Source organism: Mixophyes fleayi, chromosome 1 (assembly GCF_038048845.1).
Source record: "Mixophyes fleayi isolate aMixFle1 chromosome 1, aMixFle1.hap1, whole genome shotgun sequence".
NCBI lineage: Eukaryota > Metazoa > Chordata > Amphibia > Anura > Limnodynastidae > Mixophyes > Mixophyes fleayi.
The window spans coordinates 7678838-7750926 of NC_134402.1; the positions used below are offsets into that span (position 1 = coordinate 7678838).

Below are 72089 nucleotides of genomic sequence, written 5' to 3' on the forward strand. Positions count from 1 at the left end.
AGACTAAGAGCTTCCCTGCTCACTCTACAGGAAGTTCCCACTGTGATGGATGTCAGCAGCATCAGAAGCATAGAAAAGTACAGTGGACTGGGGGTGTTGTAATGTGTTTCTGGGGTGGGGGGTGGCATGATAGGGAGGGCCTGATAAATGTAAAGTTTTATTATAATGTATGTATCAATGCCCCATGTTGACCATGTCCTCAGCATAATGTGGCCACGTCCTTGGCGGCACCGCTGCTGCGCAGCGGCACACAGTTTTTTCATGCTCATCAACAGAGATGGGCCTGAATGCTTGAAATGCCAGGGCTGATTTTTAGTCCCAGTCCGACCCTGTTCTGTGTACATGTCTACCTCAGTTACATTAATGAGAACATACCCTTGCTGTACTCACCCTATGTTAGCCTACCACTTCCCTCACTGATTATGCCTCACTTAGCATAAGGAGTCATAAGCGTAAGATGCAACTGAATCTGCATATGGACATATCTTTGGTGCAGAAGAACAATATAGAAAGCAAAGTGTACTTAAAGCCCAAAGTCTTTAATATATTCTACATGGTAAACAAATATTTGCGAAATCCAAGCTTTGAATATTTTTAATTTTGAGTTGTTGTTATATATTAAAATAATTGAGCAACTGTTGTTCTTTTGTTTTTATTTTAATAATACATTGTTGATGTTTGTAGATCAGCTATGGAGCGAGAGACCCGCTGCTAAGTGATAGGATTCTTTATCCAAATTTTTTTCGCACTGTTCAAAACTATCAGATACAACATGTGGCCATTGCAAAGTTATTGAGAAGTTTTGGGTGGAACTGGGTTGGAATCATCACATCAGATGATGATGCTGGAGAACGGGAGCTGCTACATCTGAGCAAACAATTGTATAATTATGGAATTTGTACTGAATTCAAAATTAAAGTTACTCCTTCACTGATTTATACCATTCATCCTTTTTTGCAAAATTCATCAACTGAAATTGTTGTTATTTGTGGAACTGTACATGTAACCTTTATGAGTGCTTTGAATAAAGCACATTATTATCTCTTTAACAAGACAATTATCCTTCCAGCATCATGGTCCAATGCAAGAGAACTCTTACATCACGATATGAATGAACTGGTGGATCGTAGTTTGGTATTTGCTCCTCCATTGCGTTATATCCCTGAATTACAGGAACGTTTATACCGTTGTCATCCATCCACCAATGCGAGGGACAAATTACTGGAAGATATCTGGATTTATTATTTTCGGTGCTTTTCAGTAAGTTCTCTGAAGAATTATCTCTTTTCACATTTTGCAAATTTAAAACTTCATAACTGCAATGGGAGCGAGAATTTTAAGCTACTGTTAAATTATTCTGGAGATTCAGCCACCTACCAAGTATATATAGCAGTCCTCAGCATGGCACAAGCTTTACATGATATGTATATGTCTTTCAGTATATATGGAGCGAAGGTTGGTTTAACTATCTCTGAATTTCAACACAAGGTGTGTAAAATTATATAAATTATATAAAATATTCCTGATATATAGTAGTCCTGTTGTTATTAGCGATGCGCGGTTTGGATTCTGTGAATTTTGACAGATCCGAGTTTTGGGGCTCTACAGATGAACCGAGTCATCTAACCAACTTCGGATCTGAAAACAAAGAAAAGCATAATTTCTGGTAAAATGATGGATCTCGCGAATTTTAGATTGATATAGCCCTCCCTCCGTTTCTCATCTGCCATGTGGATAGGAGGGTGGCTACAGTTTTGTGCTCCGAAAATCATATGTAGAGGGTTAGTTAGGGTGAAAGGTCATTTATATAACAAGTAATAGCTGTGATTTAACTGCAGTTTATGTAGAGATCAGTCTGCTAGAATAGTGTGCTGATCATTTGGGTGTCAGAGAGTTTGGAGTAGTGGCTACTGGTTTTTATTATATCTGAACTAGTGGTGAAAAAGATAGTGGTGAGAATACAGGGTACTGTATGAGTAGCACACCCAAAAAATAAATAGATTTCTTGCTTTTAAAATCCAAAGTATTTGAGAGTGTTTGAAGTGTTTCAGACATAAAACAGGGGGATATTTGAGTGAGATCAGCACACCCCAAAAATGTTAAATATTTCCTTCTTTTAAAATCCAAAGTGTTTCTAGTGAAAGCAATTTTGTGAAGTCAGTCTCAGTGGCATCTTGATTAAGCGGTCAAAAAAACCCAGGGTGTCCTTTGATTCTCAGCAGTTTCTCAAATAAATATACATTTGTTTTAGAACTAAGGGCCTGATTCATCAAGGCATGTATCTGCTGATTTTGAGTGTATTGTACGTAAAATCACTCTGTCCATGCCCAGTCCCATGAACGCAGCCCTGTTCCGTGTGCCAATGCAAGGAAGGGACACTTACTACAGACTATGATTTCAGGGAGTGATTGTGTTAAATTAAATCCTCAATTTAGCATATTGCTTTAGTGTATGCCTTTTGTCATAGTAATTTAAGCTCTGAGGAACTCAAAGTTACTTGTTTTTCTGCCGTATCTCTTGCTCCAGCTAAGGGGCTAGTCTAAGTCCTGAGTAGTAGGGATGACAGCCCCCCTGCATAATAAAACATGTGTGTTCAATCTCATGCAACTGTAAAAATGTATTTTATGCTCAGTAGACATTAAGATCATTTTAGAATGTATTTCATGGAAAAAATAATAATAAAAAAACCCTTTTATATTTTACTATTTTATCATAAATGCCTTATTAGTAGAGATGGGCGGGTCCAGTTCTCCGAGAACCGAACCCACCCGAACTTTGGGTATCCGAGTACCGAGCTGAGCAGCTCGGTACTCTCCCGCCCGTTCCGAATCCAAATCAAGGCCGAACGTCATTGTGACGTCATCGGATCTCGGGGCTCGGTTCTCGCGATACTTCAACTTTATAAATACACGCCTCCACATCAATCCATCGCCATTTGACAGAGGGAGAGAGCAGGGTGTAGTCATAGGCTAATTAGAGCAGGGACAGAGAATACAATATTGTTCTTGCAATTGCTCTAACCAAAATCGCTAGTGCAGAGAGGAGGATAGAGGTTTATTATTTTTTCTTCATATTTGGCACTCCCCAGCGCTTTTGGGGTGTCCCCCATAATTGTGAATTAATATTTCTGGCTGTCAAAAGTCATATCTGTCAGCAGTATCTACTAAATAATTTTTAGCACTCCTCAGTGCTTTTGGGGTGTCCTCCCTAATTGTGCATTAATATTTCTGGCTGTCAAAAGTCATATCTGTCAGCAGTATCTACTAAATAATTTTTAGCACTCAGTGCTTTTGGGGTGTCCTCCCTAATTGTGCATTAATATTTCTGGCTGTCAAAAGTCATATCTGTCAGCAGTATCTACTAAATAATTTTTAGCACTCCTCAGTGCTTTTGGGGTGTCCTCCCTAATTGTGCATTAATATTTCTGGCTGTCAAAAGTCATATCTGTCAGCAGTATCTACTAAATAATTTTTAGCACTCCTCAGTGCTTTTGGGGTGTCCTCCCTAATTGTGCTTTAATATTTCTGGCTGTCAAAAGTCATATCTGTCAGCAGTATCTACTAAATAATTTTTAGCACTCCTCAGTGCTTTTGGGGTGTCCTCCCTAATTGTGCATTAATATTTCTGGCTGTCAAAAGTCATATCTGTCAGCAGTATCTATTAAATAATTTTTTGCACTCCCCAGTGGTTTGCGCTCAGAATGGATTCAAAGCAGTCCACATATGATCTGAATGAGCAACCAGGTTCTGTCACCAGTCCTGATGTTAGTGTTCCCAGTACGTCATCTGGCCAAGGCGATGTCAAACAACAGAGTGTTTTCAAATTAGTGCAAAAAACAAAAACCAAAAATTTTTTTACTGTATTGAAGCGAAAAAGAAGTGTAACTGAGCAAAAGTTAAGTGACGATAAAAAAAAAAATTGCAAGCATGCCATTCTACACACGCAGTGGCAAAGAGAGAATGAGGCCTTCACCTTTGGCTATTAGTGGCAGATCCCAAAAAGTTACCCAGCCTACAATTGGTGCACAACTACTGTTACGCATCAAAGCCGAGCTGCAAGATAACAGTGAGGCATTACAGGAGAATATTTGCTCTGATTCACAAATGACAACAATCCCTGTGGAGAGTCCATCCAACAGTGGGATGTCTAATCGTGAGCATTCTGCTGATGTGTGCCTTAATAGCCCGAGTGTAGCCGGTGATACCCAAATTGAGGATGCAACTTTGGAATTAGAAGAGGATGAGGGAGAGATTTGTGTAGGCGACTAGGGCGCTAATGAGGATGTTGATGGGGATGAGGTTGTTTGTGTAAGTCCTGCACCAGTGGCAGCAGTTCTGGCACGTGACAAGAAAAAGGCCATTGTCATGCCTGGGCATAAAACAAAAAAATCCACTTCTTATGTGTGGAATTATTTCTACCCAAATCCAGACAACAATTGTATAGCCATTTGTAGTGTATGTCAAGCCACAGTCAGTCGAGGGAGGGACCTTAACCATCTTGGAACCTCGTCTATGTTACGCAATTTAACGAGAGTTCATGGCAAAGTGTTGGGAAAAGCTGAAAGTTCTTCCCAAAAGAATACAAGCACTCCCTCATCAGCTAAGACCCTCCGCTCACCGACATACCGACGGCTACAAAATACACCCACCACACCATCCTCATCAATATCCTCAGTAGCGCTCGGAGTTAGCCCGGCATCCCACTTAAGGCTGGATGACTCCGGCACTATTATTGATTCCTCTGAAGAAAGCGTTAGTCCTGCTGCTGCTGTTGCTGCTGCTGGGGGTGAATCGTCATCCCAGAGGCAGGTTAATAAAATGAGCAGTCCTACATTTCAGCAATTAACTGTGAAACAATCATTTGCGAGGGGAAGCAAATATGACAGCAGTCACCCAGTCGCCAAGCGAATCACAGACGCCATGGCTGCAATGTTAGTGTTAGATCTGCGTCCAATCTCCACAATAAACGCAGCTGGTTTTTCACAGTTAATTGAGGATTTGTGTCCGCGTTACAAAATTCCATCGCGACACCATTTCTCCCGTAAAGCTATTCCACAACTATACCAAAAAGTGTGTAAAAATGTAGAGATTGCGCTGAAAAATGCCATTCTGCCCACTGTTCACTTAACCACAGATATGTGGACAAGTGGAAGTGGCCAAACCAAAGACTATATGACTGTGACAGCCCACTGGGTTGGTCATTCACCTTCACCAGCAGGAACAGCAGCAGCATGTACACCACTACGTAACATTTGTCACAGGCAGGCCACTCTTTGTATCACCGGCTTCACTAACAGGCATACGGCTGACAATTTGTTACGCAAACTGAGAATGTGATTGATGCATGGCTTATACCACTCGGACTCTCCCCAGGGTATGTCATTTCAGATAACGCCAACAATATAGTGCGAGCATTACAGCTGGGTGATTTCCAACATATTCCCTGTTTTGCTCACACCATCAACTGCAGAGCTTCCTACGAAATAACCGTGAGGTGCAGGAGATGCTTTTGGTGGCTCGTAAAATTTCAGGTCATTTCAGGCATTCAGCCACAGCATGTAGGAGATTACAGCAGCTCCAAGAGCAGTTTAACTTGCCCTGCCACCAACTTAAGCAAGAGGTGGTAACTCGGTGGAATTCCACCCTGTACATGCTTCAGAGGATGGAGGAACAGCGCAAAGCCATCCAAGCATATTGCACAAGTCATGACATTGGGAAAGGAGGGGGGATGTATTTCACTCTTGCACAGTGGGGAATCCTTTCAGTGCTGTGCAAGGTGCTGAAACCATTTGAAGTTGTGACATGTGAGGTCAGTGCAGACTCTGCTAGTTTGAGCCAAGTCATTCCTTTAATTAGACTATTGGAAAAGCAGCTTGAGAAAATGAAGGAGGAGCTGAAAGCAAGCAATTCAGCAAAGTATGTTGGCCTTGTCGATCAAGTACTTAATTCGCTTCACAATGATCCTCGAGTTATTAAGATCTTGAACTCGGATCAGTACGTTTTGGCCACTGTGCTTGATCCAAGGTTTAAAACCTACATTGAGTCTTTACTTGTAAATGAGCGAGATGTGAACTTTTGCAAGGAGCTATTGCTCAGCAAGTTGGCCGCTGAACTGGGCCTCGGCTTGACGATGTGTCCTCCTTCACTTTCTCAAGCTGTTGCTCGTAAAAAATTAAATTTCCAAAAAAGAAGCAGGGAAGACACAAGGGGCAGACCAGAACAATTTAACATCTAGGCTGGTTTGAAGGATTTTTCAAAAAAATGTGTCACTTTGCCCATAACTCCATCCAATATGAGTATAAACATGCAAAGGATAGTGGAGGATTACTTTCAAGAGGTAGTCGATATGGAAATGTCAGACAGTCCCTTTCCTTACTGGGAAGAAAAGCAGGCCATTTGGAAACCCATGTACAAACTTGCTTTGCAATACCTAAGCTGCCCACCCTCCAGTGTGTACTCTGAACGAGTGTTCAGCACAGCAGGAAACTTAGTCAGTGATCGCCGTAGAAGGTTACTTCCCAAAAATGTGGAGAAAATGATGTTTATAAAAATGAACTACATCTTCCACGAGGAAGGCCTTCACCATCCAAGACATCCAAGCACTGACTGTTCTCTAATGGCGGATTCAAGCGGCGATGAATTGATAGTCTGTGATGATGACGTACACACTGATGAGGGTGAGGATTAAGCTGAAGATGATGCCGATAACATCTTTTTAAAACTTTCTATGTAAGTGTAGGGTGCAATCTACCCCCAAAGAGGAAAGGGACTTGTGGCATTTCCATATCACATACCATCTTGAAAGGCTGCTGTTAGGGCAATTTATCCTTAAGGGTAGGGTGTCATAGACAGAGTGACCCTAAACTGGCTTTGTCCATTTTTCATAATATTGTACAGTCTATAATGGCTGAATTTTTGGGTATTTTATACAAGTGGAGGGGGGCCTAGAGAGACAGAAACCAAACTGGCTTTTTCCATGTCAATTAATATTGTACAGTCTATAATGGCTGAATTTTTTGGTATTTTATACAAGTGGAGGGGGGCCTAGAGAGACAGAAACCAAACTGTCTTTCTCCATGTCAATTAATATTGTACAGTCTATAATGGCTGAATTTTTTAGTATTTTATACAAGTGGAGGGGGGCCTAGAGAGACAGAAACCAAACTGGCTTTCTCCATGTCAATTAATATTGTACAGTCTATAATGGCTGAATTTTTGGTATTTTATACAAGTGGAGGGGGGCCTTGAGAGACAGAAACCAAACTGGCTTTTTCCATTTCTTTACATATTTAACTATAAGTGTAGGGTGTAATATACATTCAAAGACGATGGCTGCATTGACAATATGCATAGATGGAGAGGAAGACAATCTGTTTTGTGTGTAGAATAGGCCTACCAACGAAGAATTAAACTGTTTTTTTGGATGATTTATTACCTCAACAATTAGATTACTTGTCTCTAAAACAGTTGGAGCACTAAATTGGGTTAATTTAGGCCCAAAAACATGGATTTTCCAAAAAAATAGCAAAACAAAACCAACCAAAACCAAAACCAAAACCAAAACACGCAATGGCGGTTTTGCAAAACCAAAACCAAAACCAAACACGACGGTAATCCAGATCCAAAACCGAATCCAAAACCAAAACACGGGGGTCAGTGACCATCTCTACTTATTAGTAATAGGTACTATTAATTCAAGATTTTTTTTTATTTTCTTCTGTGCGTTCTTTTGTAAATGTATAATCCATATAGGTATGGGACGCATCCTGCAGAGTCTTGTGCAGTAGAGCAGAGCAGACCTGCCCCCAATTTCAAAAGCACACAGATCCGCGTCTTGCTGAATTTGGGTGGACACAAAGTCTAGATACGTGCATATAACACTGAATGCCTGTTGCGCTCAGAATACATGTCTTCATGAATCAGGCCCCAATTGTCTACATTTGAATCACATTGTGGAGCAGTGTCAGAGGAATTGTATGGTAACATTCCCTCCTTTCCTTATCTCTTTGGGTTTTCACTGGGATACTCCTGATCTTCAGAGTAACCCAGTACACGTACTGGCAGTAGTATTAATTTTAGGGCCTCTACTAATAAAAAAGGTAGAGTGTACAAAAGTGTCCTCAGAATCGAAACACAATTTGTCAACTGCAATGAAAAATCAGCTCTTCATATAACGATTAATGAATGAGGTGAAATGTCCAAAATAAATTTAAAATAGGTAACATTCCATACACCACCCACAGTGGCACACCAAGACTCAGACCATGCACACTTTTTGCTAGTAGAGGTCCTGCTACTGCTGATACACATACTAGAATGCCTATTGCAAAAGTGATACCCAACACGGTCATGCATCTTCCTTAACTTCCCATGCACCATCTTCTCACTCAGAGTGTAGGTCTGTCACCTCCAAAACAGCCCCATCAGTGCATGAAAATAACACTGAAGCTGAAGAACAACTTAGGCACTCACGGAATCCTGAGGAGAGTCTAAGGGTGTCCACGAGTGCTATATGTGAGTCTTTCATTTCAGATACTGACACTGTAATTACACAGTGGAGCAGCCTCCTTCCAAAATTTCTCAACCATTTGGTAATGTGAAGATGAGTAGCAGCAATGATGTCGATTTACAGATAGAAATTGAGGATGCTAATTTGGAACTTGCAAATGTGGAAGAGGATGAGGGGGATAATTTTGGATCTGAAAATTAATGTGTTGTATTTGAACAAGATAGTGAGTATGACAATGATTGTGTTGAAGTAACGCAGCCACCTATGGCACCACCTCATGCCCATGATAAGAGCAATGCCAGGACATAAGACCAAAAAAGCAACTCTACTGTTTTTAAAACAAATCCACACAACATTTGTGAAGGTGTCTGTAGCTTTTGTGGCATTAAAATAAGTAGACTTGTTGATCATTTAGGCACCTTGTCCCTGTTGCATTATTTGCAGTGAGTTCATTCAAGTAGTTTTTCAAATGGTGGACAAATATGTATAATAGCAAGCAGCTCAGCATCTGGTAGCAGCCAAATGGATAGATACCTCATGCAATTATCACCATCAATACCTTCATTATCAACCTCCTCTTTATTAGAGTGTAGTCCAGCATCCAGTTTTCCAATTCTGACTCTCCTCATGCATTCCCTGATCCCCAAGAGGCATCCTTGCGCTCCACAGCTGCTGCTGCTGGGGATGATATTTCTATACATAAGGTGAATAAGAAGTGTGAGCATAGTTTTAAACAACAATTGTCTATGAAGCAAGCGTTTGCAAAAGGAACCAAGCATGACAGTCAGCATCCTGTTGCATAGTGGATCACTAAAGCCATGACAGCTATGTTAGCATTGGATGTGCATCCAATTTCCACCTTCAATGCATCAGATTTTAGCCGATTAGTTGAAGTCATTTGTCAATGTAATCAAATTCCATCTCAATTCCATTTCTCCTGAACAACAATTTCACAGCTGTACCATTTTAGGTTAAACAAAAAGTAATTCAGTTCCAAGAAAATTCCATTGTATTGATTATCTGCTTAACTACGGATATGTAGACAAGCAGTACTGATCAAACAAAAGACTACATTGTGTATCTTCTTTTGTAAAAGGAAAATTTAATTAATCTACACATCTGTGGTGAGGGTGATGACATTGTCACCATTGAGGAACATGGCCACTGCTAGCCAAATGCCCATTAGTACTTTGTTAAAATTCCTATCTAATCTCCAGGTCACGAACCAACAGCCAAAATGTTCTGTCTTGTAGGGGTGCAAATAAATCAAGCACTTCAGCCACAAAAGATGTAGTCCCTGTTGCTGAAGTTCTTGGTTTGTTAAACTATGTATCTGTTCTATCTAACATATGGGTGGGTGCGTGCGTCCAAGTATAATTCCATTTTGCACTATTTAACATTATGGCATTGGCCCATCATCTTGTGTAAAACGCTATGTGGTCGTCATCTAGACATATACATTTGGTCAACATTCGCAAAGTCGATAACATTAGGTCAGCAATTCACATTACTACTAGGTTGACATTTCAAAAGTTAACAGTATAATATGGTTAGTGTTAAGGTTATCGATAGGGTTAGGGATAGGGCTAGGGACAGGGTTAGGGATATTATCAGCGACTGACATACTGTCTACATTTGAATTTTCTACCTAACAATACTGTCTACATTTTAGTTGTCAGTCTAATAATACTGTCATGTCATTATTGTCAACTTTACAATCAGGTCTATATAATGGTACCCACCATATAAATGTTAATAATGTAACTTTTGAACATATGTATCACATCCGGGTGGGAGGGCCCAAGGACAATTCCATCTTCCACCTTTTTACCTTATGGAAGCTGAAACAAAGGAAATGTAGTGCTGTACAATGTACTTCTGACCTGGAGAATCAATCAAAAATGATCCCACTCAGTCACCAATCAATAAAATAGTAACATCTTTAAAAAAATCATAACAGTTGAAAATTAATTAGAATCAATTAAACACTTACACCCTTTAAATAGAACTAGAGTATTTTCCTTGATCAAATGACAAACTCACCAGGTATATATCAAAGGAAAAGTCCACTACCTGGAATTCTAATAAATACTACTTAATTGGATATCCTTATTTATGACTTACTTTGGGGCCAGAAAAAAATGATCTTAGTTGAGAATATAAAACATGATATGATCCTAATTCCTTAATTTTCTCTTGCAACTGTAACAATTTAATCAATAGATCCAAGTGAGAATTAATTAGTGAAAAAATTCTAAGATCAAGCAAACATAGGTCCCACTTATGATAAGGACAGTAGACTCCGTTAGTTAATAGAATAAACTTCAGTTGCCACTGTATAATAGATTAATAATCTGAAATCCAGCTAGAGACTTTATTTAGGAGAATTCATTTTTACACTACGACTTTGTTCTTTTAGCATCTGTTAAATGTATGCTGATGCTATCGCTGTTCGTCCAATGAGCTGCTGTCCCTCCCCAATGTGTCAGTGCTGCCCCTCTCCAATGTGTCAGTGCTGCCCCTCTGCAATGTGTCAGTGCTGCCCCTCTCCAATGTGTCAGTGCTGTCCCTCTCCAATGTGTTAGTGCTGTCCCTCTGCAATGTGTCAGTGCTGTCCCTCTTCAATGTATCACTGCTGTCCCTCCTCAATGTGTCAGTGCTGCCCCTCTGCAATGTGTCACTGCTGCCCCTCTGCAATGTGTCACTGTTGTGCCTCTTCAATGTGTCAGTGCTGCCCCTCTGCAATGTGTCAGTGCTGACCTTCTGCAATGAATCACTGTTGTGCCTCTTCAATGTGTCAGTGCTGTCCCTCTGCAATGTGTCAGTGCTGTATGGGCAGCACAGTGGCCTAGTGGTTAGCACTTCTGCCTCACAGCACTGGGGTTCGATTCCCGACCATTGCCTTATCTGTTAAGAGTTTGTATATTCTCCCTGAGTTTGCATGGGTTTCCTCCGGGTGCTCCAGTTTCCTCCCACACGCCCAAAACATACTGGTAGGTTAATTGGCTACTATCAAAATTGACCCTAGTCTCTGTCTCTCTGTGTCTGTGTCTGTGTGTGTGTGTCTATATTAGGGAATTTAGACTGTTAGCTCCAATGAGTTCTATGTACAGCGCTGCAGAATTAGTGGCACTATATAAATAAATGATGATGATGATGATGATGCTGTCCCTTTCCATATGTCAGTGCTGTCCCTCTTCAATGTATCACTGCTGTCCCTCTCCAATGTGTCAGCGATGTCTCTCTTCAATGTGTCAGTGCTGTCCCTCTTCAATGTGTCAGTGCTGTCCCTCTTCAATGTGTCAGTGCTGTCCCTCTTCAATGTATCACTCATGTATCTCTTCAATGTGTCAGTTCTGTCCCTCTTTGAAGTATCATGACATTCAGTTCACCAATGGATTTGGAAAAAAGATTGAATAAATTGGAAAGTTTCTATAGTTTGCAAATTGCATTTTCATCTTTGATATCACATAGAACTTTACAAATATTTTTATATCATTGATCAGTTGTATCACATAACATTCCCAATAGTATTAACAATCATCTTAATAAAAGAGATCATGCTTACAATATATCTTATAGTACAGGGTAGTATTTCTACAGCTGGTACATGACTGTGTACAACATGAGTTGTATTTAACAATTAACTTTTATTGTCTTGGGCCAGTTAGCTAGAAATTATTTCTCCAGTTTGGCCATGAATATGTTATCCATGTTACTATCCTTTTGGCCTGATTGCTCTATATTTATGACCTGTTCATAATCTGGACATTTTCTGAAAATTATCTAATCTACTAGAATCTTAAATTTCAATTTCATCCTAAAATGTAAATTAATCAAAAATAAATATTCTCAGATATGCCTCCAGGTTCGGCACTACCATTTGGCAATCCAAGGCTACTGCCTAGGGTGCCAATGTATAGGGGAGCCTGAAATACTGCTGTTATGCCAGTCATTCATTGTAATATCAATATGATGTCCATAACAATGAGCACCGACAGCGACATGGATGCCAGTATCCTTCTGCTTCTGACCAGTGTCAGTGATGTCAGTATGACGGGATTATGGTGCTAGGCTATGATGTTACTGCCAAGATCAACACTCCCAATCTGAGGAGCAGAAGATTGCAGCCCTGCTTATTCACTGTTACTCAATAAAGAAGAAATAGTTAGAAAAAATGAGATGAAAAAGGAAGCAAATCTGTAAATGTAGATTTTATAAAACAGAATTTATTTGGTCTTTCAACAATAATAGTAAGATGGAAGAGGGTGCGAGAACAAAAGAAAAAAAGGGGGGGGTGCAGTCTTAATAAAGCAAAAAATGTTTTTGCAATCTGGGGAACAGAGGTTAGAAGGGGTATGACAGGGGACATGTTAGTATGGGTAGTAGGAGGGGAAGTGACTAGAGCGAAAATGAGTAGGGTTCTAATGGTGCAAAAGCCTAATCTCTCACACGATGGGTAATTGGCTGCCATCATAATCATCATCATCAACATTTATTTATAGAGCGCCAGGAGATTCTGTAGCGCTTTATTGTTAGGAACAAACATTAATAAAACAATACTGGGTAATACAGACAGACAGAGAGGTAAGAGGGCCCTGCTAGTAAGCTTACAATCTATGGGACAATGGGAGTTTGAAACACAATTTTGCACATTGGACCAGCTAGAATGGAAATATAAAAATTATTGAGTGGGCTGTGTGACCAGTCACACAGTAATGTTGGTCAGAGGGTTGTTGTCTTGTGTTAGCTGTGTAGAGGGTGATAAATAGGGTAACCTAGGGAGATTAAGATGCTGGTTGAGGAATATCATAAGCTTGTCTGAAGAGGTGGATTTTCAGAGACCGCTTAAAGGTTTGAAGACTAGAGGAAAGTCTTATTATGCAAGGGAGGGAATTCCACAAAGTAGGTGCAGCCTGAAAAAAGAATTGTAACCAGGAAGATGAGGTTGTGATGAGAGTGGAAGAGAGACGCAGATCTTGCGCAGAACGGAGATGTCAATTTAGGCGATATTTTTAGACAAGTGAGGAGATATGGGCAGCATGGTGGCTTGGTGGTTAGCACGTCTGTCTCACAGCACTGGCATCATGAGTTTGATTCCCGATCATGGCCTTATCTGTGTGGAGTTTGTATGTTCTCCCCATGTTTGTGTGGCTTTCCTCCAGGTGCTCCAGTTTCGTCCTACACTCCAAAAAAATACTAGTAGGTAAATGGGCTGTCTTCAAAATTGACCTTAGTCTGTCTCTGTGTGCGAATGTGTTTGTTAGGGAATTTAGACTTAAAGCTCCAGTGGGGCAGCGACTGATATGAGAGGGTTCTCTGTACAGTGCTGCGGAATTAGTGGCGCTATATAAATAAATGATGATGTCAAAATGTATGTCAGTGCAATTTTGTTGATGACTTTGTATGTTAGTAGAAGTATTTTATATTGGATTCGTTGAAATACAGGCAGCCAATGTAGAGACTGACAGAGTGGCTCAGCATAAGAAGAACAGTTTGCAAGGAAAATCAATCTAGCTGCTGCGTGCAAAATAGATTGTACGGGTTCAAGTCTGATTTTGGGAAGACCAGTAAGGAGGGAATTGCAATAGGTGATGCGATAGATGATGAGTGCATGAATTAAGGTTTTTACGGTGTCTTGTGTGAGATATGTGCATTAGATGTATGTTACATGATTTAGATATAGAGTCAATGTGGGCAACAAAGGATAGTTGTAAGTCAAGGATTACACCTAGGCAGCGAGCTTGCGGGATGGGATTTATGGTCATGTTATTAACAGATACTGAAATGTCAGGCAGGAAGCTTCTGTATTTGGGTGGGAATATTATTAATTCAGTTTTTGAAAGACTGAGTTTGAGTTGGCGAGAAGACATCCAAGAGGAAATGGCAGAAAAACAGTGAGTAACGCGAGACAACACAGATGGTGAGAGATCCGGAGAGGATAGATAGATTTGTGTATCTTCCGCATAGAGATGATATTGAAATCCGAAGGAGCTTATTAGTTTTCAAAGAGAAGTGGTATAGATAGAGAATAGCATAAGAACTAGGACTGAGCCTTGTGATACTCCAACTGATAAAGGAAGTGGAGCAGAGGTGGATCCAGAGAAATTAACACTGAAAAATCGATTAGATAGGTAGGATGAGAACCAGGATTGACAGTGCCTTCAAGACCTAGGGATTGTAGAGTTTGTATGAGGAGAGAGTAGTCAACAGTGTCAAATGCAGTAGAGAGGTCCAGGAGCATTAGAAGAGAGTAATGGCCTTCAGTTTTTGTTGTGATCAAATCATTGACAACCTTGGTCACAGTCTCTGTGGAATGTTTAGAGCGAAAGCCTGACTCAAGGGAATCCAGTAGGTTGTTTGCTGTAAGAAAGTATGTGAGGCGAGTGTAGGCTATTCTCTAGGGAAGCTTGGAGGTGAATCAGAGCTGAGAGATTGGGTGGTAACTTGAGAGAGAGTTTGGATCAGGATTTTGTTTTTTCAAAATAGAAGTAATCATTGCATGCTTGAATAGTGATGGAAAAATACCAGTAGATAGAGAGATTGCAGATTTTAGTTAGAGGTGGAATGAGCACAAGGGACAGGAACCTACCAATTTGTGAGGGTATGGGATCAAGAGAATAGGAGGTGAAGTAGGAAGATGAGAAGAGAGTAGAAACTTCCTCTTCATTTGTGCTATCAACTGAAGAGATAGTGTCAGAGGGTGCTACAAAGGAAATAAGCTGAATGCTTGATGAGGGAGATGATACCATTTTAAGTCTTATTTATTTTGTCCTTAAAATAGGAAGCAAGATCCTCGGGACTGATGGTAGTCAGAGGGTTTGGGGTGGGAGGGTTTAGAAGAGATTTAAATGTGTTAAAAGTGTGTTTGTTGAGAGATTGGAAATATGTTTGTCTAGCAGTGTCCAGAGCATTTCTATAGTAGTGGTAGATAGCAGTATATGTGATGAAATCATTAAAGGTACAAGATTTACGCCAGTGACGTTTTGCTTTACGAGAATTTTTGTAGAGTTTGTGTTACTAGAATGTGCCACGGTTGTCAACGAAGTCTACGGGGAGTATGTAGACTCGCTGGAGCCACTTGATCAAGGACAGATGCTAGGGTTTGGTGAAAATGAGGTACTGCCAGTGGAGGAGAATGTAGAATAATATGTGGTCCTGGAGTAAATGAGAAATGAACAATAAAGTTTGAAATATACTGAAGTGTCAAGGATCATGGACCAACACGAAATATAGAGAGAAATCTTTGGAGAAGCTTTTGCCAAGCCTGCAGGCTCTTCACTCCCTACATGTAATACACATTAATTACACCTGATACAGATACTTCTGTAGTAATCTCTTTTACATTTAACACCCAATTCATGATTCAAATTTATATTTATATAAATTAACATGTCTTCATTTAGCTTACTTTGTGCACTCATTATTTGCAAGATGTTAGGACCATTTAACCCTGCCACCTTTTTGATGCTTTTCTGCTACCACAATAGTGTCTTCCAACACATTTTTTTTGCTGGTTATTGCTTTAAAACATCTGTATTTACGTATATTGATTCATAAACAAATGTAAGTAAAAGAAAAGACTGCAGAGGTTCTTACCTTGCATGGCTCCATGAACTTAAATATGGCTCTCTTGGTGTTACACCTATATTAGTTCTTGATGCAATCTAAACATTCATAATGACTTACTCTGTATTACAGTTTACAGCATATAAATATATATATATATATATATATATATATATATATATCTATATATCTATATATATATCTATATATATATCTATATATCTATATATATATCTATATATATATATATATATATATATATATCTATATATATATATATATATATATATCTATATATATATATATATATATAAAACACTTTCATACCAGATCATAACTTGCATGTTTTAAACCACTTATTTATCCTGACATCCTCTCTGATTTTTAAAGCTAAGAAAGTTTGTCAATAAAATTAACTACAGAGGTCCATATAATGAAGAACTATTTTTTAATGAAAAAGGAGAATTGCCTGAAACACTAGAGATTGTGAATTGGGTATGTACAAGAAATGGCGATACAAGGATTCCATTACAGGTTTATGTGGGTAAATTTGATCCATCACTTCCAGAAGATCAGCAGTTGAACATTTTACCTTGGAAAATAACATGGAAACATGGAAAGGTGAATTACACAATTATATAATAAATATGAAAACAAGTATAGTATAACTACTAAAATAGTAGTTATAAAAAAAGTAAAAACAATGAAAATAAATCTTTATATATATATATATATATATATATATATATATATATATATATATATATATATATATATAATGTGTGTGTAAAAGAAGAGGTTTGCTTGTTTGTTTCTTTGCTTGTTTGTTTGTAGGTGAATATCTTTGACTGTCCTGCACCACTTCAGATGCAATCAATGCAAAATGGTTCAATTGGATCCTGGGTAGATTTAAAGTGGTCTAGGGACCCGGTCGGACCTTCCGTTGGAGTACATCTGCCAGAACTTTGACCCACAGAGCCTACTCTGAGCCTGACACTGGATGGACTTGAACAAAAAATTCAAAAGACTTTGAACATTGGATCCCAGAAGACATACTATTATTATTATTAATATTATTATTATTCATTTTTATTTATAGGGTGCCACGAAGTGTCCGTAGCACCGTGCAAGAACAAACAATAGTACAGTACAAGTTGAAACAGCACGGTATAAATAGCTATAAGCAGTATAACTCAGGAAGCTAAAAGAAAGAAAGGCTGAAAGAGTGAGGGAGAGGAATATTCAGCACAAGCTGGTAATCTGAGCCCAAGAGGTTGGGCACGAATGACAGGGTAAGAGTTACTGGCACAGAGAAAAGTTAGAGGAGTCAGAGGGCAGGAGGTCCAAGAGTAGGTGGGCTGTTTAGCTGGAGAGTAAAGTTAAAAGTGGTGGAAACAGGCGGAGAGATGGCCCTGCTCAAAGGAGCGTACAATCTAAAGGGAGTGTAGACAGACTGAAAGACACAAGTGTGAAATGGAGAAACTGGTGAAACAGAAACAGAAGTCATGGAAGGGGGAAAAAGGGTTTAGAGGGTGATGTAGCTGACAAGATGGGCAGTTAAGCGGATGACTGAAAGGCTTTTAAGAGAACGTGGGTTTTTAATGCCTGCTTGAAACTGGACATATTGGGGTATGTTCTGATGGAGCAAGGAAGCTTGTTCCAGTGGAGAGGGTCTGCGTGGCAGAAGTCATTAATACGTGCGTGAGTAGAGGTAATCAGAGGGGAAGAGAGGCAACGATGATTGGCCAATCACAGTGGGTGGGATGGATTGTGAATAGAGATGAGGTTGGAGATGTAGGGAGCAGTGGAGTTGGTGAGGACTTCTATGTAAGTGTGAGGAGCTTGAAAATGATTCTGTAGGAGAAGGGAAGCCAGTGTAGGGCTCGGTAGAGGGGGAGACAGAAGTGGAGCAACGAGAAAGGAAGACGAGCCTAGCAGCTGCATTGAGTACAAATCGAAGAGGAGCGATATCAGAATCGGGGAGACCAATAAGGAGAAGGTAGTCCAAGTGGTAGATAATCAGAGAGTGGATGAGAGATTTGGTAGCATCCTGGGAGAGATAGGGTCAAATGCATGCAATGTTACATAACTAGAGGCGGCAGGATTTGTCAAGCCAGTTAATGTGAGGGGCAAAGGAGAGAGAGGAGTTGAGGATGACACCCAAGCAGTTAAGTTTGGGCACAGGATCGATAGAGGAATTGTCGACAGTGATAGAGAAATCGGAGGGGTAGAAGGTTTGAGAAGGAGGAAAGACAATGAGTTCGGTTTAAGCAAGATTGAGTTTAAGAAATCTGGAGGACATCCAGGAGGAGATGACAGAGAGGCAGGCGGACAACCCAGATAGGAGTTAGGGAGAGAGATCAGGAGATGATAGGTAGAGTTGAGTGTTGTAAGCATAAAGGTGGTACTTGAGGCCGAAGGAGATAATGAGTTCACTCCGGGACGAGGTGTATAGCGAAAAGAATAAGAGTCCAAGAACATAGCCCTATGGGACCCAAACTGAAGGGTGAAAGAGGAGGAGAGAGACCCAGAGATGGAAACAGAGAAGAAACGGTCGGCAAGGTAAGAGGTGAACCAGGAAAGGACGGAGAGGCCACTGGACCGGAGGGTATGAAGCCGGAGGATCAGAAGGAAGAAATGGCTCCTGGCTATAGCCAAGAGGAGATCGTTGGTAACTTTAGCCAGGGCAGTTTCAGTGGAGTTGAGGGGGCAGAAACCAGACTGATGAGGATCAAGGAGGGAGTGTTCAGAAAGGTAAGTGGTGAGACAGTACAGATGAGCCTCTCAAGTATTTTGGAGGCAAAGGGGAGAAGAGGAATGAGGCAGTAGTTAGAGAGTGAAGTGGGGTCAAGATTAGGTTTCTTTAGAATGGGTGAGACGAGAGCATGTTTAAAGGAAGAGGGGAAGATGCCAATGAAGAGGGACATATTAAAGAGGTGAGCAAGGTGAGAGTAGGTCGTGGGGGAAAGGGAGCAAAGCAGGTGAGAAGGGATAGGATCCAGGGGACAGGTAGAAGGGGGGAGGATGAAATGAGAGGACGGACTTCCTCACCCGTGGCAGGGTGTATATGTATACTAGGGGGTGTATGTCTCAGACGGACCTCCTGTTGGTGTACACTGGCCAGAACTTTGACCTGGGAAGCCTGTTCTGGGCCTTCCACTGGATGGATTTGTTTTTTTTGTATTCGGACACCCCTGCAATAATTGGAATTAAACCAATGTGAGATGGTGCAGTTGGATCCTGGGCAGGTATTAAGGGGATTAGGGTCAAGGTTGAACCTCCCGCTAACTTTGACAAAAAGAGCCTATTCTGAGCCTGTCACTGGATGGATTTGGATGAAAACTTCACAGACTGGTAACATTGGATCTCTGAAGAGGGGCTTAGGTCCGAAGTCAAACGTCCCACTAGCCAGAACTTTGACCCAGCGAGCCTGTTCTGGGCCTTCTACTGGATGGAATTGTGTTTTTTGTCTGTCCAGTTATGCATTTGGACACCTCTGCACCAATTGGCACGAAACCAGCACAAGGTGGTCCAGTTATTATTATTATTATCATTTATTTGTTAGGCGCCACAAGGTATCTGCAGTGCCGCACACAGTACGAACAGTAGACTAAACAGGACAATGAACAAAAAGTACCAATACTTCAGAAACTCCGGCCAGTCATATGCAGTAAAGACGGAGCGGAAGAACAGGTATGGAGACAGGAGGGGAGGGGGCCGTGCTCATACAAGCTTACATCCTAAGGGAGGGTAAACAGACCAGGCACAAGAGGAGCCAGTTGAGGCAAGAGGAGAGAAGGGAGGACGAGCAAAAGGGAGGAGATGGGGGTTAAGTAGATGGTTGGTAGGCTTTGAGGAATAGGTGAGTTTTGAGTGCACGTTTGAAGGTGCACAGAGTAGGAGAGAGACGGATAGAACGAGGGAGGTCGGATCCTGACCAGGTTTTAGGAAGTTTCTGGTCCAGATCAGACCTTCTGTTGTTGTACACCTGCCAAAACTTTCACCTGTGGACTCTGGACTGAGCCTTCAACTCGATGGAATTGGAAAAAACTTCCCAGACTGGTAACATTGGATCCCAGAAGACATATTAGGTGGTTGAGGTCATGGTCTGACAGCCGTTGGTGTATGTTGGCCAGAACTTTGACCAAGGGGAGCTTGTTCCTGGCCTTCCACTGGATGGATTTGGTTTGTTTGTCTCTCCGGTTATGCATTCGGACACACCTACACCAGTCATTATGGTAGCCCAGTGGGATTCTGACTAGGTTTTAGGGGGATTTGGGCTCTGGTCAGACATCTCTTTAGTGTATGCTGGGCAGAACTTTTACCCAGGGAGCTTGTTCTGGGCATTCCACTGGATGGATTTGTAAAACATCTATATAAATAAAAAAAGAAGTTTGTTTATTTGTTTGTTACAGAATATCTTCAACACCGCTGCACCGTTTGTGATGAAACCAATGTGAGTTGGTCCAATTGGATCCTGGACAGTTTTTAAATGGGGATTTGGAATCCATGTCGAAACTCCCGTCATTTTTTTGCTGCAGTATTGTGCACAGGAGTCTTGAAGAGTAGAAGGGAGAATAATAGTTGCTCAAACCAGTTGATGAATAACTGAATTTAAGTTAATTAGGAGCAACTCCCTGTTTTAACCTCTTGCATGCTTTTGTGACTTGGAGGGAGCTTCAAAGCCTTCCAACTTCTAATTTTCACAGTGGGAGGGACTTGCTGGTCAGGAAATAGGAAGGATTGTACTTCAAAAGGGACACTTGCATTTAACCTAGGATTTAAGTACAAGGTGGATAAGCCAGAACCTGTCTCTTAACCCAAGCCATAACAGATAACTTCAAGACTATCCATGAGGTTGTGTCTCTATAAGCAGAATAAACAAAGTTCATCTAAACAATTTAAATAAGCATCTTCCAAAGCAATGGATGGGGAGGAATGGTGGTTATCAGATCCATGCTGGGTCATAATCTTTGATTATTAATATAATAGTTGATGTCACAGGGGATGTTGTGTGAAGTCAGTGGCCTGTTATGTAATATTTTTTCATTTCATTTGTCATGTGATTTTCTGAATTTTTCCATAATTAAATCTTTGAGGTTGGATCAATTTTAGGTTGGTCACAACCTGTTCATCCAAAGTTTTGTGATATTTTTCTTTGCCAGAATTCATACATAACTGTATTTTATTAAATATTTCCTTTAAAGCAGCAATCCAATGAAAGACTGCATTTTAGCATAAATAACTGTGGCTGGCTATAGGATGCAGATTGGCAATTATTCTTTTCCCTTGGTTTGTTTTGTCAGACTGCTATTAATGTAAATAATTCATCTTAATTTTCACACTGTTACATGATTACCATGACAACAACAGTCACATACTACATGATCTCGAGAGCAGAGATTCTTTGGCACACTTCTCTGATTTCTGTTTTCACTTTGACATTGTTCCCTTCCTTCTGCCCCCTCTAACATCACATGACATGCTGAGAGCTGTAATTCTGGTGCAACATTGGTTAGCTCTATAGAGGTATAGAAATAAAATTATGTTCTGCTGGGAGATAGCTAAGTACAATTATTATCAAATGCATGCTTTAAAGGTTTTTAATTTTAACTGGGACAGCATAGAGGCATAGGGGTATATTTACTAAACTGCGAGTTTGAAAAAGTGTAGATGTTGCCTATAGCAACCAATCAGATTCTAGTTATTATTTATTTAGTACACACTACAAAATGACAGATATAATCTGATTGGTTGCTATAGGCAACATCTACACTGTGCTCACAGTGTCTGTGAAAGGAAAAAAATGCCAAATGTCAGTAATCTCTGTGTCTACGTCTGTAAGGTGTTTTTTACACATATTCAAAGAACGAAGAATGAAGCTGGATCCCAAGTCAGGTGAACGTATAATACTTCATATTGCCAGGAGAGTAAAGGATACAGCCTTTGAGACATTACAAATAAATATCTCATAAAATCCAGAGATGTGGTGTTTCATAAACAGCACCACCGTGCGGGATGATGGAAGAAGAACCACAGAAAAAATGTATAATGCTAGTTATACAGGTAGCAGAAAGTGTGTCTGAAGCTGAGGGTGTTAATGTTGTAATGTCAGTTTCCATCATCACCAATAAAGATTGTCCGATGCGATTATCATGGTACCACATCACAAAGAGATTTAATGCAAAAGAAAAATATCATAAAGTATAACCGATACATACGGGTGCGCACTGATTCCAGTAACAGCTCATTAATTCTGAAGTCTGTAGTCAAAGAGGCTGTTACTGTACCAGTAGCTAGTTTATATAAATTTTGGTTTGTAAAGAACAGTGATGAATTCACATCGTACACAAAGATAATACTAAGAAAGTTCTTAATTGGTTCAGGGTTTATGATGTTCCAGTAGAACGCTGGTCATCGGTCAGTTCAGTCGATTCTTCGGTAAAGGTGCAGGCAACTCACTTCAACAGCTGCATAAGTGTCTTGCCTCAGGGAACCACCAAAAATATAGTTTAAACGAACCCATTAACAGAGTATTTTTGCGATTTCTGGTGGCAGTGGTGGGAAGAAATCTGACAGGATGGACCGCCTGTGCCAGCCTTTCTGTTGTTGCTGGGAACTGGCTGAGCTTACTTTGCCACCGTTCCCTTTCGTTATCTCAATTGCGCCATTTTACCGCAGTAGGAGGGGCGTACAAAGGCTGCCAACACTGGACTCCTTATACTGGCATCCAGAACCGAGTTTCTTCTGGGTAACTGACGCTGCTAGCATATCTTGCTGCTGGTGTAACTAGGCTGGTACCCCTGACCTCTTACTATGGATCAGGGAAGCTGTGGATGGTACCCCCCTGGCCTATCACACTGACCAGGGCTGCATGGGTAGCACGCAGAGCGGTGGTACCAGAATGCTTGGGTCCAAACCTCAGAAACAGCTGGCAAACAGATTAAATTGTGGGTCTAATCTGCAGGTCACAGGAATTCAGCACTATGAAAGATGTTTTCAAGCAGATCTTTGAAGCAAGGTGTTTATTTGCTCTCACCTGGTTAAAGGTACCAGGCGAGCAGGTTAGATAAAATCAGAAGAACAAGTGTTCAATACAAGCCAGTACCTTTTATACAGTTTTAGACAGATGCGATTTTTAGAATCAGGATGGAATGTGTTTACACAAACATGGATTTACTTGCATTGCAATCCTAACAATATTTACACTTATCTGTGAAAATCTTAATTGAACATTCCTGCCTTCAATGTTGGACCCTCACACATCAAAAGATCCAACCAACATAAGTCCCTTCTCAGACAGTTCCGAATACACACTTCCACAGAACATCACAAACCCCAAACAACCCACTCCCCCACATCACAATACACAAAAGGTGTCACGGTCGTCTGAATTTATTGATCCGATTCAGGACCCTTGGGCCTAGCTGGAGCAGGACTGAAACAGAAACTAGCAGCCTGGATAATCTTCCTGCTCATGTTCTTGCTGAATGAAAAATATAGCAGGGGAATGAGCAGTCTGGAAATGCTGACAGGAGCACTGCACTTTAGTTATGCAGACAGGAGCACTGCACTTTAGTTATGCAGACAGGAACACTGCACTTTAGTTATGCAGACAGGAACACTGGAACCAGGAGCCAAGAACTATGCTCTGGAGATAAGTGTGTTGTTCTGGCAATGAACAGATCACAGCAGCAGGTTTAAATAGGATGTCCCAAACAACTATTGGCTGATCAGTTCATGTGATCACAGCTTCTGAATCTGGTTGGTTTGGAATGATCACCTGACTGCATCCAAGATGGTCGCACCCATGCAGCAGAACAAACAGTATGTGTTTGTTTACAAACGGAGATGTGGAGAACGGGAATGCTGCAGATGACCAGAAGGGACCCAGGTAGCCGTGATATGACAGCGGCGGATGAGGTAAGTGCGGCTAAGATCCCGATTTGTGACAAAAGGCTTCCATCCACAAAGGCTCATTGTATCAGATATATACATCAGAACTAAAGCATTTGCTTTAGAAAGGTAAAAACAGAAAAAAAAAAATTCTACCCTGGTCTCAAAAATAACGATTTCCTTTACCAAAATATACACAATATCAAAAATAAGTGCATGTGCAATTATATAAATAAGCGCCCTGCCATGCGCTATTTCCTTTAAATAAATTTATACCATAAGTTATTTATCAGTGATCCAGTCACACTCCTAACCCCCTTATCCATGTGGCAACCAGCGTGCCATGTCCAAACGATTTGGCTACTGGTCCGCCGTCTCCTAGGATTACCCGGAGGTTCTGCCTCTTCCTGCCGACAGCCCATCCATATTGCTGTGAGCCTTTCCTTGCTTGTGATTTATGTCAAATTCATCAATTTGAAGTGCAAGGCTCCAGCGCAACAAATGGATTTTTTCCCCTGAGGTGTGTTGCAGCCACTTTAAAGGATTATGATCAGTCACCACAGTAATATGTTGTCCATACAAATAAGGTTGAAGTTTTATCACTGCTCACACAATGGAAAAACATACCCCACCTCTCATTTTTGCAGTTTTCTGCTCAAATAGGCCACAGGGTGCTTCTGCCCATCTGGCCCCACCTGGCTAAGTACTGCTCCCAGTCAATACTGTAACGCTACTGTTTGCACAATAAAGTCCTTGTCATAATTAGTCGACAACAGTACAGGAGCACGAACCAAGGCTTCCTTTAATAAATGAAATGCCAGCTAACAAGCGGGTTTCCAGTCAACTTCTTTGGGGAGTTTATTCTTAGTAAGATCTGTCAGGGGCTTCGCTACAGTACTAAAGTCTGGGACAGAACATCTGTAATCCCCTGCAGTCATTAAGAATGCCAGTACATGTAACTGGGTCGAGGGCAGGGGCTAGTCTTGGATTGTCTATACCTTAGCTAGATCTTACCTAACCCTTCCTCCCCCTTCAAAATCACCCAGGTACTGTACCTCTGACATCCCCATCTAGCACTTCTCTGCCCTAACATCATCAGACATTGATGACATCATCAGACATTCCAGGCCAGAAAAAGTTCTGTGTTAGGCGCTTCAGTGTTCAGTCTCTGCCCTGGTGTCCCGCCATAGGGATTTCATGGGAAACTGACATTTGTTGCGGCCGAAAGCCCCGTGGTACCACCAGTTGAACTTGTTCCCAGACTGGTCTATGCCCATTTATCTTCCTAGCTACACGGTACAAAAACCCTTTGCGCCAGGTCACACTCCCCACCTCCCTCGCTGGAAGGCTGCCTTCAGCCTGGCGCCTCATACCTTCCAGTGAGGGATCAGAGAGCTGCGCTGCCCTGAACTCTTCCCTGCAGCCCTCACTATTGTCTAAGTCAGGATACGCTGCAGGGGGGTCTATGTAGTGTTGACTAGGGTCAGTCAAAGTGGGGTCAGTGAAAGGGGGTTCATTGTGGTCAGCTATACTCACTGCTGGAACTGGCATACTACTATGGACAGGAGATTCACTGGGCACCCTCACAAGATCAGGTTGGCACGAGACAACATCCTCTGCATTGCTAAGGGATGTAGTCTTTCCAGAGGCAATGGGCTGGCTGTTTCCTGAAGAGATAGTAGATGTGGTCTTTTCCTCTGGGGTGACTGAAGCTGCTGTACTGGTGATGGCTGTTTTCTAGCAGCTGTGGTCTTTTCCTCTGGGCTGGGCTTTGCGGGTGTAGATCCTGAAGACTGTAGTTTCGCAGCTTGGCTCCGGGTAATGGAGTTGAGAAATGCGGTCACAATTCCAACCCCAAAATCGTTGCCCAAAATCACATAAGTTGGGAGGATATCCATAACTGCCACATCTCGCAACTCCTGGCCATCTCTCCAGTCCAGAAACACTCTTGCAACAGACATTTCCTTCTCCAGTCCATCTGCCATAGTAACTTTGGCAGTGCGATCCTGCAATACTGCAGCAGGATCAATAAGATGGGGACTCACTACAGTGATTGAGGCCCCTGAGTCTCTCACTCCTTCACCCTCCAGGGGTGGACTCCTCCCACTTGGACCAGCTGCAGGTTTCCCCACATGTTTTTGGGGGTCTTTTGAACACACAGGTGACTCTCCACAGAGTCACTTTCAGACACGCCACCTTCCATTGGGCTGGCAGGGGTGCAAACAGTCTCTAATGGCTCACCTTCACCAGTTAAGCAAGTCAGCCGGGCCCCAGGACTCGAATTAGGGGCACGAGTCTGGGGTGCTGTTGCTGTGGAACAGTCCATTCTTAAATGACCGGTTTTCCCGCCGCTGTAGCACTTCCTTACCATGCTGGGCTCCGATGTTCTCTGATCATTTCCAGGGACAGGGCGGGCGGTGGCTAGTGAGTGGCACCCAAAGGGTTAGGTACTTGCTTTTGGGGTTGAGTAAAAGAGGGGTGTCCTCCTGATTGTACAGTTTTTTGGGGTTTGCTGTTAACATGGCGCTTCTCCCAGTGTGGCCTCACTGCCACATACTGATCTGCCAGATGGGCCACTTTTTCCACGGTTGCTAGGCTACGGTCCAATACACACTACTTCTCCTTCGACGCGCAGCGGCGGTGAAGTTGCTCTCTGCAAATTAAGTCCACTAATTCTTCCCAGGACTTGGTGTCAGTTCCATTATTCTATCTTATTGCCAACTACTACAACTGGATGGCAAATTCTTCAAAGCTGATATGGGTGCTTTTAGCCAAGTCCTGAAACTTCTGCCAGTAGGTCTCCGGGGTAATAACATAGCGCTTAAGGAGGGGCCATTTTACCATGTCGTAGTCTGCACAGTACTCTGGAGCCACTCTGCAATAAGCTTCGACTGCACGACCTTGTAGACACTTCACCCACTCCTGTTTGGGCAAGGCACGGAGGCTACAAGACATTTCAAACACATGCAAGTGTCCATCAATATCTAAAACCGTGTCATCAAATTTGGTAAAGTGAAGCGATCCCAATCTGGGCGCAGCAGATGACAGTTCACTGGCTGCTGCAGGAGGTGGTGTCCACTGTTTGCCCCACAACTTGATGATAAGCAACCGCTCCGCCTCAGTTTTTTTGTCTCCCAGGGACTCCAGATCCTGCATTAGTACAGAAAAGTTACCCTCATCACGCTGTTGAACTTGCATCACTGGTTCACTCTGTGAGAGGGGACTGTTGCTGAAAATAAGTGCTGTGTTCTGGGATGTTACTGCAGGTACCTGTAGGTGTGAAGGTAATGTCTCCTCCAGGTCACTGTTAGTTTCCTTATCTGCTGACGTATACTGTGCATCCCAGGTTCTCAGTGACTTTTTCATTTCGCTCCTTGTCGCTGTGTAAGAAATTTACAAATTCTTTGTTTGGCATAGTATCTCAAGGTCTCCATTACACTGTACTTCGACATCCTGTGCGTTCTCCTGGCTTCAGTTATTCCTCTCCTGAATAACTCGGCTCTCCTGACTGCTGCACGAAAAGCTGGCCGGGGTTATATTGCCGCTTGCCACCAGAATTCTATGATAGGATGGACCGCCTGTGTTACCCTGTCTGTTGCTGCTGGGAACCGGCTGGGCTTACTTTGCCACCATTCCCTTTCGTTATCTCAAATGCGCCCTCTTGCCACAGTAGAAGGGGCTTACAACACTGGACTCCTATACCAGCATCTAGGACCAGGTTTCTTCTGGGTAACTGGCTAACGTATCTTGTTGCTGGTGTACCTGGGCTGGTACTCCTGACCTCTTACTATGGATCAGGGAAGCTGTGGATGGATCCCCCCTGGCCTATCACACTGACCAGGGCTGCATGGGTAGTAGCCAGAGTGGTGGTACCGGAAAGCTTGGGTCCAAACCTCAGAAACAGCCGGCAAATGGATTAGATTTTGGGTCTAATCTACAGGTCATAGGAATACAGCAGAATTGAAGATGTTTTTAAGCAGGTCTTTTATGCTCCTGTTGAAATGTAGACTGGAACCTGCTTGATTGATTAATGTTGATATGTTTCACTGTTTGATTGTTTTGTTTATTAACCCCATGTTTTCTGGATACAGGAAAAAATTTATTTTGATAAAGTGTTATGTTTTACACATGTAACCATGTGCTGTCTCCTCTCTTACATTCTCTCTGTTGGTCCTCTAGTAAAATACTGGTGCAGGGGCGGTGATTAATGACATTAGCATCCTGCTGCTGTATGATCCTATTACCCTAATGTATGACCTTATGACCCAAACTGCATTCTACAACTGTTACAACTGCTGCAGCCTTTAACCCTGTGTGCACCTGCATCACAGCTGTTGTTACTGTTCTCAAATAAACCAATAACGCAGTTAAGTTTAACGCTGTTCGGAATAACATTCCTATCTAGCACTGCTGATACCTTGCAGACACCAAAAGGTTCTGCCAATATCAGTTTATAGCAGTCTGCATCTGGATTTTATTACGACATTGATTGGCGGACAAAAATCACATTAATGGGTCCTCAACATATAAATATAATCTCAAACTACAGTTTAGTACACTTGTGTTGAAGGATAATCACATTTGTGGGTATACTTTATGCAAGTCAGATTCTTTGCCTGGGTAAAATGTCTAATTGTCCATTTATTAAAAATGCTCTCTATTATATTGTGACAGCACAGTTAAAAGTGCACTGCATTCTTCTGTTCTCTCTGTCAGACACAACTATCAGCGGGAAATTTTTAAAAATGCCTTGATATTTTTCAGCTAAATAGGTTTAAGTGACGCTTTTTAATGTACAGCTAGTCTAGATGTTGCTTTGCAATGTTTTTTTTTCAGGGATAGCATTTGTTGTATCTCTCATATTATTGTTACAGGAAGTAGCTATACTATTGTGTTCTCTGCTTATAATGCACCCTTTATAATGTCACGTTTACTGGATAATATCTACACAAAATTTCATCAAAATGTATCAGTGCTGTTATAGATTACCCTTTATATAACACCATCCTCAGTAATGCACCAGTTCTCTCCTGTGCTCTAATCTTGAATTATAAAGAAGGATCACGTTATGAAACTGCTACAATAACACGATAATTTGATTTTAGTTAAAATAATGTATTTATTAGGCTCGAACAGAGTACACATTTAAATTACAAGTAAAACAATAACATACTTGGAAAGCAGGATTGCAATGACAATTTAATGTTTGTATTTCCTAGGCTCCACAAGGTTTGTGTTCTGCAATCTGTCTTCCGGGAAGCAGACGAGCAATAAGGAAAGGATCTCCCATTTGCTGCTATGACTATTCTGTGTTCAGAAGGAGAAATATCTAATACATCTGGTAAATATCTTATATTTTATTGGAAAATGTAAGTTACCTGCCTGTTGCACTGTGTCCATTGTAGAGAGAAGTAAAGAAGATCGATTTATTTAATTTGGCAATTCACAGTTCTGTAATATTCTGTAATATTCAATGTTAAATACATGATCCATTTACCAAACATACTGAATCTGACAATTAAATGACACTGAACTGAATGAAGCGAATCACCTACGTGTAGATTTCTGTTCAGCTCATGAAATATCACTAGAATATTACAGTGTGATCTACTCAAGTGTAATGTTATGTTATGTTATGCGTATGATGCATTTTCCATACCTCTTATATACTTACTGTGTACAGAGTTATCTATCAAAACTATACCCGTGCTCTAAAAATGTTTATACATTTTTGCTATATTACATTTTTCCAAATAAGCAAACATATTACTGTGATACAGTGTCAGACATACATTAAAGGTTATTATAGCAAATAACAACAGTAAAGTTACAGGCAAAACAGGAGGAAACCCCCACACTGCCAGGTACATTATACAATAACAAGCAGTGATCGTGTCTGTGGTAACTTGGGAATGGAAATGGTCACTGATGATTCCTCAACCAATTATTATATACTTCAAGAAAAATCCAATTTGTGTCAAATACGCATCAGTTGTATACAGTACAAAGTAATGTGTGTTTGTATTGCTGACATTTCCTGACTAAATGAAATTGCATAAGATAATCAATTTTCAGAAAGTGCTTCTGAAATTGTTTCAAGTGGTGATGATGAGGACATGTATCTTGATGCAGCTCCCCTATAGCAGAGACGTAAATGTAAAATAATCTAACTCATAGATAAAAAGATACACACTAGAATAGATGTAAAATAAACTAAGCTGCAACTGTTACAAACATGTAACTAAAATATTCCTGCAACCAACAACATCAAGGGAATGGATTGTAACTTACTGTCTATAATAGATAATAGAGCATGAATAAGATCTGAATCCTATAAATGCAGTTCAGTGTCCCAATCTAGCAGAGCAAACTCCGCACATAGGAGACCATGGAGCCAGTCTTGAATCTTACCACCCAAATAAGAAAGTTCTCCAAAGAAAGAGCAGCAGTTCAGCCTGGTCTCCCACTATTATCTTCACTTCTTCCCGAGATTATGATCAGATACCTGGTCACAGCTGTAATGGATGTTATAACCACTGTATTTAGGGTCCAACTGACAGGTCTTTGCTGGTGGTTAGGTAAGATATACTCTGTCTCCATAACAAGCAATAATGGAAGATAATTTCCAGGTATTTTTTCTAATATTATAGGAACCATAACATGGTAGAAATATAGCAAGCAGCATCAGTTTACAAATTTCCCCATATAATATGGATTCATCAGAGGTAATTAGAGTAGGAGACGATGGAGTATTTATTTCTGTGACAGCCAATCAGACTACTATTCATCTACCATTTACCCCAGCTATCACAAGAGAACTAGCAGATTGATTAGACTCAATTTTTAACAGTAAAATCTTTTTACATTTGAACAAGCTATAGATATTTTGTATATTTTGTAGTTTCCACAAAAATATAAATAGGCAAATCCAGAAATAACAGGGCATATGTACATTAATTTACCCAATATAAACAGGTACAAAACCATATTAAAAGTGTAAGCACATAGCAAATTCTAAACATTACTGCATCAACACCAATTGGAGATGTTTTACGTTTATTTATATTAAGCACTTCATTTAATTCCACGGGCGTCAGTGTTCCCAAAGTATATATCCAAAAGGATTCTCTCATTCATACTTTTTTATGCCTATCACCCCCTGATTTGTTTACATTGAACTGTTCAACTCTGCTAGTGACAGACCAATGGGGTTGCTTTCATGACCTATCATAAAGTGATTTGAAATAGAATGCAAATGGAATGATTATTTAATCATAGTTACATTTCTTCTCTTTCTTATACAGGTTACTATATTTTTACCATTGCCATGTTATGTCACTGCCCTATTTGGAACCAATAAACTTTTTTGCCCTTAACTTGTAATATTTTGATATGCGACAATTAAAACCTGATTATCCTCTGATTACACCACCTGATCTCTCTTTCAGTGACTTGTCCTTCTCCTGTACACACTGACCTCTCTTTCTCCTCCTTCAAGGTACATTTCTTCCTCCTCTTCCACCCAGCCCACCTTCATGTGACAGTTATCTACAATCCTCTTTCCTTCCCTTATCTTGGGGAACTTTAATACCCTTACAGAGAATATTACTGACCCTGCTGCATTCAAAATGATCTCCCTCTCCTATTTCCTTTATTTCTCTCAATAGACCTTCTCGCCCTCCCACATTGGCCACTCATCATCATCATCATTTATTTATAAAACGCCAACATATTCTGTAGCGATTTTCAATTGGGACAAACAGGGCTGCCAAGAGGAATTCAGGGCCCCGGTACAGAAAATTCATGGGGCCCCCCTTATAGTTGAGTATGCAAAATTTAAGGTAGGTTTGGTCATGCATTTGGGGGCGTGGCAAATGCACCATTGGGGCGTGGCTGACACATCAAAATCACTAGGCTCTCAATTCGCCCGAGCGTCACATATGTCCAAGTACTCCTGACTTTCGGGACATCTAGCACCACAGTGTAGTATAGAAAAAAAATGCAGTGTGTACACAAAGAGTTCAATCTTGGCCTGCATCTTACATTGGGCACAACACTCACCAAAAATTGAGATTGTCCCTACTAGAATCACAACATTTCACATACTGTCCTGCTCTCTCCTACCTGTTCTTCTCACTTTCACCACCTGTGGCTGTATCTTTCTTTAGTTGCAGCTTGTCTAGATCCTGGAATGCTGGGGGCCCTATTTGGAAAAAAATAGCTACATTTAGATAATTCCAAACAACCCTGGCGTTAAATCAATACCATCCACGATTAATAATTAGGCCTTCCTCCAGCTCCAATATTACAATAATGTGCCCCTTCTTCATCACCATGCCTTATGATCACACTGCACCCTCCATGCTGCTTTTGCCCTTTTCACCTGGCTCCCCTTCATCACTCTGTACTATGCTGCTACCCCCCCTTTTTTAATCCCACTGTGCCATGACTCCCCCCTTTTTAACCCCAATGTGCCATGCTGACCCCTGTTTTTTAACCCCACTGTGCCATGCTGTCCTGTTTTTTAACCCCTCTGTACCCCTCCTTATTTTTTAACCCCTCTGTCATGCTGCCCCCCTCCCCGTTTTTAACCCCTCTGTGCCCCCCTCATTTTTTAACCCCTCTGTCATGCTGCCACCACCCCCCCATTTTTTAAACCCTCTGTGCCCCTTTCGTTTTTTAATCCCTCTGTCATGCTGCCACCCCCCCTGTTTTTTAACTCCTCTGTGTCCCCCTCATTTTTTAACTCCTCTGTCATGCTGCACCCCATTTTTTAACCACTCTGTGCCATCCCTCATTTTTTAACACCTCTGTCATGCTGCCTCCCCGTTTTTTAACCCCTCTGTGCCCCCCCTCATTTTTTAACCCCTCTGTCATGCTGCCTCCCCGTTTTTTAACCCCTCTGTGCCCCCCTCATTTTTTAACCCCTGTCATGCTGCGTCCCCCCCCCCCTTTTTTAACCCCCCTGTGCGCCCCCCTCGTTTTTTCTCCCTTCACTTACCTTTTCTCCTGTCTTCTTTCTTGGTCTTCTCTGCTGCTCTGTGCTCCATTGCTCCAGACTGACTGAATGCTTGGCATGACATGATGATGTCACACCCGGCATTCAGACAGTCTGAATGGAGCACAGAGCAGCAGTGAGGAGGGACACCGGCTCCGCGATCACGTGAGTTAGTTTTGTTTTTTTTTTAACTACCCTGCTCCCCCTACCAACAACCGAGTCCCCCCACCGCAAAAAAATAAATAAATAAAATAAATCGTTTTGAAAAAAATAAATAAAAAATCGGCAGCGCAAGGGCCCGAGTAGGGCCCCCTGACATGCCCGAGCCCGGGTAATTAGTACCCACCCCCCCCCCTCTCGGTGGCCCTGGGGACAAACACAGTAATCAGCAAACTGGGTAAAACAGACAAAGAGATGAGACAGCCCTGCTCTCAGGCTTATAATCTATCGGACAATGGGAGTTGGATACATAGGGATAAATCTACATATTGTATTTCAGTCCCATCTGATTGCAAAGCTAAAATATAAAAAACGAAAAAAAACAAAAAAGGATTAGTATGCTATATGAACCGGTCACACATCAATGTTTGTCAGAGGGCTATTGTCCTGTTCGGATTGTTCAATGGGTGGTAATAGGTATGCGTAGACCTGAAATGAAGATGGTGGTGGCTGGGACAGAGGCAGCTGTTGGCGGTACCAGGTAAGAGCGCTGGGGATCAGGTGTGCAGCCCGATCACCCGACGTGTGACAGTACCCCCCTCCATTAAAGCTGGGCCCAGCGCGCCTACTGCTAGCCTTCATGGGAAACTTCTCATGAAACTTTTCCAAAAATAAAGTTGCGTGAATGTCGGAGGCACGCATCCAGGAGCGTTCCTCAGGGTCAAAACCCTTCCAGTCCACCAGATATTTTAGGCCACCCTTATAGTACTTGGAGTCCAAGATTTTGATTGATTTCAAACTCCTCTTTATGATGAATTGTTGGAATGGTGTAGGATGATACAGATGAAAAAAGATTTATAATCGAAGGTTTCAGCAGAGAAACATGGAAGGATTTAGAAAAAGGAAGAGAGGCTGGTAACTGCAATTTAAAACAGACAGGATTGATGACCCGGGAAATACTACAAGGACCAACTAACCGCGGAGCCAGTTTCATACATGGAACCTTGAGACATATATTTTGGGTGGATAGCCACACCCTATCTGCGACTTTAAAGACAGGAAATACCTGTCGTTTCTTATTTGCAAACAGTTTGTAGCGAATGGAGGATTTCTTAAGACAGGACCTTACTTGAGTCCAGATGGAGAGAAAATACCAGAGTAATATATCAGCAGCAGGAACATGGGAGGGAGGGATGAAAATTTGGGAAGAGAAGAATGATGTACATAGACCACAAAAAAGGCTGAAGTAGTGATAGATTCATGAAAAGCATTATATTGGGTGAATTCGGCCCAGGGTAGAAGGTCAACCCAAGGTAGGAGGTCAACCAAGACAACCCAGTTGTATTGGTTGGCTGAAGAAAACATCCTGAGGTCTCTAAATCCTGGTTCGCCCGTTCGGTCTGCCTGTTGGATTGGGGGTGGTATGAAGAGGAAAAATTCAATTTAATTTCCAACAGTTTGCAGAGAGATCGACAGAACTTAGACACGAACTGGATGCCCTGGTCTGAGACTGTATGGGCGGGATAGCCATGCAGACAAAATATCTCCTTAACAAAATGAGATGCCAAAACCGGAGAGTAGGGAAGACCAGACAGTGGGATGAAATGAGCCATTTTAGAAAACTGATCCACTACAACCCATATAGTGGTACATTTCTTGTTGGGTGGAAGGTCTGTAGTAAGTCCATACTGATATGGGTCCAAGGTTCCTGTGGAATGAGTAACAGAAGTAACTGGCAGGAGGGAGCCTGGTGGGCAGACTTGTGTTGGGTGCAAATACCACAGGAGAAACAAAATTCTTAACATTGAAGTGTAGGCTTGGCCAACAGTAGCCTCTAGACAACAATTTGATGGTTTTATAGACCCCCATGTGACCGGAAAAATGAGTAGAATGGAAATGACACAGGAGCTTTTTACGGAGACCAGAGGAAAACAAAAGTCTTCCCAGGTGGAGGGGTTGGAGATGTGAGCACTGTGGAGGATATGAGACATTTGGGGTCCAGGATGGGACAAAAAGGAGTTTCCTCCGAAAAAATGTCCAAAGAAAATGCACAAGATCAGCCCTCTTGTTATTCTCCCCTGGTTTGAAGGTTATGCAAAGGTAAAAACGGGAAAAGAAGAGTGACCACTGTGCTTGTCTGAGATTCAGACATTGTGCTGATTGGAGATATAGAAGGTTCTTATGGTCAGTAAAAATGATAACTGGGTGTTTTTTGGGTCCAGAAATAACGCCATTCGATAAGAGCTGCCTTGATGGCAAGTAATTCCTTGTTTCCAATGGCATAGTTCTTCTGCGCAGGAAGAAATTTCCTACAGAAAAAAACACAAGGATGAAACTGCCCTCAAGGTGACTTCTGCGAAAAGACTGCTCCTATGCCCACATTAAAGACATCAATCTCCAGGAAGAACGGTAAGGAGGTGTCAGGTTGTCTGAGGACAGGTGCAGACACAAAGGCGTTCTTAAAGAACTCAAAGGCCTCCAAGGCGACTGTAGACCAAGATTCGGGATTAGAACCTTTCCAAGTAAGAGCCATGATAGGAGCCACAATGGTGGAATAATCTTTGATGAAATGCCTTTGATAATTGGCGAACGCAAGGAATAGGCTTGAGGACTAATGGAAGCGGCCACTCCAGAATGCTCTAATGTTATCAGGATCCATTCATAATAAAGATCCAGACACAATGTAACCCTGAAAGGCATTTGATGAAATTCGAAAGAACACTTATCAAGTTTACAAAAGAGTTGGTTTAGGAGTAACCTGGAATGAACTTCTGCCACATGGAGGCGGTGAAAGGAAATATCTTTGGTGAAGATCAAAATGTCATCAAGGTACACGGCCACACATACATAGAGAAGGACTCTGAATATTTCATTGACAAAACTTTGAAAAACTGCCGGTGCATTGCACAGACTGAACGCATTACAAGGTATTAGTAATGACCATTGTATGTATTAAACGCCGTCTTCCATTCATCTCCTGCTTTTATCCTAATGAGTTTATAATCTCCACGAAGATCTAATTTGGTGAAGACATTGGCTCCTTTGATACGGTCAAAGAGCTCCTTAGTGAGAGGAATGGGGTAGTGGTTTTTGATGGTTATGGCATTGAGACCCCCGGTAGTCAATACACGGCCTCAAGGAGCCATATTTCTTCTTCACGAAGAAGAACCCCGCTCTGGCGGGCAAGGAAGAAGGTCTGGTGAAGCCCTGTTAAAAATTTTTTTTAATGTATTCAGACATGGACCGAGACCCAGGTAAACACAGGGGGAATACCAGGCCTCTGGAAGGAGTCTTCCATGGCTGAAGTTCAATGGGACAGTCCCATGATCGATTAGGGGGCAAATGCTTTGAACGGGTTTTATCAAATACGTCCAAGAATGAATGATATTGCTCGGGCAACCAATCGATGGTCGTAATAGAAACAGGAACCTCCAGGGGTGAAGTAAAGTAAGTGAAATAAAATTTCCAACTGCTCCTGAATCTAAGAGAGCAGAGATATAAATGAAACCCTAAGGCCATGGAGAATGCCAGAAAAGGAGCAGATTTTAGGAATTTCAAGAGAGGTAGAGGTTTTAGAGAGCCCTCATCTGACCTCTCGGGAGCAGGTTAGGGCCTGACATTTCCTAATCTTTGGGACAGACATTCAGCAGATGACCAGGATCCGCGCAGTACAAGCACAATTTATTCTTGAGTCTCCTGTCACGTTCTTCCGGAGTCAGACGAGAACGTCCTATTTGCATGGGCTCATCCTCCAACACTGGATGAAGGTGCACATGATTACATAACAAAATCATAGCATCTAAGGTGGTTGGAAGCTCCTGCAAGTCAAGGGGCGTCTTTAATTTTGTCTCAGAGGCCTTTCCAGAAGGTAGCCACCAAAGCATCAGTATTCCAGTGAAATTCAGATTATAAGATTTGAATGGAATAACGTATTGAACCACAAAACAGGTTCCTTGGCGGAAACGAAGAATACTGGATGCTGCAGTATTTACTTGTCCGGGGTCGTTAAACATTTTACAAAATGCAGCAATGAAGGCAACACGGTCTACCAGGAGTGGATCATCTTGCTCCCAGAGGGGGGAAGCCCAAGCTAAAGCTTAACCCGACAACAAAGAAATTAAATACGCCAGCTTGAATTTCTGAGTTGGAAATTTTTGTGGTTGCAACTCGAACTGTATGGAGCATTGGCTCAGGAAACCACGACAAGATTTGGGATCCTCATCAAACTTGGAAGGAGCTGGAATATGTAGGGTAGAGGTAGAAGCTGATGCTGCCACTAGCGCAGGAGGATTCTCAGCCGGTGGAGCTAGAAACGCTTGCAAAGTGTCAATGCAAGCCGCAAGCGTCTGAAAACACTGTAGGAGTTGATGTTGGAATGTCTTGTTGTTCCACTCAGTTAAGCAAATGCTGAAGCATGTCTTTGGCTGATGATTCCCCAGTCGGATCCGACATGGCCTGTTCTTGCTGTCACGGTTGGGTAATGGATTCTTTGATTTGCCTAGATTAGCACTATTTAAGTAAAACACAGAGTCTAACAGGGAGGCGGTTTTCACCAGGGCCCGCAGCAAGGCGGTTTGGTCTTTGCTGTGTCTGTCCTGCAGGTCACAGCCCCTACTAAGAATATCAGGCGCAATCTTTAGGAGAATGTGCAAGGATGGTTTGCAATGGCGGACAACACTATGAGATTAGAAATAAAGGTAGCAGTTTACCAATGGATGAATGGCAATGAAATAGTCTATAGAGCGTCATTTCTGCGGACAACAGGTTACCAATAGAATGGCGGCAAGTACACTGTGAAGTATGAACTCCGCGGAATGCAGGTTACCACTTGAATGGTGGCAAAATGCTCTCTATAGTGTCAGCTTTGCGAACAGTAGGTTACCACTGGAAAGGCGGCAAGTCCACTGTGGAAAGTCAGCTCTGCAATCAGCAGGTTACCACTGGAATGGCGATGAACTCTGTAGAATGTCAGCTCTGTGGCCAACAGGTAGAAATGGAATGTAGTCCACCAGAAGGGAGAAAACACAGCAGGAGAAAATGGAGCCACGTCTAGCACCTCAGAGGTAACTAAAACAACAGGTACCAAACATCTGAAGGAGGTGCCTTTTAAATTTGGAGCCAAAATACATCATCCAATAGGAAGGGAGCAGAGGGAATAAATAGATTGGGTCAATGAAGATGGTGGCGGCCGGGATTGAAGGAGTTGCCGGCGGTACCAGTTAAGAGTGCCGGGGATCACCTGACAATAGATGAGAAATTAGAAATATGTTTGTTTTGCAGTGTCCAGAGCATTTTGATAGGAGTGATATACAGAAGTATATGTGAAGAAATCATTAGAGGTACAACATTTACACCAGTGATGTTCTGCTTTATGGGAAAGTTTTTGAAGATTTTGTGTTACTTTAGAAAAGCTGACATTGGAGTCGACATGTAGTATGAAGAGTCACTGAAGTTAATTTGAAACTTGATCAAAGGCTGTTGATCTGGACTTTTTCACCTCTGTACAGTCTCTGATTTAACAATTCACCGTTCCCTATCTTTGACCACCATCTCCAATCTTTTAAAATGTCCCCGCCCTTCTCATCTTCCCCATCCCCTAAAGTTACTCTCACCAGGTGTAACCTGGACATCATTGATTCTACCAAGATTACCTCCTTTTTTGTCTTATCCCCTCCCCCACTCACCATCCTCTTACCACTGAACTTCACTCTGTCGGCCAGACTGTCAATACCTATGTCAGTACCCTCCTCAATATTGGCACTCCAAACTTACCCACTCTCTTTATAAATACTCCTATGTCGTTTAACAGCTCTGGAGAAAATCACACATTTATGCTTCTTCCTTCACTTCAAGTTCATTCTCTCCTATTACATTACTGCCCTATCATTCACTAAACAGTCACAGGCCTTCAAACCTCAAATTTCCCTCCAACCACCAACGCTTCTTTGCCACCTTCAACTCCCTGCTTTCCCCTCACTCACTCTCCTCCTCACTCTCTGTCATTAACTTTTCTACACACTACAGCTCCAAAATTGAGTACATACGTCACTCCACTTACCCCTTATCTACCCACCTTGTCCCCCCTCCCATCCTCCTCTTTGGATTATCTCTACCCCTGCTCTAGACTGTCACCCTGCTGGCAAAGCAGCCCACCTTCTTTTCCTTCACTCTGATATCTGATTAAGTCAACACCCTTCTATCACCCATTCCCTCCTCCACTTGCCCACTTGACCACATCAACTCTCACCTCCACTCCTCTCTCTCTCTTGATGCCTGCTCTAACCTTGCCCACCTCCTCAACCTATTTCTCCCTTCTGGTGCCTTCCCCTCCTCCTTTAAACATGCTCTTTCCTCAACGTTCTCAAAATACATCACTTGAGCCTTTCTCCTTCGAAAATGACCACCCTATATTCCTCCTCCATTTTGCATCCAAACTTCTTGAATTGGATATGTACAACCATCTCACCTCCTTTCTCTCATCTCATCATCTCATTCCCTTCTTGACCCACTCCAATCAAAATTTCGCTCCCTCCACTCTACCAAAAATTCCATCACTACCTTCTCCTTGCTAAGTGTAAGGGAGAACTCTTATACTTCTTGACCTCTCTGTTGCCTTTGATACTGTTTACTACTCCATCCTTTTGCAAACACTCCAATCGATATTTCCCTGTAATGCAGTCCTCTCCTGATTTTCTTCTTACCTCACCAACTGTTCCCTATCAATCTCTACACATGACTCCACCTACCCCACTCTTTCTTTAACTGTTGAAATCCACCAAAGTTCTATTATTGGCTCTCAGCTCTTCTCCCTCTACATCTCCTCCCTTGACAAACTTATCAGCTCATTTGACATCCACTACCACTTACATGATGATGACAGCCAAATCTATCTTTCATCCCCTAACCTCCCAATTTCCTTATGTATTAAGTTTCCTGCTGGCTCTCGGCCATCTCATCTGGGACGTCCCAGAGCTTTCATAACCTCATATGTCCAAGACTGTAACATTTGTCCTCACTCTACCCCCCTCCAAGGCTTCCTTACCCCCCCTCTTACCGTTGATAACACTAACCTCTTTTCTTCCCTACCTAGATGTAATCCTCTCCTTCAAATCTCACATATAGTCCCTCTCTAAATCCTAACACCTCCACCCCTGGAATATATCCAAGAATCAAACCTTTGTCACCATAGATTCCATCAAAACTCTTTTTCACTCTTTTGTAATCTCTCACCTTGATCAATGTAACCTCTTTCTTGTGTTAGTCTCTAAAATGTGCAACTCACTCCCACACCAATCACACTATCCACTAGTATCCAAGACTTTAAGCACACCTTTAAAACTCATCTTTTCATCAAAGCCTGCCACGTCTCATCTTAACTTATCCCCTGCTGCCCTCTCACACTTACTCACCCACTCTTTATCACCCATTTTGTGTCTGCCCCTTCTATCTAGATTGTAAGCGATCATGATCAGGGCCCTCTTACTTGTGTTTTCCTCTCTTCCCTATCATAGCTATTGTTGCACCTATGTTAATCACTTCCTGCCTTGTCTTATTCATCATCTCTTGCCCTGATTGTTGCACCCATGGTTGCTTTATACTAGTATGATAACTGCTCAGTCTCTATGTACTATGAAACTTATTTCTGTTTGCTCATCATGTAATTGCTAATTGTTGTGCCCTATTATGTCACTCATTGCTGTAGTGCTGTAGTGGCTTGAGTTTTGTACACATGCATTCATCAATAAGGTCACAGTGTACATATATATTCAGTTTTAACTAAGACTAAAAGTTTAATAGTTCTTTTTGTTTGAGGTTTCCATGGTAGCGTTATTATGGCAGTATAGAACCCTTAGCATTAGGAGAAATACAGAATCATCATCATCATTATCACCATTTATTTGAGTAGCGCCACTGATTCTGCAGCGCTGTACAGAGAACTCACTCACATCAGTCCCTGCCACATTGGGGCTTACAGTCTAAATTTCTTAACACACACACATACACATACACACACAGAGACAGACAGACAGACAAACAAACACACTAGGGTCAATTTGTTAGCAGCCAATTAACCTACCAGTATGTTTTTGGAGTGTGGGAGGAAACCGGAGCACCTGGAGGAAACCCACGCAAACACAAGGAGAACATACAAACTCCTTACAGATAAGGTCATGGTTGGGAATTGAACTAATGACCCCAGTGCTAACCACTATGGCACCGTGCTGCCCCAGAATAAAGATGTCTTGGTGTTTGTAGTTTTCCAGAGAAGCAAATTTAGATGCAATAAGAAACTTACATTTAGGATCCCTCTTTTAGTGTCTGTGGAGCTGTGTTCCTATGTGCATGTGCTGGCTGTATTTAGCTTTTTCCTTCCACTTCAGGGGTGGGAGGCACTTGCAAATTGATAATAGAAATAAATGAGACAACGTGGAAGTATTATGTTTTAACAGAACACATTTTTGCTTTATTCATTTTTTAGATAGTGAAAGCTGCAAGAAATGTCCTGATGATGAATGGCCCAATGAGAAGAAAGCCGCATGTGTCCCCAGGATAACAGAATTTCTATCATACAAGACGGACACAATTGCTATAGTTTTTTCTGCAATATCTGTGCTATTTTTTATCTTGACTATCTATATAATCAGAATATTTGTTTCATTTCGGGACACTCCCATAGTAAAAGCCAATAATAGAAACCTTAGTTTCATTCTTCTCATCTCCCTCCAGCTGAGTTTACTCTGTGTCTATCTGTTCATCGGTCGTCCAGTGGATATCACCTGCATGTTACGGCAAATTTCATTTGGAATAATTTTCACTGTTGCTTTATCTTCAGTCCTGGCCAAGACAATCATGGTTTACATCGCTTTCAAAGCCACCAGACCTGGAAGCTATTGGAGAAAATGGCTGGGTATTAAACTGCCAAATTCTGTTGTGTTGATCTGTTCATCTGTTCAAGTTCTCATCAGTGCTATTTGGTTGTCAGTTTCTCCTCCTTTTCAAGAGTTTGACTCTTACCCTGGGATGATCATCATTCAGTGTAATGAGGGTTCTGTCCTTGCCTTTTATTTCATGTTAGGTTACATGGGGTTTCTGGCAGCTGTGAGTTTTGGTCTAGCTTTTATGGTAAGAACATTACCTGACATCTTTAATGAAGCCAAATACATCACGTTCAGCATGTTGGTGTTCTGCAGTGTTTGGATCTGTGCCATACCTGCCTATCTGAGCAGTAAGGGGAAGCACATGGTCACTGTAGAGATTTTTGCCATTTTGGCTTCTGGTATTGGAATATTATGCTGTATATTCTTTCCTAAATGCTACAATATTCTACTGAGACCTGAAATGAACAGTAAAAGACATTTGTTAGAGAAACATTATTCATAAAATTGTTTCTTTGCAATGGAAAGTAATGTATTGTTCTATTGTGTTGTGGTGCAAATCAATTATTGTTTTAGGCAATATATAATTTAAAGAAACAATTAACATTAGTGTTTTCTATATGCATGCTATTAAAATAAAATTTTAAATGAAGTTTAAAATGTAATAATGTGTCCTAAGTATTCAATAAGGGTTATACCTGATGAATATTTCCTGTGATCTCACAACAAATGTTCCACAGATGAAGTATTTTACAGTGAGTCTACCAAAAAGGAAAAACACTAAGGGGTATATTTACTAAACTGCGGGTTTGAAAAAGTGGAGATGTTGCCTATAGCAACCAATCAGATTCAGTCTGTCATTTTGTAGAATGTATTAAATAAAAGATAACTACAATCTGATTGGTTGCTATAGGCAACATCTCCACTTTATCAAATCCGCAGCTTAGTAAATATACCCCTAAGAATCATATGCTGAAATAATTGCTCCTATAATCTAATGAAGGTCTCACTCCATGGAGAAGAGAACTGCACAAGTTACAGATAAAAGAAGCAGCTGCCACTATTGTCCTCTCCCTCCCTCCAGAAAAACCACAAAAACCTAACCAGAATACAGCGCTATATCAAGATTGCTAAATTATATATTGATAGAAACACATTAAAATATCCTGTTTGGCAGAATTCAAAGAATCAATTAATTTCCTTGTTTGAATCCTTCACTGTTTAGGAAAAGTTGGACTCTTTCTCAGAATAAACCTCAAATGTGCTCAGAATGAGTCCTACACCTCCTTGGCAGGAGTTCCAATGGGTGAAACACATGAAAGGCCCTTAAAGTTAGTAACTGCTGGTGGGAGCCAGGGAAGAGTGAGGCTTGATGACATCTTCACTCCTGGCATATTCTCTGGTAATCATGTGGGATTTACAGCAGAAATCATTAAGTATTAATAAATGCAGGGATCCCTTCATTTGAAAGAGAAAAGTCCCCTCTTTCAAATGATATGTCCCCTTACTAGTTATTCTTTATGAACAAGTTTTGATTCTCAATGGATCAATCTATCATATGAATTCTTTCTCTCTCTCTCTCTCTGAATATATATATATATATATATATATATATATATATATATATATATATATATATAGTAATAAAGGGAGGCATTTTGTTGGCAATATGCAGAAAAAGCATGCTAGTAGAGTAAAACATCTGTGCAGTAATGCACCTAAATTGGAGAAAGATTGCTATTATGAATGGCGCTATGATAAAGATAAACCGTTCAGAGCACAAATAGCTGCAGCCTGAGGAGAATTTATCTTCTCGGATTATTGAAGTTCTGGTGATAGATCACTGCGTCCGGGGGCTAAACCGTGGTCTGCAAAGGTGGGTGCTGCAATTAGACCCACAAACTTATGAAGAGTTTGCCACAGTGGTAGAGAGGTGCGCTACAGCAAATGACTAAAGACCTGCATTCGTGCCAAAGCCGATGCCACTTCAAAATCCAGGTTTGACAATCCTTGCTGCAGGGCCCAATGGCAAAACTGCTACGGACAGAGGGCCAGTTACAAAGGTGTCTAATCTGAAGTGCTTTAAATGTGGTGAGCCAGGCCCATTTAAGGCAGAGTGTCCTAAACTACCAGAACCCACTAACTGTTCTGTGGCACATATTGGCCTGCTTTCCCAAAGTGTTTTACCATGAGTCCCACATCAGTGAGTCCTTGTTTGTCCTGGGTGATAGTGCTAATCAACCAAAACCTTGCTGGCCTTGGTTGACTCTGGGAGTGAACTTTTGTTAGGTTCGAGCTCTGCCTTACCCAAAAACATAACTACTCGGTTGCCCAAGGTGAAGGTCCTTTGTGCACATGAGATGACTGAGATGACTGAGGAGTATAAGAGAAAACTTCTTCCTATCACACTCAAAAACCAAACAGTTATGGTGGTAGCTGCCATAGCACCTAAACTTCCATATCCACTCATTTTGGGGCAAGACTTCCCACTGGTTAATAATGTCCTCTGTGAGCGGGTTTGGCCGGTTATGGTGGCAACTGATGCAACGGACAGAAGCCTGGTCTTAAAGGAGCCGCCTAAGATTCCACAACATCTGGACCTCAATCTTTGGTAACTGCCAAACCAGAATGTCCTCCTGGAAGTCACAGAAGGAGTTCCACAAAAGCATCTACCTGCAGGGAAATATGGACAGTCCAAACTAGCATTGGTTGGTGATTTCACGGTTGAGTCCACCCCGCCTGTCAGTGAGGATACGGACTGGTCCGCAATACCAATTTTGTTTCCTCTACAGGACTGTGCATGGGACCAACTTAACGATGACACTTTGGAGCAGCAGCGGGCTCTTGCCACAAGTGGTGCCACAATAGCTATAAAAGAAGAAGCTTGTTTGTTTCTTTGTTTATTTGTTTAAGGCGAATATCTTCGACAATTCATGCACTTATTTGAATGAAATCAATGCAAGGTGGTCCAGTTGGATCCCGGCCAGATGTTGAGTGGTTTAGGGACCTGGTCAGACCTCCCCTTGGTGTACAGTGGAAAGAACTTTGACGTGCGAAGCCTGTTATGAGCTTTCCACTGGATGGATTTGGATGAAAATTTTTTAAAAAAACTTTTAACATTGAATCCAAGAAGACATACTAGGGGTGTAGGTTTCATTTGGACCTCCCATTGGTGTAACACGGCCTGAACTTTGACCTGGGGAGCCTGTTCTAGGCCCTCCACTGGATGGATTTAGTTTGTTTTCATTTGGACACCCCTGCTCCGATTGGGATGAAGCCAACATGAGGTGGTCCAGTTGGATCCTGGGCTTGTTTTAAAATGGATAGGGACTCGATCGAACCTCCCATTGGTGTACGCTGTGCAGAACTTTGACTGGGGAAGCCTGTTCTGAGCCTTTGTCACGATCTGCCTACAGCTTATGCATTACATGCTGCTTTGCATGGCAGCTCCTGCCTTTTTGTCCTTATTATTATTATATTTGTATTGGCAGTACCTCCATTCACCAGAGGTGCTGCTATTGTGCCTTATTGTGTGCATTAGGGGTTAACCTTCATGTTCACCAATTATCCCATGCACCTGGGTGTGGTTTTCCCTTTATATACCCTGTCACTCCCAGCACACATGGCTGGTTATTGTTGTCATCCAGATGTCATATCCTGTGTTTTCACCTTGTGATTCTTTCTCCTGCCTTGCTCCTGTGATTATGCTGCTTTGGGATCTATCTCAGCATACAATCTGCTGACCTGTTCCTTATTTGTACCTGGGACTTATCTGTGCATTTCCCTGTGGATGCTGCCTGGAATATTTCCTCACCTCCTATTTACCTGCATCAGCTGTATATCTGGTAAACTCTGCAAGATATTATGTAATCAACTGTTCCCCAGCAATAAACATTGTTTGTTTTTCACCTATCCATGACTCCTCAGCTATATTTCTACTCTGATCCGTGACAGCCTTCTACTGAATGGATTTGGATGAAAACTTCACAGATTGGTAACATTGTATCCCAGAAGATATACTAAGGGGTTAAGGTCACAGTCAGACCTCCAATTGGTGTACACTGGCCAGAGCTTTGACCCGGGAAGCCTGTTCTTGGCCTTTTGCTGGATGGATTTGGATTGTTTGTCTGTCCAGATATGCATTCGGACTCCCCGGCACCGATTGGGATGAAACCACTGTGAGGTGGTCCAGTTGGTTCATGGCCATGATTTAATGGGTTTACTGTCCCAGTCCTACCTCCCGTTAGTATACGCTTTGCAGAACTTTGACCTGGGGAGCCTGTTCTGAGCCTTTCACAGGATGAATTTGGACAAAAGTTCCTCAGACGGGTAACATTGTATCCTAGAAAACATGCTAGGGTGTTAAGGTCCTGGTTGAACATCCCATTGGTGTACATGGGCCATAACTGGGGAGCCTGTTGTAGGCCTTCCACTGGATAGATTTGGTTTGCTTCTCTGTCTGGTTATATATTCAAACACTCCTGCAACGATTGGCATGAAACTAATGTGAGGTGGTCCAATTGGATCCTTATCAGGTTTTAGGGGGGTTGGGTCTTGGTAGGACCTCCCTTTAGTTTACGCCAGCCAGAATATTAATGTTGAGTGCCTGTTCTGGGCCTTCCACTGTATGATTTTGGTTTCTATGTGTGTCCAGTTATGCATTTGGATACCCCTGCAGTGATTGGGATGAAGTCAATGCAAATTGGTCCAGCTAGATCCTAGCCAGGTTTTATGTGTTTTCGGGTCCAGATTGGACACTGCCGTTGGTGTACGCTGGGCAGAGCTTTGACCCGGGGAGCCTGTTCTGTTCCTTCCATTGGAAGCATTTGGACGATAGCTTCACAGACTGGTAACATTGGATCATAGAAGACATACTAGGGGCTTGAGGTTCTGGTCAGACTTCCATTGGTGTACCCCGGCCAGAGCTTCCACCCAGGGAACCTGTTCTTTGCCTTCCACTGAATGGATTTGGAAAACATTTATATATATATATATATATATATATATATATATATATATATATATATATATATATGAAGAAGTTTGCTTCTTTGTTTGTTTTATGGCGAATATCTTCGACACCCCTGAACCGATTGGGATGAAACCAATGTGAGGTTGTTCAGTTGGACCTTGGCCAGGTTTTAAGCCAGTTATATTTTATGTCAGACATCCTGTTGGTGTACAGTAGGCAGCACTTTGACCTGGGGAGCCTGTTCTGAGACTTCCCAGAAGACATACACGGGGGTTCAGTTCCCAGTCAGACCTCCCATTAGTGTATGCTGGCCAGATGTGTGTGAAGCCTGTTCTGGGCCTCCCACTGGATGGATTTGGTTTGTTTGTCTGTCTGGTTATGCATACGTAAATGCATTCCGATCTGCACTGATTGGGATGAAGCCAATGTAAAGTGGACCGGTTGGATCCTGACCAGGTTTTAGGGGGCAAAGGGTCCTGATCAGACCTCCCGTTGTTGTACGTTGGGAAGAACTTTGACCCAGGGAGCCTGTCTGGGCCTTCCACTGGCTGGATTTGGTTTGTTTATCTGTCTGGTTATGCATTCGGACACCCCTGTACCGAATGGTATGAAACCAACGCAAATTGATACAGTTGATAAACTAATGTGAGGTGGTCCAGTTTGATTCTGGACATGTTTTAGGATGTTTCAGGTAGCAGTCGGACCTCCTGTTGGTGTACGTTGGGAAGAACTTAAACCCGAGGACCCTGTTCTGTGCTTTTAATTGCATTGACTTGAAAAAAAACTTTATAGCCTGCTAACATTGGATTCCAGAAGACCTACTAGGGGGTTGAGGTCCTGGTCAGACCTCCTATTGGTGTATGCTGGCCAGAACATTAACCCGGGGACCAAGTTTGGTCTTTCCATTGGATGGAAGAGACCATTTGGAGAACATTTGGAAATTTGGAGATTGGAGAACATTTAATATAAAAACAAAAACAATACTGGGCAGCCACCTTATTGGTGTGTTGGAAGAGCTTCTAAGCTGTTAAATAATTTTAAACTGTTGACAGTTACATTCAACTCCATGTTAATTTATTAACTTGAAGATTTGAACCCAGGCAACGCCAGGTACTTCAGATAGCATATATATATATAATATATATATATATATATACACACATATATATAGGCAATTTTATGTTTATGTACAGGAGATTTTAATGTGTTTCTAAACTGTCAGCACTTTAGTGTATTTGATATAGTGCTGTCTTCTGTTGTGTGTTTGTAGTATAAAATTATGACCCAATCGTTTTTTGATTGGGGTGATAAAGGGATTCATTGAGCTTGTTATTTCCACTGCTGTTTGATTTCAAGTGCTGTTTGTTTAAAGTGTGAAGTTAGTTCCAGTAAGGCGTTGAATCCAGGAAGGGGCTTAATCTGTTAAGTAGCTAGCAAAGGTTAGTACTCTCGAGTTCACTGTAGGCTATAAGAAGTAAGGTTAGCCATAATAAGATGAGTGGGAGCAGGCTTGATGATCTCACTCAATGCATATCTTGTCATATGTATGCACACTTGGAGCAATTGTTCCAAGGTTTATACCTCTGTAAGAAATGTGTGCAATTGGTTTCTTTGGAAGCCTAGGTAACTGATCTAAAGGAGACCATTGCAAAATTGAGAGAGAGTGCGAACCTGGAGCAGAGTTTACAGCTCACCGTTGATGCGTTAGCTGAGCACGGTAGTGTAGAGGCAGAGGAGGGTGCACAGGTAGGCAGTTGAGTAACAGTTAATAGGGGTAGCAGAGGGAGGAAGAGGCAAGCCAGTTCTGAGCTAAGCAATCCCAGCAGAATTGCCATATTAAATGAAGATATTGTGGAAGGCAGTTCAGAATTGGTAAAGTTGGATGAGACTGCTTCCTCTAGCAACCAGGGGAATGGACTCTCCAGCATAGAGGAGACAAAGTTACTCAGGGACCCAGACAGATTGTGGTGGTAGGGGATTCAATTATTAGGAAGGTAGATAGGGCAATCTGTTACCGGGACCATTCATGCCGAACAGTGTGTTGTCTCCTGAGTGCTCGGGTTTGGCATATTGCGGATCGGGTGGACAGATTGTTGAGAGGGGTGGGAATGACCCAGTGGTTTTGGTGCATGTTGGAACCAATGACCGAGTTAGAGGAAGAAGGGGTGTCCTAAAGAATGATTTCAGGGACATAGGTCGCAAACTTAAGGCAAGGACATCCAAAGTAGTATTTTCGGAAATACTACCTGTGCCACGCTCTAGTCCAGGGGGCCAGCGGTAGATTAGGGAGATTAATGCGTGGCTAAAAGATTGGTGAAGGAAGGAGGGTTTTGGATTCTTAGAGCATTGGGCTGATTTCTCGGTCAGTTGCCATCTTTATTGTCGAGATGGATTGCATCTGAATGAGGAGGGGGCTGCAGTGCTTGGGGAGAGGATGGTTAGAAGGTTGGTAGAGATTTTAAACTAGGCTATGGGGGGAGGGGCAAGCAAATATTTATGGGAAAGACATTGAGAGTAGTAAGGAGGAATTTAACAAGAGTCAAGGGGGTGGAGAGGGGGGAAAGGAAAACATAGCCAATAAGGAGAGGTCTTTTTTAAAGCAAAAATAAATACCTAAGGGAGGCAATAGAACTAGTAGCAATGAATGAGCAGTATGATATTATAGGTTTTACGGAGACCTGGTGGATGATACACATGACTGGGCAGTCAACTTGGAAGGCTATTCTCTATTCAGGAGGGATAGGGTAAATAAAAGGGGAGGAGGAGAATGTCTTTGAATTAAGCCAGAATTAAAACCAAGTATTCAGGAAGTTATTTATGAGAATATTGGTGATAATATAGGCATTGTGGGTGGAAATATCCAGCAGAGGATAAAGTTCAGAGAAGCTTCTAATATGGATATGCTATAAACCGCCAGATATTATTACAATTGAGGAAACCCAACTTCTATAGCAAATTGAAAAGGCTACACAACTAGGTCAAATTTTAATTATGGTGGATTTTAATTATTCGGACATTGATTGGAGTACTGAGACCTGCGGTACAGCTAGGAGAAATAGGTTTCTGAGCACCCAAAAAGACCATTACATGTCCCAATTAGTAGAGGAACCAACTAGGAACCGGAATATACTGGACCTAGTAATAACAAACAATGTAGAAGTAATATCAAATATTCAAGTAAGGGAGCACTTGGGTAACAATGATCATAATATGGTCTCATTTGAAATTAGTTTCCAGAAGCAACGGTATAAGGCAGGGGTCAGGGAACTTTTTTACCTTTTACCCCCAAATATATTTAGATATGCCGACGTTACCCCCTTGATTTGAAAGGAAGGAAATCATAATTATTAATTATTGGAATTCAAAATTTCTTTGAAAGCTTCAACTTAAAAAAAATCAGGTTTTGGAGAAATGATGTTGCTTCATTTTTGATACGAGAGTATCAATATTGGGGCATTTTGATGTCAGAGCAATTTGGATACAGTCTTCAGCATCCAAAAATATGACAGATCTGTATTTTTTTTCAAGTGCAATACGTGCTTCATTATTGCAATGAAGCTCAAGAATTGCCTCTGCCAATCCTTGAGGCTCTTCTGGTACAACAGCAATTTCACATTTAAATTACCCCCAGGAATTTAATTATAACCTCATTTGGGGTAATTTACCCCTGTTCCCTGACCACTGGTATAAGGGATCAACTAATACTTTAAACTTTAGAAAGGCAAATTTTAATATGCTAAAGGAGTCTATAACGAGCATAGACTGGGACAAAGCCTTGGAAGGAAAAAATACGGAAGAAAAGTGGGCTGTCTTTAAAATGTTGTAGGAAACATACACATATACGTTCATTCCTATGGGAAATAAATGTAAAAGAATTAAGTCTAAACCAATGTGGCTAAATAAAAAGGTAAGGGAAGATATGCAAAGGAAGAAGCGTGCATTTAAATTGTTTAAGTCTGTAGGGTCAGAGGAGTCCTTCCATAGGTATAAGGAATGTAATAAAAGATGCAAAAAGGAAATTAGTTTGGCTAAATTAGAAAATGAAAGGCAAGTTGCAAAAGAAATTAAGACAAACCCCAAAAAGTTTTTTAAGTATATAAATGGCACTAGGATTAAAAAAGATTATATAGGACCCCTAAGAAGTTAGATGGGTGAATTGATAAATGATAATAAGGAAAAAGCAGAGGTATTAAACACTTTCTTTTCTTCAGTATTTACTAGAGAGGAACAAATGGTAGGAGTAATACATAAAAATGGAAATGAAACCATACCATTAATTAATACTGGGTTGCCAGAAGAAGAAGTCCAAAGGCGACTGAAGAATATTAAGATAAATAAAGCTCCAGGTCCAGATGGCATACACCCAAGGGTCCTTATGGAGCTAAACTCGGAAAAAGCTAGACAGCTATTCTTAATTTTCAGAGATTCAATATCATCAGACTCAATACGAAGGGATTGGTGAATAGCAGATGTGGGGCAGCTGTTTAAAAGGGACAAGATCACAACCAGGGAATTATAGACCTGTAAGCCTGACATCAATAGTGGGGAAACTACTGGAAGGTATTTTAAGGGATAGTATTCAGGATTACTTGGTGCACAATAAAATTATTAGTGGGAATCAACATAGATTTGTGAGGGATAGGTCATTTCAAACTAATCTAATTAGTTTCTACGAGGAAGTTAGTGGGAACTTAGACCAGGGCAGCACAGTAGATGAGGTCTACTTAGATTTGCAAAGGTCTTTGATACAGTGCCACACAAGAGGTTGGTTTACAAAATAAGGGAACTGGGTCTAGGAATCAACATTTGTACTTGGATTGAAAAGTTGTTAGAGAATAGGGAACAGAGAGAGTTGTGATAAATGGATTATTTTCTAATTGGTCAAAAGTGGAGTACCGCAAGGTTCCGTGCTGGGACCACTCCTTTTTAATATATTTATTAATGACCTTGGTGATGGTTTAGAGAGTAAAGTTATTATTTTTGCAGATGACACTAAACTCTGTAAGGTAATAAAATCAGAGCAAGATGTAGCTTCTCTACAGAGGGACTTAAATAAACTGGAGTATTGGGCGGCCAAATGGAATATGAGGTTTAACATAGATAAATGTAAGGTTATGCATTTAGGGATCAAAAACAAGAAGCAATCTATAAATTAAATGGAATTAAATTTGGAATCTATAATGAAAAATGATTTGGGAGTGCTCATAGACAGTAGACTTAAGCTGGGTACACACTACAGAATTTTCCACCAACTTTTTATGCCAATCAATTTTACATGCAATCGATGGTCCGATCGCTCGGTCCATGGACTGCATACACACTAGCCTCGTTTTAGACGATAAAGGGAAGAGCAGCTTTCCTGTTAGCGACTTTTTACAGCTATGTTGTCGTGAGCAATGACTGTAATTTCGTACTCACTGTTGTGGATCGGTCGGAAGTTTATACACACTACACAACGGAAACGAGATTGGATCAAAAATATTTAACGGTACGACCAACCAAATGAGGCGACAATCGTCCATTTGGGCAGACTTTCGACCATAGTGTCACTACACACACTGACCCGACTTTTGAACGAGCGGTCGTATGCCGGCTGATTGAGCCGATTATTGGACGAAAACCGTGTGGTGTGTACCTAGATTTAGGAATAGTGCTCAATGTCAAGCAGCAACTGCAAGGGCAAATAAAGTATTGGCATGCATAAAAAGGGGAATAAATGCAAGGGAAGACAGTGTAATTTTGCCGCTGTATAAATCGTTGGTAAGACCTCATCTTGAATAGGCAGTACAGTTCTAGGCACCACTCTACAAAAAAGATAATTGGGAACTAGAAAAGTTTCAGAGAAGGGAGACAAAATTGATAAAGGGTATGGAGTCATTAAGTTATGAGGAAAGGTTAGCCAGTTTAGGCATGTTTACTTAGAAAAGAGGCGTCTAAGAGGAGATATGTTTACTATGTAGAAATACATTAAGGGTCAATACAGAGAACTTTCATGGGAACTTTTTACCCCAAGGACTATACACAGGACACGCGGTCACCCCCTAAGTTTAGAGGAGAGAAAATTTCACAACCAGCAAAGGAAGGGGTTCTTTACAGTAAGGGCAGTCAAAATATGGAATTCATTGCCAGGGAAGGTTGTGATGGCAGATTCAATAGATATGTTTAAGAAAGTGTTAGACAAATTTTTAGCGGAAAAGTGTATCCAGGGAAATACCGTTAATTAAAATGAAGGATAGTACTGGATATAGGGTAAAAATAGGACTACAATATTGGGTCTGGGGGGATTTTCACAATTGAAACAGATTGGCAGTTGCACACTCTGGATCAATTTCAAATATAAGTGCGGGATCGCAGGAGATCCAAATAGGTTGAACTTGATGGACTGGTGTCTTTTTTCAACCTTATCAACTATGTTAAATATATTGGTAACAGATTTGTTTTGGAAACAATCTTAGATTACTTATGGCTGATATAAAATGAAACACATTTTAGCAAGTTTGCTGGTAACAAATGTGGAGACCTCTGTTATTCGATACACACCAATAAAGATGTTGAGTGCAACCTGTGTTGGCTTGTTAAATATTCCTACACTTGAAAATGTTGTAATAATGAGAGAGCTGATTCTATAAAACCATTTGGAACTGTTCAGTTAGGTGGTAGGCATTTAAATGACTACCAAAACTCCGACCTACTTTTCAATGACTGCAAAAGAACGATACCTATAAGGCCTACAATAATAAAATTACTACTTGGCATAAAAGTGAAAAAGCCAATACCCGGACCTTACCGGTCGGTAAGGAGTATGAAGTTTGCTATCAATTCCTATTAGTTTACACATGATCTGAAATATATCACCAGTAAAATGAGTACCCCTATCTCTTTCTATGATTCTATGGATACCATATCTGCATACAAATTTCTGAACATTGTTTTTAGCAGTAAAAACAGCAGTATTAATGGCAGCTTGAAATGCATCTACCCAGTTAGAAAATACATCAATACATACTAACACATGAGATTCTACAGGGTAGTAATTGGATGAAGTCATTTGTATCACCTGGAAAGATCCATCTGTAGGAGGGATATGGGACAGCTCCATTGGTATTGTCTTTTTGACATTTCAAATTCAAACAATTAAGACAAGACATTGCCTTCCTACCAGCTTGAGAAGATAAGCATGGTGCACACCAGTATGCTCTAACCAGCTTACACATATCTTCTTTACCCAGATGAGTCAGACAATGTGCTGCCTCAGCTAGGCCTGGGGAATATTCTCTGGGAGCCACAGGCCTACCTTGTCCATCTCTCCAGAATCCAGAGGACTCTTGACCACATCCTTTCTCCTTCCAGACTTCCTTTTCCTGTAGGGAACACAAATCTTGCATTTCAATAAATTTTTGTGTGTTTGTTGTTTGGAAAGCCATCATCTTGTCAGTTGACATGTCTACAGATAAACCTGCTGCCTACTTGGTAGCTTTGTCTGCCCTGCTATTACCCACTGATAATGGGTCTTCTTCATATGTGTGGAATTTGCACTTGATGACGACTACCGCCTTTGGTAAATGTATTGCTGTTAAAAGTACTTTTATGTGCTATGAGTGTGCTACTGGTGTGCGCGCCTTCGTCATAAAGTTTCTAAGATGGCAGAGGTGCCCCAAAGTCATGCAGTACCCCAAAGGCGTACCTAGAGTCAGTGTATATATTAGCTGATTTACCCTCTGCCAACTCACATGCTCTTCTCAATGTCACGAGTTTAGCCTCTTGGGCTGAGTAAGGACAACCAAGGCATTCAGCTTCTATAACATCCTCGTCATCTACAACAGCATATCAAGTACATATTTCTCCTGTGTCAGTTGTCTATGACAACTCCCATCCGTATAAAGTGTAAAATCTAAATTTTTTTACGGGGTGTCATGTATGTCAGGTCTCGCAGTAAATCTCTCGTTCAGATATTCCATACAATCATGCTTATCAGTGTACCTGCCAAATTCACCCAACATCTAGAGTCTCCTCTCTTCCACCCATTGTGCATGGTAGGTATGTAGCTGAAGTAAAAATTTTGCACCATTTAATGGTGATATTTGCGGATGCCATCACAGCTAATTCCCATGTTGTGATCCTTGCTGACAAGACATGTCTAGTTTGAGCATAATTTAACAGAACTGATACTACATGTGGTGTATAGACAGTTGAATCATGTCCAAGTACTACGTACTTGCTCTTACTTACCAGGAGAGCGGTTGCTGCTACACTTCTCAAACATGTAGAGAGAGATCTTACCACAATGTCCAATTGTGCACTATAGTCTGCTACCGGTCTGCTAGCATCACCATGTTTCTGTGTCATAACACCTTCTGCACAACCATCAGCTTCCATACAATATAACTCAAAAGGTTTTTCATAATCAGGTATTCCCAAATCAGGTGCTATAGTCAGACTCTCTTTAATGTTAAAGAATACTTGCTCTGACTCCTCTGTGTGTGTAACACGCTCAGGATTTTAGGATGAGACTAACTCCTGTAATGGCAAGGCCAAAATAGAAAAATCTGGGATCCAGGATCTACAGTACCCACACATCCCTAAAAAGGTATGGATCTGCTGGTGGTTCTGCGGCAGTGTCATGTCTTGTATGGCCTGAATTCTATCCGTTGTCAGGTATCTTAGCCTCTGGGTGAGACAGTGACCCAATTATATGACCTTGGTCTGACATGGCTGTAATTTATCCTTTGCAACCTTGTGTCCTGTCCGTGAGAGATGAAGCATCAACAGTTAAATGTCAGACACAGGTGACAAAAATGAATCATAGCACAGCAACAAATGTCAATCTATTGTATTAGGACAGACCCATTGCTTGGTTGGAAGGATTGTAAATAGTCATGCAAGGCCTAGGAGAAAATACTGGGGCTGTCAATAAACCCCTTGGGAAATCTTGTCCATGTGTATTGTACACCCTTATAGGTCAAGGCAAAGAGATGCTGACAGTCAGGACGAAGAGGAACAGAGAAGAAGGTAGAGCAAAGATCAATTACCGTAAAATGACTGGAAGATGGTGGAATCTGCATAAGGATGACAGCTAAATTGGGCACTTTGGGGAATTGGCTCTCAACTACTTTATTAATTCCCCTTAAGTCTTAGGGGTATATTTACTAAACTGTGGGTTTGAAAAAGTGGATATGTTGCCTATAGCAGCCAATCATATTCTAGCTGTCATTTTGTAGAATGTACTATATAAATGATAGCTAGAATATGATAGGTTGCTATAGGCAACATCTCCGCTTTTTCAAATCCGCAGTTTAGTAAATATACACCCAATAAGAAGGGCGCTGAATGACCTTAAAATATAAAATAAACAGTTCCCGGTTAAGCTGCAGCCAAGAGAAAATAATGATTGGTATGCAGGGGCCCAATAGTAACCTCTGCAAATTTAGTCAAAGGGTAATGTAGCATTCTTCCCGCTACTCCCATAACTGAATCAGTTTTGTTAGTAACCTGTAAACTTAAGAGAGAATTTATCACTGACCTGGCCTCCCCTGTATCTACAAGAAAGGTTTATGCTACACCAGATACATCAACTGTCACTGTGGTTTTTTCCTTTAGATTTGTAGTTAATCTAACTGCTTGTAGGATACAGGCATGACCTAAACCCTAGTGTTGGAGAAACCTCTGAGGCTTGTGTATGTCTCATTTGTTGGTACCTATGTGATTTTTTCCTAGTTGGCCCAAATCTTCTATTGTCCCTCTGTTCTCCTCTCTCTCTTCTTTTACTACAGTTCCTTGCTACATGTCCCTCTTGAAAGTATGTGAAGCATCTCCCTGTCATCCTGCCATTTCCTTTCCACATAATAAGTATTGTGATACTGTGGTCGTGTGTGTGCAGTCATGGACAAAAGTTTTTAGAATGACAAAAGTATTGGTTTTCACAAACTTTGAGGCTTCAGTGTCTTTAGACCTTTTTGTCAGATGTTACTATGGTATACTGAAGTAAAATTACAAGCATTCAATAAGTGTTAAAGGCTTTTATTGACAACTACATTAAGTTTATGCAAAGAGTCAATATTGCAGTATTGACCTCCACAATTCGCCCTGGAATGCTGTCAATCACCTTCTGGGCCACATACTGACTGTGGGCTGTCCATGCTTGCCTATTCAATGCTTGAAGTTTGTCAGAATTTGTGGGCTTTTTAGTCCACCCACCTCTTGAGGATTGATCACAAGTTCTCAATGGGGTTAAAGTCTGGGGAGTTTTCTGGTCAAGGGCCCAATATTTAGATGTTTTGATCCCCGAGCCACTTAGTTATCACTTTTTCCTTATGGCAGGGTGCTTCATCATGCTTTAAAAGGCATTGTTCTTCACCAAACTGTTCTTGGATGGTTGGGAGAAGTTGCTCTAGGAGGATATTTTGGTTCCATTCTTTATTCATGGCTGTGTTCTTAGGCAAAATTGTGAGTGAGCTTACTCCCTTGGCTGAGAATCAATCCCACACATTTATGGTCTCAGGATGCTTTACTGTTGGCATGACACAAGACTGATTGTAGAGCTCACCTTTCCCTCAGACAAGCATTTTTCCAGATGCCCCAAACAATCTGAAAGGGGATTCATCAGAGAAAACGACTTTACCCCAGTCCAAAGAGGTTTGTACCCTGGCTTTTAGATTCTCCCTAACACCCTCCGTTAGTACTGTAACAGCTACCTCCCTGTGATGCACATCATCCTTTATGGTTGATATCCCAGTGTAGTTGGTCATAGCTGTCAGGGCTCTGAAAAATAATCTGATGTAGTTTCACCATCTTTTTGTCTATAGTGAAAATTTTGCTACTACTGTAAAGTATATACCCAATTGGGAGGTTATATAATTTATATTGGTTTGGTTATCTTTATCTGTTAAGGACTTATCTTCTTCCAACATACAGTCCTTAATAAACTTTTATATGTCAGTTTTGGGAGGAAGACAGTCCCTCAACACCACTCACCAATCTTGACTTGTTGGCTCATGAGCATTACCCAAATCTTTAACAAAATTCTTACATTTGGCCAAATCTTTTCCTTGAATCAGACATAATTGAAAGAAGCTCAGACATAGTCCAAGGACAATTCATTGTTACATGCTTTATAGTAACTACACCATCCTTGTCCGCCTTCCTATTAGGAACTGTTATTGTACGGACTGGATGTAAGCAAACTAAATCACTTCATTCAGGACTAATTGCTGTAATCACTGTTTCAGTACACTGAATGTTCCCCTGCCTATTGGTTTCTACACCAATCTCACTGATTTCAGCCGCTGCCCCTGCTGGTGGGACCGTTCCCTTTCCTTGTCTAAGTGGCAATTCTTGCATATTAATTGCATGGGCAATGGCTGAAATAGCAGTGGGTTCGTCATCTTCTTCAGAAACATTACCTTGCATACCTCTCAATATGGGACATAAGTTACTTATGTTATTTTTATCATTTTTGGTATCAGTTGTACTTTTCCCCGTCCACATATGGTTGCGAGGGTGCGCTTGCTCTTGTTTCTCTTCGCTTCACAATGCTACATTCTGCTATGCATGCGCTCTCGTATCACATACTCCCTTCCTGTTGCCAACAGTCCGTATATTTAATTCTCAGTTTTAGTGACTTTATAAAAAAAAGATTTTATCTCTAACAGTTCTTAATACCTCTGGATCAAAACTACCAACTTTGGGAAAGGGTTTCACAATTTCATCAGTCATTTTGACCCATTTATCACAGTAAGCCGTTGCGTACGCACCGTATTTCACACTCATAATATACTTCACAGAACCCAAAGACCTTCACTTGACCTTTACATCGGCCATCTCACATGTTTGTTTAACACCCATGTGGAAACAGAATCCTCAATGCTTCGCAGTGCCAAACTCCTGCTAGAGATTTGTGGTGGCAGTGGACGAATTCTTTAAGCTGCGTCCACTTACTTCTTCTCCACTGTGTACCACTAAACTATTCACGCGATTGCCAGCATACCCAGCAAGGTCCCTAACACAGTCACTTTCAACTGGGAGAACAGAAATATCAACGTTTAGTGCCCGTGTGAAAACGCAATCATCAATGTCTCGCAGCACTAAACAATACTCCGCCTTTCCAGTGAAGTTCCTGTTGAGTACTTTACAACTGGGAGCACTAAATATTGAATAATACCAGCCTTTCCAGCGCATTTCCTCCCACCACGCACAATTTGACAGTCACGTGTATATGGAAGACGTGCGGTCCGATTGCACAGGCTGCAGGTACTAATTAACTGCACACTCTGTAATTACAATTGGGATTATGACGAAAACCCTTGTTTTCATATCACCATATACCTTGTATACTATCTCAACGTCTTTTATACCTTGTTTTTTTCCAAACAGAACGTCCCCAAAGGTTACTGTTTCCTCAACAGTAACCTTTGTCCTTATTTCTCAGGGGTTTTAACAATTCCTTTTACTATAAAATACAACTGCAATATCTATCAATAAAACTGTTTAAACATGTGGTAAATATACAGAGAAACATATGCATATGCTATGCAAATAAACCACGTTTAAATAGCAAAATGACATATAAAAGAAAAAAATTCTCTTTCTTGTCCATAAGTCCTCGACAGCACCCCTAAAATTGCACAAAGCAGATATTCGGTTTGGCAACACTGGATGATAAAAAGTATAGAACTCTTTGCATTCTTACCTGTATATGAATCGTCTCCATCCTTTGTTGGTAAACCAAAATCCGTAGGTTTTACGCATTCTTGAGCATTGTAGCGCTGCTCAACGAGCACCCAAATTGTTATGTTTGTTTTGTTGCTACTAATAAATATTGTCCGATGTGATTAATGTGGTTTCAAAGCACAAAATAGATTTAATAGCAAAATTTAGCAGAACACAATAATAATAGTACAAAATACAACCGATACATACGTTGCGTGGCCCTGGTTCCAGAAACAGCTCGTCAATCCTGATAACTGATGGCAAAGAGTGAGTCTGTTCCTGAATCAGAGGCTGATTTTATGGTGTTAAAATTACAAAAAACACTGATGATGTCACAAAATATACACAGAAAACACTAAGAGAGTTCTTCATTGGTCCAGGATTACCGATGTTCCAGTAGACTGGTGGTTATAGGTAAGTTCATTTGATCTTCTCCCAAAGGAGGGGGCAACTCACTCCAACTGTTGAATATGTGTCTTCCCGCCGAAGAACCGTTTTAAACTGACTCATAAGAAGAGCGCTTTTGAGTATTAATCTCATAGTGCTCATTTCTAGCAACCACTAGATGTGTTTGCTACTCTTTCGAAACCGGTTTTATGCTGGTGTAATATGCTTTAATATGAGACCAAACTCTTAACATTTTAGAGGACCTGACTCATAAATACCTTTATTGTAATATTATCTGTGAATAAATAACCTTTAATTCATCTATTTAATAATCGAGTGTGAATGTAACTTTTGGTGTGTACTATTTACAAGTATAAGTGTGAATGTAAGTGTGTGTGTTGTTAATCCATGCAATTGCGTCATTACACGAGGCGTAGTAATCGCTGTCACACAGCAAAGCAATATTAATTCATTTAGCCGACTTCATCCAATTATTTGACTTCCACACTGATCACAGAAATTGCAATATATTGAATCTACTAAGCTATTGAATCCTACCCATGTTTGTTGGGCTCTTTTTTATCAAAAATCTAGTGGGCATTACTTGGGTTTAAATCTAATTCAAAAGTTATTATGTATGAATTAGTTGGATGTAACTGTCAAAATGTAAAATAATGTTAGCAGCTTAGCAGCTCTTTCAGCACACCCATGAGGTGGCTGCTCAGTGTCGTTTTTGTTTTTATATTAAATGTCATCCAAATCCATCCAGTGGAAGGCCCAGAACAGGCTACCCAGGTCAAAATTCTGACCAGCGTACACTAACATGAGGTCTGACTATAACCTCAACCCCCTAGTATGTCTTCTGGGATCCAATGTTATTGTCAGGTTGAGCACGAGGGATGAGTGGGATCCTGCTGTCTCAGCTGGTATTGGCTAGATTCCACCCAGAGGCGCGGAATCTAACAGAGCAGAAGGTATTCACCAGGAATCCCTGCAAGGAGATTTGGGCTCAGCGGCTTCCACCCTGCAGGTCACGGCCCTCTAGGGAAGTTCCCAGTGAGACAGAACAGTGAAGTGACTCGAGAGGTGAGATGAGACTGAAGAATGGAACCCAATGATGGGTAGAGCACCGGAGTCTATATAGTACACAGGAGAGGACAAGAGGATGACCCAGGATAGTGCTATCCACAAGTGGAGCAGATAGGCAGAGGTCAGCAGTGCACAGGATATACTGCAAACGATGAACCACAGCTATTACTACTTGGGAGTGGAACGGGTCAGTAGAGGTCAGCGGTGCGTGCAGGATACGTAGCAGGCGTTGATCACAGCGATTAGCACTAAGGAGTAGAACAGGTAGGCAAAGATCAGTGGTATACAGGATATACAGCAAATGGTGAACCACAGCTATTACCACTTGGGCGTGGAACGAATCAGCGGAGATCAGCGGAGATCAGCGGTGCATGCAGGGTAGGTAGTGGCCGTTGATTACAGTGATTACCACTAAGGAGTGGAGCAGGTAAGCAGAGATCAGAGGTGCACAGGATATGCAGCAGGCAATGAACCACAGCTATTACCACTTGTGAGTGGAACGGATCAGCGGATGTCAGCGGTGCGTGCAGGATAGTAGTGAGCGATGATTACCACAAGGAGAAGGGAGATGCCAGATGAAGATTCGCAGAACCAACATTGAAAAGGTGAGGGGAGGAGGGGAGGAGCCTTATAAAGCAGCACTGACCAATGGGCGGATAGACCAGGTAAAACAAATGAGGCAGTTTACTGCCGACAGGATGACATACATGATGGGGAATCAGGATGAGGACAGGCGCGCCGATCCTCGAGTGGAGGTACCAGGAGACCGGTGTGTGACAGTTATCAGTCTCCCTGGGTCAAAGTTCTGCTTAACGTACACAAATGGGAGATACAACCGGGACCCTAATCCCATTAAAACCTGGCCACCTCTTTGCGTTGGTTTTATCCCAATCAGTGCAGGGGAGTCTGAATACATATACCCGGAAAGACAAACAAACCAAATCCATCCAGTAGGAATCACAGAACAGGCTCACCTGGTCAAAGTTCTGGCCAGCGTACACCAACGGGACGTCTGGCTGGGACATCAACCACCTGGTCTGTCTTCTGGGATCCAATGTTAGCAGTCTTTTGAAATTTTCGTCTAAATTCATCCAGTGGTTGGCTCAAAACAGGCTCCACGAGTCAAAGTTCTGCCCAGCATGCGCCAACTGGAGGTCTGATCCGGACCCTAACTACCCTAAAACCTGGCCAGGATCCAACTAGCCAACCTTGCATTGGTTTCATACCAATCTGTGCAGGAGATGTCCGAATGTATAACTGGACAGAAAAACAAACACAATCCATCCAGTGGAAGGCTCAGAACATACTCCCCGGGTCAAAGCTCTGACCAGCTGATACAGTTTGGTAAACTGGATTCTTAGGTCTGCCCAACTTAGCACTACTCCCAGTAAGGCGCGCAGTCTAACGAACGGGAGGTTTTCCCCAAGAGCCACCGCAAGGTGGTTTGGGCTTAGCTGCTCCCGTCCACAGGTCTTGGCCCTTACCAGGAGTGTCAGGCGAAACCCTATATGGGAGAGAGTAGAATAAGATGCTGTACAGAGGCAGGAACACAAGGCCAGAAGACAACAAAATAATGGAGTCAGATGGAGCGTTAGATCTTAAGCCAGCAGCACAGTAGAGACAGGTAGAGCATGAGCTTTTCAGCCAATGGCTACAATGGATACAGAAGGAATGTGAGTTCTTTAGCCAGCGGTACAATGGAGATAAGTAGAGCGTAAGCTCTTTAGCCAGCGGCATAGTGGAGCCAGGTGGAGCGTAAGCTCTTTAGCCAGTGGCACAATGGAGACAGGTGGAGCGTAAGCTCTTTAGCCAGCGGCACAGTGGAGACAGGTGGAGCGTAAGCTCTTTGGCCAGCGGCACAATGGAGACAGGGGGAGCGTAAGCTCTTTAGCCAGTGGCACAGTGGAGACAGGTGGAGTGTAAGCTCTTAGGCCAGTGGCAAAATGGAGACAGGTGCAGCGTGAACAGTTCAACCAGAGGTACAGCGGAGACAAGTGCAGCATGATCAGTTCAGCCAGCAGTATAGCGGAGACAGGTGCAAAATAAGTAGTTCAGCCAGCAGTGTAGCGGAGACAGCTGCGGCTTGAGAAGTACAGTCAGCGGCACAGCGGAGACAAATGCAGCGTTAACGGTTCAGCCAGCAGTGTAGCGGAGACAGGTGCAGCTTGAGTAGTGCAGTCAGCGGCACAGCGGAGACAAGTGCAGCGTGGACAGCTCAGCCAGCAATATATCTGGAACTGGTGCAGCTTGAGCAGTTCAACCAGCGGCACAGCAGAGACAGGGAGGCGCTGAGGATCCAAGGTAGAACACACAGGAGACAAGATGGTAAGTCTAACCAGGCAAGTAATTTGATCAACAGGCACTGAGAAGGGGGAAGTGCCTTTTGAAGTTTGGAGCCAGACTGAATGCCAATAGGAAACTTGCAGAGAACATCAAGGATAATTTCCACGCATGCGCAGAACTAACATCAGAACGCCAACAGCTGCGGCTTGAATCAGGGAGGAACAGGTGAGAGTGGGGCAGACTTCGGTTATGGAAGCCGAATGACTGTCGTGTGACACCAGTGTATAGTAACGAGTGGATTAAGACCCGAAACCTCCTAAAACCTGTCTAGGATCCAACTGAACCACCTCGAATTGGTTTTATGCTTATTGGTGCAGGTGTTTCTGAATGTATAACTGGATAGACTAACAAACCAAATGCATCCAGTCGAAGGCCCAGAACAGGCACCCCATGTCAAATTCTGGCCAGCATACACTAATTGAAGGTCCGACCGGAACCATAACCCCCAAGTAGGTCTTCTGGGATCCAATGTTGAAAGTCTGTGAAAGTTTCTTCCAAATCCATACAGTGGAAGGCTCAGAACAGGCTCCCCGGGTCAAAGTTCTGCCCAGCATACACCAACAGGAGGTCCGATGGGGACCCTTACTCCCTTAAAACCTGGCAAGGATCAAACTGGATTACCTCATATTGGTTTCCTCTCAATCAGTGCAGGGGTGTCGATATTATTTGCCAACAAACAAACAAACAAGCTTCTTCCGTGTGGCAGAACGGTGGCTAAGTGGTTAGAAATTCTGCCTCACAGCGCTGGGGTCATGAGTTCAATTTCTGACCAAGGCCTTATCTGTTTGGAGTTTTTATGATCTCCCTGTGTTTGCGTAGGTTTCCTCCGGGTGCTCCGGTTTCCTCCCACACTCCAAAAACATACTAGTAGATTAATTGGCTACTATCAAAATTTACCCTTGTCTCTCTCTCTCACTCTCTCTCTCTCTCTCTCTCTCTCTCTCTGTGTATGTTAGGGAATTTAGACTGTAAGCACCAATGGGACAGGGACTGATGTGAATGAGTTCTCTGTACAGCGCTGTGGAATCAGTAGCGCTATATAAATAAATGGTAACGATGATGATGATAATATATAGATGTTTTCCTAATCCTTTCAGTGAAAGATGAAGAACAGTTTCCCTGCGTTAAAGTTCTGGCCAGTGTACATCAGTAAGAGGTCTGACCAGGACCTCGACCCCCTAGTATGTCATTTGGGATAAAATGTTACCAGTCTGTAAAGTTACCATTCAAATCCATCCAGTTGAATGCTAAGAACAGGCTCCCCTGGTCAAATTTCTGCCCAGTATACACTAATGGGACTATAGACCGGGACTCTTACCCCTGAAAAACCTAGCCAGGATCCAACTGGACTACCTCGCATTGGTTTAATCCGAATTGGCGCAGGGGTGCCCGAATGCAAACCCAATCCATCCAGTGGAAAGCTCAGAACAGTCTCCTCGGGCCAAATTTCTCCCCAGCGCACACCAATGGGAGGTCTGACATGGACTCTAACCCCCTTAAAGCCCCCTTAAATCCAACTGGACCCCCTAGCGTTGGTTTCATCTAAATCGGTGCAGGGGTAGTAGGAAGAGCCCTAGTGCTATCAGCACTGGGCTGGTTCTTTCTAGGGGGGGCCCGCTCGTTTTTTTCGGCGGACCCCACTCCATAGGGAATTCAGCGCAGCGCTGAACAGTCTAGGGTTGGTAAGTCATTATGGCAGGGGGACCCCTGCCGCGTATCTCCCTGCTATAGTGCCGCCAACCCTGGCTGGTTTGCCTAGTGCTGGTAAAGTGAAAATCGGGGGGACCCCACGCAAAATTTTTCCCTGATTTTCACGGGACCAGCACTAATCAGGCAGCACTAGGATTAAGCATGAATAGTGGGGGGACCTCACACTTTTTTTCCCCCAAATTTTATCTGTTCTTTACCATTTTGACAGCTGTCGGAGTGTCAAAATCGCAGCTTGATACATTTCAGGTTTTTTTTTTTTAAACTCGTGGGTAAACAACCGCGATTTGCCCCGATTTAAACACGCTGGCAAACTCGCACTTTGATACATTTACCCCCAGATCTACTATGCCGGCTTGATAATCTGCCAAACATAAGCGTATATGACATACTCACATATTAGCCGCAGCTGCAACAGCACAGAACTTTGAAAACAATATTGAGTCATAAGAATTTGAGGACCAGATGTTTAAGCAATCTACGTGCAGGAGAGTATGAGGCCTTCTGATTATAAATGGTCTTGACCACCACAAACTATTGAACCAGAAAATAATGCTCTTGTCATGCATATAATGACTCCAGAATTTAGCAGCTACAATGATCGGAAATAACTCTAAAAGAAACAGATTTGTGAGTCCCTACTCATGCCAATCAAGGGACCAGGGTGCATGGCACCAGTCACCATCCAGGTAAGCCCCAAAGCCTGGAGACCCAGCTGTGTCAGTAAACAGCTGAATGTCCCTGTTAGCTGCGAGAGGGGATACCCACATGCGAACCCCATTGAAATGTTGCAAGAATATACGACACATCGCCAGATCATCCCTAATCTCACCAGAAAGCCTGATAAAAGGATGATTCATAACAACACCAGCAGCAGCCCTTTCAAACTTTCTCAAATAAATCTGCTCCATCAGAAGCACGTGACATGCAAATTTCAACAGCCCCTGTAGAGACATAACCTGTTTCTGTGTGCCCTTGCTAACCACAGCAAAAAAAAATCCAGAATGCCCTTCAAATTAGTCACCTTGGCCGCCAGCAACTTGCAACAACCCACCATTGAATTAATCTCAATGCCCAAATACAACAACTTGATCATCAGTCACTCAGTTTTGTCAACCACAATCGGCATAGCAAGGCCTGCACTGAAACCAAAACTGTCTCACAATCAGCAGACTCACCTGGACCTACAAACAAAAAATCATCCAAGTAATACATCACAGCACGGTGGCCTGTCTCAGCAATGATGCACCAGTAAAGAAACAAACTAAAACACTTAAAAAGGCACAGGACACCGCAGAACCCATAGGCAAACCTTTATTCCCATAAAACCCATTATACAATTTAAAACCCATGTACTTAAAGAAATGGGGAGCAGGGGAGAAGACAGATAGCTGATTCCACATCTGGCTTTGGTAGCAATGCACCTGACCCATACTCTTGAACCAAAGCCAAAGCCTCTTGAAATGACTGATATACCACCGTGCAAACATCCCCATCAATCACGCCATTCACCGACAGCCCAAGAGGGTGGGACAAATTGTTAAGGCAGAGTAACATGAGAGCCTCAACTACTAGAACCTCTTCATGAGATTCTCTTCTTTAGCAACCCCTTTTCCAAGGAAGTAGTTATGTTCTACAGTACTCGGTAGCCCCCAGGACCAAAGTTTGGGTAGTAGCAGTTGTTGATCTAGCACTTGCCCGGTGGAGTGGATGGAACACGGTAGTGTCACGGCACCAATGAGGGACAACTGGATCCTGGTAGTTCAACCGGGATTGGCGTGACTTCAGCTAGGGGCGCGGAGTCTAACAAGAGAAAGGTGTTCACCAGTGATTCCCGCAAGGGATATGGACTTTGCGGCTTCCACTTGCAGGTCACGGCCCCCTAGGGAAATTCCCAGTGAACCACTGTCACGGGCACTAGGAGTCTTGCCCAGGAATTCACCAGATGACTGGGCTTAAGAGAGTAGTGAAGCTCTCACAACGGTCCTCTGGTAGCGGGGTGACTAGAGGAACAAATATCACAGCAGATAAAGAGAGAGAATGCCAATAAATAATAGGAAAGTCAGTGACTTGCAGCAATCTTTGGTCAATGAATCAGCGACTAGCTGATATAATGGAAAGGCAGATTTGAACACGGAGATCAGGATGGACATGAGTAGATGCAGGGAGGTAGCAGGGAAGTCAGTGGTCTGCGTACAGCAAGATGTACCACTGCTTATGGTGAAGAGACTTCTCCAGGTGCAGGTAGGTAGCGGGGAAATCAGTGGTCTGCGTACAGCAAGTTGTACCACTGCCCTGTGTTGATAGTGCTAGGGCTCTTCAGACACCCCTGGATGGTGGGAGGTAATACATGGCTAAAAAAAAGAAAAGATGAATGAAACAATTTTTACATTAATGAATTACAACTCCCATCAAGCCTGGGGTGCCATGAACAGTCTGGACATGCTGGTGCTTGTAGTAATACCTATGGCTCCCATAGCATGCTGGCACTTGGGGAACCACAATTGTCAGCATGGCCTGACACCCAGGGCCCACTGTGTCCTGTAGTGCACCCATGCACAATGTAAATAAAAGACATCACTTGTTCAAACCTCCAAATTTTACTAAAAATATTTTTTAAAAAATCATACTTATAAACTCTGTTCTTTCTTCTGTATGGTCTAGTCTTGTAAGCTTTTAATCCAAATTGATATTTGAAGAAAAAAAAACCCGAAAAAAATATTCCAGTTGTCTTTACCCAAAAAAAATGTTGTCTGGCATCTCAGACCCCAAAAGTCTAGCCGAAACATGCTTGGCAAAAAACAACGCTTTTCCGGAGACACCGCAACTGCTTTTGAATACAGAAGCAACCCGCCACTTAAAATTTTAATAAATGGCAGGTCTATTTATAACCTGGGTCTTGCACCACTGACAGCATGGGAAAGAGTCACGGATGTTAGCGTTTCCACACTTTCTCACTCTCTTTTAGAAACGCAAGCCTCAGGTTGTAAATAGACCTGTCAGCAATGGACCCGCTGGAATTGCCATTTTAATGTTGGCATTGTGAATGTCTGCATTTTGACTGTCGGCAATCACACTATCGGTATTGTATCCCTGTCGGGCATATTTACATACTGGCATTTGGAATGTCTGCATTTTCATGTTGATCATATTTCGGTCTGTAAATTTACTGTCAGAAATATGACTACCAATTAACTCCATAGTATATGAGAAAAACGCAGTCATATTGAAAACTAATATTAAATTTGAAACAATATTTAAACAATATTAAATGAAACAACGCATAAAAAATATATATGCATATATATAAAAATATAATAAAAATAATAAAAAAAATAATAAAAATAAATAAAATATATTTATATATTTTATTGATAATAATAATAATAATAATAATAATAATAATAATAATAATACCATTATTATCTACATATCTCAGGCACCATTTAATTATCAAACAATATTCAAAACAATAACCTATACTGAATAAAATTCATCCAAAGAAAATAAATTGCAGCACCACAGTTATTTGTTAAATATTATTTAACTCCAACGCTTCAGTACAGCAACCTGGATAAAAAGAGTTAATCTGTTAATCTGGTGCATCCAAAATACCTCTTGTCTACACAGTTTCCTAAACTTGTCCACTCTTTTCTCAGTTATCTGAACATGTTCAATGCCAATAACAAACAAACGCGTAGGCTCTACATTAAGGATGGAGGCATAATGAAGAGAAACACTATGAGATAGAAAAATTCATTTCTGACATGGCAACACTTAATATTTCGTGATGGAGATACCATTTAAAGTACATTTTTGTGGCACTACAAGTGTCAGCATGCATGTTGCCAGATTCTCATATGGATAAGTCATGCCAAAGAAAGGAATGCCAGGGACGTGGCTTGGGTGCTATAACGGTCACTTCATTAATAATCACCTCTCTGTCCAATCCGTTTTCCATCCTTATAACGGCCCCCTTTCCGCCCACCCTCTTTCTGTAAGGCGCCGTCGCCGCTGATCCCGTCAGTCAGGGACGGACGCCTGCCTTCCGGGCCGTAGCGCTCTGTTGCTAGGCAACATACGCTACTCTCCCCTCCTGAGTGCCGCCTCCTGGCTCCGCCAATCACCACATAGCTTGCCTTATTTAAACCTGGCTCTGGCGCCATTAGGGTGCCAGAGAAACAGGTTCTATACCTTGTGTTCCTGGTTATCCCTGCTCCAGTCCTCCTGATTGTGCTCCCAGTGTTCCTGCTTCTTCGTTGTGACCCAGCTTGGCGACCATCCCTCGTTCTGTGTGACCCATTCTGCTCCGCGACCTCGGCTTGTTGACCATCCCTCTGTATTCTCCCTGGTACCTTGCATTTCCAATTGGCTTGACCCGGACCATCTGACCCTTCTACACTACACCGGCAACTGGCTAGTAGGATCGTGACCTACGTACCCTGTGTTCCTCCTTGCTGGGGTCCCTGGCGAATACCAGGGGTACGTTAGACTCCGCACCTGCTAGTTCAGTAGCGCTAATACCGGTTAGTGTCCTGCTTTTATAGTCTTCAAAAGGCCTACGGCCTGACAGTTTACTCTGGCCATGACTGACGGTTCTGGGGAACCCTCTGCTCGAGATCTCCTCCTCCATTTAGGGCAGCGAGTAGAACAGCAAGAATCTAACCAGGCTTAACTCCTGCAGTGCATACAAGGAGTGATTTCCAGTCTGGATTCCCTGAATCTTCCTCAGGCAGCTGCTCTGGCTCCTTCTTCCCCTTCTATTGTGAATGTCCCTACACCCAGGACTCTATGGATTCCCACGCCTGAAAAGTATGACGGTAGTCCCAAAGGATGTCGAAAATTTCTCAACCAATGCTCCATCCAATTCGAACTTGCACCGGAGAATTTCTCTTCTGAAAGAGCTAAAGTAGCCTACATTATTTCCCTTCTCACTGGACAAGCCCTGGCCTGGGCCTCCCCGCTTTGGGAATGAAATTATGTATCCCTCTATAATTCTGCCCCTTTTATCGAGAATTTTCGAAAGGTATTTGACCAGCCTGGCCGGGTGTCTTCTGCCGCTTCTAGTCTTCTGCATTCACCACAATTTGATTGGCTTCATGCCCAGGTATACTCCTGGGGTACTTTGTGTTTCAACCGGTGTCTCTCTAAGGTACTCCCACCTACCCACCTACATTGTCTCTCTTTTGACTCCCAGGTCAAGCTTCCGGAACCGTTCTTGGAGCTCCTTGACGTATTCAGCAAAAGTGCCGCTGAGAGTCTTCCCCCACAACGTGCGTGAGATTGTCCCATCGAACTCATGCCCGGCAAAACCATTCCTAAGAGTAGTGTTTATCCACTTTCTCTACCTGAAACGAAGGCAATGTCACTGTATGTCTCTGACAATCTTGAAAGAGGATTTATCAGGTGTTACGAGTCGTGGCGGTGCTCAGTCGACACGACCCTCTCTTCCGCGTCTCGGCCGTCGCTATGACGACCGGGACATCACTTCCGTACGGTTGAACCCAAGTTGAATCTACCGGATCGGTTCTCCGGAGATAGAACCTTATTCTGCAACTTTAAAGAAAGTTGTAAGTTGTACTTTTGCCTCAGGCCTTGGTCTTCAGGATCGGAAATCCAAAGGGTCGGCATTATTATATCTCTCCTGCAGGGTGACCCGCAATCCTGGGCATTTAGCCTGGCACCTACAAGTCCTCCTCTCCAAACTGTGGATGCGTTCTCCTGTATGATGATCCTGATAGAGTAGCTTCGGCTGAGACACACCTCAGGGACCTGAAACAGGGTCGCCGTATGACTGAGGAATACTGCACAGAGTTCAGGCGCTAGTCCACAGACAGCGAGTGGAATGACCTGGCACTCTATTGTCAGTTCCGTTTGGGCCTTTCTGAACAAATGAAAGATTCTCTGGTACAATATCCAGTACCAACTACACTAGAGATTCTCATGCAGCTGGTCATCAAAATTGACCGCAAATTCAAAGAAAGGAAGGCCGAGAAGGACACCATGTTTTCCTCAAGTTCTTTGTTTTTTCCTCCTGCTGCACATTATGAAGCAGCTGAGCCCATGCAGCTGGGTGCGTACCGTCTCACTTCCAAAGAAAAAACCCGGAGACGTACCTTAGGCCTTTGTCTGTATTGTGGCAACAGGGGCCATCTCCTTCATGCTTGTCCAAACAAAGCAGACAAATCGGGAAAAGAGAAAGCCTAGAGAACATGGAAGAGGTTCGTCTAGGCTTACAAATCATATCTTCCAAAAATGCACTCCTGGTTCCGGCGGTTATCTTCTTTGGAGCACAATCTGCTCCTGTCTCTGCCTTCCTAGATAGTGGTGCCACTGGAAACTTCCTGGATCTAGATCTGGCTCATTCCTTGGGGATACTCATCATAAGGCTTGAATCACCCATCACTGTCTGTGGTTTGAATGGAGGTCCTCTACCAGGTGGGAAAGTGTGTTCTCAGACGCCACTATTACAACTAACCGGGGGGGCGCTACATTCTGAAGCCTTGTCTTTTTTCCTTATTAGGTGCTCTTCCGTTCCGGTGATCCTGGGACATCCTTGGCTTCAGCTCCACAATCCGGTCATTGATTGGAACAAGGGAGACATTATCCACTGGAGTCCATCCTGTTCTTCGTCCTGTTTGTCTATGCCTGTTCATTTGCTCCAGTTCTCCTTGGATCAGTGTCACTCACCGGACTGTGAGTGCTAATTCTGGTGTGTTTAGGAACCGTGGCCGTCCGCCACACTGAGGGTCTGCGCGTGTGCAGCCCTTTCAACCCTTCAGTACATGTTCCTTTTAGTTAATTGGCTGATCAGGCAACACTCCCTATTTAAAGCACCTGAGGTCAATACCTCGTTGCCTGATCTTGGAGTCACATTCCT

At 42.2% G+C, this 72089-nt stretch overlaps 1 protein-coding gene across 1 annotated transcript; it reads left to right on the forward strand.

Annotated features, from left to right (window-relative positions):
- Positions 1-35502: 35502 nt before the first annotated feature.
- LOC142103540 (vomeronasal type-2 receptor 26-like) lies at positions 35503-42511 on the forward strand. The gene is made up of 3 exons (XM_075187599.1): positions 35503-35652; positions 36252-36324; positions 41610-42511. Exons 1-3 carry the CDS (start codon positions 35503-35505, stop codon positions 42509-42511), a joined length of 1125 nt encoding a protein of 374 aa, XP_075043700.1.
- Positions 42512-72089: the final 29578 nt, after the last annotated feature.

Coding starts and splice junctions, on each gene's coding strand:
- LOC142103540 (XM_075187599.1), top strand. CDS start 35,503: ATGCCCACATTAAAGACATCAATCTCCAGGAAGAACGGTAAGGAGGTG. Junction 35,653..36,251: donor CGGGATTAGAACCTTTCCAA/GTAAGAGCCATG, acceptor GACCCCCGGTAG/TCAATACACGGCCTCAAGGA. Junction 36,325..41,609: donor TCTGGCGGGCAAGGAAGAAG/GTCTGGTGAAGC, acceptor TTCATTTTTTAG/ATAGTGAAAGCTGCAAGAAA.